Raw genomic sequence first — 72,089 nt, 5'->3', positions numbered from 1 at the left:
CCACTGGAGAAAGCATTACAAAAGATTGATGCATACTCTTAAAATGGGCAATCGAGCTTTCTGAGTATGAATTCGAGGTCAAGCCTAGAGCAGCCATCAAGGCACAAGCTTTAGTAGACTTCATAGTGGAAGCCTCTTATGATGAGAAGGAAGATGACATCGGAGTCTGGAAGGTGGAAGTGGATGGGTCTTTAGCCCAAACAGGGAGTGGAGGAGGAGTCATAATAACGTCTCCTGAAGGAAACGTATTTAAGTATGCCATCAAATTCAAGTTCAAAGCGTTTAACAATGAAGTAGAGTACGAGGCAACGCTGGCAGGCTTGCGTATGAGCCTCGCAGCCGGAGCTCGCAAAGTACACTTGGAGACTGATTCTCAGCTCGTTGCCAGCCAGCTGCAGGGGGCATATGAGATAAGGGAAGCCAATATGATGAAATATGTGACCAAAGTGAAAGAACTGGCAGCCCAGCTAGTCTATTTCCAGATAGACTTTGTCCACAGAGCAGGAAACTCTCAGGCTGATGCCTTATCTAAGTTGGCCAGCTCCACCTTACAAAGCCTCACAAGAACGGTGATGGTCGAAGTGTTAGAAGAAAGTAGCATTGCTGAAAAGGAGCAGGTAAACTGCATTGGGAGTTAGAGAGCCTGGTTCTAAGACATCTTAACATACAAACTTCATGGCTCGCTTCCCGATGATGAAGTACAGGCTAAAAAGGGGCATATTGGCCAACTCTCACGCAAGACACACTAGCATATGTTAAAAAATGCGACAAGTGCCAAAAGTATTCACCAGTCATAAATCTGCCATCAAACGATCAGACTCCGATCCTCAGCCCGATCCCGTTCGCTCAGTGGGGAATGGACATATTGGGACTCTTCACCACTGGGTCGGCGCACAGGAAGTATCTTATTGTGGCAGTAGAACTTTACGAAGTGGATAGAAGCTGAGCCCACCAAGTACATAAAGGCAACCCAGGTCAGAACATTTATATGGAAGAGCATCATCACCAGATTCGGGGTGCCATAGTGCATAGTCTTTTATCATGGATGTCAATTTGACTGCGACACCATAAAGGATTACCTGGGGGATATGGGCACCAAGTATGCAAGTGCCTCAGTCCGCCACCCGCAGAGCAACGGCCAGGCAGAAGCAACAAACAAGCTGATCCTGACAGTCCTACAGAAGAAACTGGAAAAATAAAAGGGCCTGTGGGCAGACTTTGTCCCTGAAGTCTTGTGGGCGAATAGGACCACTGAAAAGGAGGCAACTGGTAAAATCCCTTTCACCTTGGCCTACGGGGTCGATGTAGTTGTCCCTGTGGAAGTGCAGATCCCCAGCCTGAGGATACTGCACTATGAGCAGCAAGGGAGTGAAATGAAAAGCGCATGCTGGAAGAGCAAGACTTCTTGCCGGAAGTAAGGCTAAAAGCAGCCCTTATGCTGGCAGCCCAGAAAAGCAGGATCTCAAAGGCTTTCAACAAAAGGGTCAAGCATAGGGAGCTCCTGCTAGGAGACTTAGTCCTAAAGAGGACAACAACAGTTGGAAGAGGAAATCAGCATGGAAAGCTGTCAGAAAACTGGGAAGGCCCTTTCATCATCCATGAGCAGGTTGGACCTAGAGCATTCCTCCTTGCAGATCAAGAAGGTCAGGTCTTAAGAAACAGTTTCAATGCTGATTTGTTAAAGAAATATTTTGTTTAAATAGTCTGAAATACAGCTGCTTCAAGCTTGATACACTTTTACTCAGTCTATGTTATGTTAACTAAGGCATTTGAGCCATTTTTATTCAATGAAGTACAAGCCTCTGCGTGAGGAGTATGTTGCATTAATTTGTTTAATATTGTATGCCCAAGCATCATATACTAACATGCAGAAGTCAAACAAGAATAATAGTAAAGTGTTAGAGGCAAGAAGCACCCTAGCACAAAATAACAACATGAAGGCATTCCTCCTTAAAACCTCACCTCACCTGCAAAAAGAAAAACAGGGTACCTCCTCGGGGACGCCATAGGGGGAGCCTGACACGTTCAGCTTAAGCAGGGGAAAGAAGAGGAAAAGAAGAAGATGAGCTACATGGGCAGCACTAAGGTCCTCTTACTCCCATTAAGCCCATCTCTTCGAGAGGGAGAGGGTAGGAGAGAACAGCCAAGCAGTAAGCCCTTACAAAAGAAGTAAGCAGGCAGCACAAACAAGCTGAATGACATAAATAAGTCTCAGCATAAACAAGCTGAATGACATAAATAAGTCTCAGCATAAACAAGCTGAATGACATAAATAAGTCTCAGCATAAGCAAGCAGAACGACATAGGCAAGTCACAGCATAAGGAAGCTAAATGGCATAAATAAGTCGCAGCAAAGCAAGCTGACGACACAGGCGAAATAAGCAAAAAGTTGATCGACACAAACAAGTCTCAACAAGGGTAAGTCAAACAACGCTAAATTAAATACATCAACCAACACGCAGATGAAACCTTTGGCCAAAGCCAAGTGAAGTACACAACGCACAAACACTTGAAGCAGGTAAAACAGGAAAGACAAAATATAACAAAATCCCTGCTGAAGCGTAGCAGAGCGCAAAAGGAGTAGGAAAGCACTAAGCAGCCAAATCAAGAAGACAGGGAGGCCCAATCTACGAGGCCCCACCAAGTATAGAAAAAATGCTGCTATGCTAAAAGATCCGGATACTGCTAAGAAATGTTAGATTGCAGGCAAACGTGCAAACAATGAAATAAATAGCAAAGTAAAGCAGCAGGAGAAGATCATAAAGAGCATACATTATAAAGCTGAACCCCTGCCCACCAAGGCAGAGTAAACATTTAGCCAGTCAGATACAAAGCAAATAAAGCCGAGCCCTCGTCCACTAGGACAAGAAAACACTCAGCAAATAAAGTTGGGAGATTACAAATTCAAGTTAAGCTAGGCGGACCCAACAACAAAAGATAAAGTATTCTGAAAATACATAGAGAAATATAATCTTTGGCAGCTATACACCCCAAATAGAGTAACAAAAACTACCTAGTTATAACAGATCTAGGTGAGGGAAACTTAGAGGAACCACTGGAGTAGGAGGGTGACAGCCGCCATAACCATTATTGATCATCAGTCAAGAACTCCACTCTTATAGATGCAGCAACGTTAGGACAGTGAGGCACCTCCAAGTTTAGCACAGCTTGAGTGGGAATCTTGCAGCCCGCAGCGCAAGGGTGATCATTAAGGAGGTCGAACAAACCAGCCTCACCTGCAGCTTCAGCCTTAGCCCAGAAGGCATTAAAGCGAGCCTGCTGCTCTTCACCCTCACCATACAAACTACTAACACATCGAGTCGCAGTTTCCCATCCTCCATCATGGCGATCATCTAGGAGCTTAACAAAAGTAGGAGAGAGCGCAAAAGACTTGAGAGCCTCTCTCCTAGCAGCGTCCAGCGCAATAGCATACGCAGCCTTTAAGTTTGCCACCTCCGCCTCTAACATCTTAACCCTAGCCTGAGAAGTCCCCAACTGCTCCTCGCAGTCCTTCAGCTTGGTCTGAGTGAGCTGAAATTCTCCCAATTGGAGCTGCAAGGCATCCGCCTTCTCTCTCAGCGGAGTCACCTTATGGCCATAGCTTCCCTCTCAGCTTGAGCCTGATGAGCCTCTAGAGTCTTCTGGGAAAGGGTTATGCCTTGGTTCTGGTATTCCTTCTCCACTGACAGCAAAGCATTGGAATAATCCCCCACAGACATAACAAGCTGCAGTAAAAGCAGAGAAGAAGAGTTAGCCAAAGTGGGAGTTAACAAAAGAAGTCAACAATAAAAAGTAAAGCAAAATAATGAGCAAAGCAAGACAATAACTGCAACACAAGCAAAGAAAAGCTAAAACAAGAAAAAGAAAAGCTAAAAGCAGAGATAACCTTCTGCAAATCATGACAAGCAGTAGCTACTGGAAGGCAGACTGAGCTGCGCGTAGAATTCGCAGGGAGACGAACCCCCTGAGTTAAGCGGTATCCCAGAGTACCACCCTTCTGAGGGTTGTCTACAAATAAAGACTTATCAGCCCTCACATTCATCAAAGGCCGAAAGGGAGCGTTCTCAGCTCCAGAAGGGCAGAGTATAGGGCTCAAATGAATGTCAATAGGGACCTCAGCAAACTCAATGGCCCCAGTAGGGCAAAAAGTCCCTCCAGTAGAGAGAGAGGACGCAGAAAGAGGATTCTCAAAGGCATCACCCAAGAACTGGTGAACGCAGCGGTTAAGCTCACTAGAGTTCTGAGTATCTCCCCCACCAACGTTCCCACCTGGGTGCCCAGTGTTGGCAGACGTGGAAGCAAAAGGGTCTGGGCCAGGAGAAGTGCGACCCTTTTTCGTCTCAGGCTCATCCCCAACAGGGGCGGAAGACATGGGATTGTCCTCCAGGTCAATCACTGGACGATCCTGCTGGAGAGAGCCCGCAGCTCGAGAGGTCCCACCCCGGGTGGCGCTTCGGAGCCACCCTTTCAGCCCGTAAGGACGCGGCGGAATTCTTGGGAGCTCCATGACAAATTCATCATGGAGCTGAAAATCAATAGCTGCAACAGAAGGGACTGCAGCGTCCTTCGCAGCAGCGGTATCAACAGTAGTAGTAGGATAGAGCAGAACATGCTTAGCAGAGGACACAGGTTTTTCACCCGCAACAATGGTCTCAATCCCCTTAGAGGAAAATTGGAGAACACTGTCAGCAAAATCATCGGCAGTAGCCTTTGGTTCTTCAGAAGCTTGTTAACGTTGCCTTTTGGCAGCAGAAGTCTGAGGTGACACCCGGCCGGAAGCCGCGACAGACTGCTTCTCAGGAGAAGCAGTAGGCGCCACTAACGACTCAGAATCTGAAGCCACCTTTCAAGGAGCAGGGCGAGTGTCACGCCTACTCCCAATAGTAGAAGATGAAGGTTCAGGCTCAGCGCGGCTAGACCCAACACGCTCACCAGTGGCCACGGTGCCAACAACAGACCGCAGCTCAGCGGGAGCCAAACGCGCCTCACCCTTCAGGGAACCCGCATACACCTCTAGTGTATCAAAGAGCTGAGGAGGGTCCTAAGGAGTGGCAGTCAAGGGGTCCTTCCAATTATCGGCCAGCTCGAGCATGCTTTTGTCCAACTTGTCATAGCCTGAAAACATAAAATGACAAAAGGTAAAATAGGACACAAAAAAAGGAAGGGCAGAAAACAGAAAATAAAGGCAAAGGGCAGAAAAAAGCTCACCAAACTCATGTGTACGGCACAAGCGCATGGGAGAAAGCTGCTCATTACCCACGGATGTAAATAGAGTTGGGCAGCCAGACCTTGGGAAACTTGGAGTCAACTGACCCCGGTCCTTGCAAAGCCTCTGTCTCAGGAGCAGGTTAAGAAGGAGAAACTGTAACCCCAGCCATGTTGGTGCAGATCTCTCTGAAGTTGCGTGGAGCAGCAAAGTTGGAAGGCACCTTCACCCAGAAAAACTTAACAGTCCAGTCCCTGAAACGCCCAAGTTTTGGGTAGGACAAGACTCTACTCTCTTTGGGAGCAACATAGTACCACCCTGACTCAGTCCCAGAGGCTGATCTTTTCAGGCTCATGAGAGACTTGAACAAATACAGAGACTCAGGGTACCTTCAAAACCTCAGGAACCACAGTAAACAAATCAGGGTGTGAAGGGAGGTAGGATGAACCAGAGATATACAGATGTTAAAAGCACTCAGCAACTTCTCTAAGGTAGGGCCCAAGGGGAACCTCAGGCCCAAGTCTAGCTGCGAGGCGAACACAGCAATATGACCTGAAGGAGGGGTTGATAGCTTAGCACCATTAGCAGGAAGAACCAACTCGTAGCCCTCCCCAAAGCCGTAAAACTTTGGCCAACAGCAGCTAGGTCTAATCTCTCAGCGTCCTTACGCCAACTGGAATCTAGCACACAGTTTTTAAGCCCATAGCATTTAACGTCAAGGAAGAACTCAGTCTTACCCTCCTCTACGGGCTCAACAACATAAGTAGGCTGACAGTCGAAGTATGAGCGGTCACTAAGGATTCAGCCATTCTACTTGATTGAACTTTTGGGGAAGGAGAAGGTGTTGGAGTCCTAGTATTCCCACCACGCACTACATAATGATCAAACCGATGCATGTCATCCATGCAATCAAGCCAAGTAAAATTGTTTAAAGGCTGAACATGGGGAATGGGGCTAACAAGAGACACATTAGGGGGATTGGCCTTAACAACATCATCCAGCACTTGATGGCGCATTGCGCGCATCCTCAGACGAGTAAGATGGGATAAGGGAACCTCATCCAGCGTAAGCACCCGCTCCTAGTAAGGATCAAAGAAATCAGGACGGGCTCTACGCTGGAAAGAGTGAAATGCACTACCCTCAGCGGGACGACTACTGCCTGATCCAGACGCAACAGCAGTAGTCGCAGCGGTACCCATCCCGCTCGCAGCGGGGGGGGGAAGTCAAGAGGCATAACAGTTTGTAAAGGAGTAGGAGAAATAGAAGAAGTGTGCGCAGGACGCTCACCCGAAATGGAAGATCGGGAGGAGGAAAAATCCGATCCTGAGGCCGTTTGAGACTCACTCATATTCTGACTATTAGAGGTGTCAGACATTATGAAATCTACAAAGGAATGCAGGCCCGCAAAGGAACGAAAAAGCAATGGGCCACTAGAAAATCAACGAATCACTTTAGAGGCAATGAAGGAATAAGTAGACTAAAGCCAAGAATGCAAATACAACAACAAAAGAGAAAAAATGGGAATAGCGACAATTGGGAAGAATCAAAAGGCACAATCTTGCGAAGAAAAAGTAAAAAGAATCAAAATTGGGTAAATACAAACAATAATAAAAGACGGTTCCTAAAAGAAAAGAGGGAAAGAAAAAAAAAGGGGGCGTAAGAAACTCACGATGCCGTGCCACCCTAGAATCGAGACGTGATGGTCTGGGTCCCACTTAAGGACCCTAGGGTCCCAGTTAGGAGGAGCCTCCCAGATAGGGATGGCAGTGGATCTAGACCCGACCCGGATCCGTGGATCCAGATCCGTTTATCACGGATATGGGTCTTCAAATTTTGGACCCGTTGGATTCGGGTCGGATCTGGGTCCTGCTGAAATAAATGGATCTGGGTCCGGGTCTAACTCCCAGACCCGGACCCGGATCCGGTTACTCGTTTTTTTTAAAAAAGGTAAAATTTCTAAAAGTCACAAACTCACAAATTTCGGCCCAAAACAAAGTCATATCTTTCACTTTCATAATTTCATTACAGTTTACCCTAACATTCTCTCTCTAGTTTTCAATCTCCACCCTCCACCCCGTACTTCTAAGTCCTAACTTGTCAAATCGACGGCGTAACGGCACCAACGACCTTCTCCACGCGCAAGCCAACCTCCATTTACTCCCTTTTATTTCATTAATTTGTTGTTGACATTTTGTGTGCAAAGAAAGTAAGATAGTAGTTCATTTTTGTTTTTAATTCCCTGTCCAAGTTTTTATTTGATTTGATGGATCTTTTGCATGTTTATATGCTGTTATTTTGTGGGTTTATATGTACTTGGTATTTTTTATTTTTGCCTAGTCTATCACCGTACATGTTTATGCTTCCTTCTCCAATTTATAGTTGTGAATCTTGATATTTTTTTTTGTGTTTTTCATATGTATTTATGCTGTGATTTTGTGTTTTTTTTATGTAATTTGCGATTTTGTGCAGGACTCGTTTTAGACCCAAACCTGGACCCAGATCCGTTGGATCCGTTAGATCTGGATCAGGGTCTTCAATCTCTAGACCCGACGGATCCGGGGCGGATCTGGATCCATTGTTGAAAAACGGATCTGGATCCGGGTCCATCCGGACCCAGTCCAAATCCGACCTGTTGCCATCCCTACTCCCAGACCACATCCTCCTGGCGACGCCGATGAGCAGCGGCACGTCGCTCTCGAACCTCCTCACGAGGCCGGGTCACCCTCTTTCGAGGGTGAACTACCTCGTCAGTACTTACTAGAATCTCCTGAGATCGACGAATGGAGGCAAGTCCATGCTATGATAAACGAGGTTTCTCTATTAGTTTACTTTCTAATCTAAGCTAATAAACGCGTTCTAGATCCATTTCGGCAGCATAAAGGCTACCAATAGGACGAAACACAAAAATTGAATGCCACCCATGCTTGGGGGCTACGATCCTGCAATTAAACTCAATAAATGGGGGCTTTCAAACACCCACAAAAGCCATCTTATACCAGTTTCAAATAAACATTAAAGAGATTTATTTCAAGATCTCAAAGAATCAATTGTTATCAGGCGAATAATTGTAACAACAAACGCAATTATCGTCTACAAAACAATCTTGAAGTTCGAATATGGCAAAAACAAACTAAGTATACACTTCACGCCATTTTTCAATTTCAAAATTTACAAAATATGAATTATGAAAGTAATGCTAGTTCTAATACTATAATCTACTTCATAATCAACAAGTATAACCAAAATGAGCAAGAAAAACAGCAAATTCGAGCAGAATTAAAAAAAAAAAAAAAAAAGTAAGAACGAACTTAAACAAAAAATGCTCATACAAGGTTCAATACTTAACCATTTTTCATGAAATTTGTTGCAAAACACTCCTTAAACATAGCATGACAACATAGAACAAACAATTTCAAGAACAATGGAAAAAATCAAAAACCCCCAAATTTGAAATTTGGGGTTTTGCGGTTCGAAGAACGCTCAAATGCCAACTAAGAATAACGAAATAAAGCAAAATACTTACATTGGATTATGGAAATTGTAGGCGTCGATCGAAGTGCGCCTACGTTAAGCATGGTCCGAATATGCTTGGCAATCATAGGAAGTGGGAATCGACATATACGATTAGGGACACGATTAGGGACAAGGAAAGTAGGGAGCCGCCAACAAGTTTTTAAGGAACTTGTAAACCGTTCACGGATCATAAAAGGCAACCACGAAAAAGGGACAACGAAAGGCAACAACGATTGACCCGTGAAGGTTACACCCCATTCATAATCCATGAGATTACTAACTCCATATGGTTCGGAACCACGAAAGGAGGATCGGGGATGATGGTACGAAGTGAGTCATGGGGTCACATTCGCCCGTATTGGCCTCTACTCGATTCTTATTATGAAAAGTATTCCTGCGATCTCAAAGGCATGCAAACAAAATTCAATTCGCTCCAAATTTTTATTATGCTAAATTGGTTTAATATTAATTGACGTGGGGAAAACTATGTCGTTGAACTAATCCTCCCTACGGTCAAACAAATTTATAATCACTCAACTACCTAAATACAAGTATAGAGGTAAGTCAAGGGTCGAACCACTAGGAACGGTTATGTTCAAGTGTTTCTAATTAACGCCTAAGCTAGGTCGAAGTCCAATGTGAAAGTTAACGCTATTCTACTTTCTAAATCAAGAACCAAACAAATGAAACACTAGGGAATGGGGATCAACATGCATTCATGATAACCACGGTAATTAGGGAGTCAAGCAATCCAAGCTATGCAAAGACAAATAGTAGGAGCAATTAGGGGCATTCAACTAATCATCCTCACACTCTCTAACATAGATTTCTCTAGTGCTAAACAATATGAAGAAACATAATTAAATACTCAACTAATTATGATCAAATCGATATCAAGTGGTCATGTCAATCAATTCAATCATGCAATCAATGCTAGCAATCATGGTTAGCTACTCCAATCAAACTTATGCAATATGCAAACCTCTATGAATCAATTTAATCACAACACAAGAACTACTCTAATTCCCAAATCAATCTCAATCCATCAATCACACATGTTTACCCAAACCCTAGCAAGTAAACTACTCAAGAAACATGGTCAAATCTACTATCAACTATAAAGAACAAAATACCAAGAACAATTACTCTAATCAAACATCAAATAACAAAATCAAACCAAACAAACATCAAATTAACACAAAGCAATTAAATGAGATAGAGTTTAGAAATGCTCATTGATAATAGAGAAAATCTCAAACACAATTGTCACACTTGCATCTTCAATATCTCAATCACCATTGAAATCTCTCACTTTCTCTCTCTAAAACTACTCCTAAAATAGCCTAATCTAGAGAGAGAAGCTCTCAACCTAAGAGAGAGAAAACTAAGCTAATTCAAAAAAATAGAATAAAAAGTTGGTTCCTAATTATCCCCAAAAATGGGTATTTAAACTAAGCTAAGAAAAAATAATAAAAGAAAGAAAATAAAATAATAAAACTAAGAAAAAGGAAAATAAAAATAAGAAAGGAAAATAAACTAAGAAAAGAGAAATAAGAAAAGAGAAATAAAAATAAAAGAAAAAGGAAAAGTAAAAGTAAAAATAAAAGATAAAAGAAAAAGAAAACAAAAAATAAATCAAAAGAAGTCAGCTTTGATTTATTTGCTACTCATCCTCCATTGAAGGTCATCACCACCATCACCGTCCATCAATCATCATCAACTTCAATCACCGCCACTCATCTTCATCATCTATCATCAAGCATCAATCAAGGCCGTTGGATTTTCATTATAGTCACGTGAGGAGCTTGTGATACGGTTCAAATTGAACCCACAAAGCCGCGCCCGCGGTGGTCTAAGCCGCGCCTTCTCCATAGCCACCGCGTCCGCGGGAAGACCGCGGGACAACCGCGGCTACTTACTGCCTGATTTGTGACATCGAGCCCGCGTCCGCGGGTGTTGGTGTGTGTGACTGAGATTGGGAGGCTGGTGGTTGTTGTGTGGCTAATTGGTGTCGTTTTTGTTGCTGTTGGTGATGGTGTGACTTGTGAGAGAGAAGCTGGAAGCAGGGGAAGATGGAGAGTTGGAGCAGGGGAGATGGTGAGGTTGTTGTTGAATTGCAGTTGTGGTGTAGGTTATGAAAATGGGTGGTGTAGGTTAGGCTGGCAGCAGGGGTTGGCTCAAAGGCAGCAACTTGACTTAATTCTCGGACGTTGAACTCGATCGACCAAGGACCCGAAAACACCTACAACCAAAAAAAACATGAGGAAAGGATCGGGACATAATAAAATAAAAATAAATAAAATAAAAATAAATAAAGTAAAATAGAATATAAATGAAATAAAACTAAAACTACGAATTAAGGACTAAAATAATGAAAAACACATAAAAACTAAACAAAACTCAAAATGAGTTATTAAAATGGAAAACCAAATAAAACTAAGAAAAAATATAGGAAAATAATGAAAGAAAATAGAGAAAAAGAACCTAAATCTTATTCTTTTGAGCGCCATAAATGACGCTCATCAAATTCCCCCAAGCTAAACTTTTGCTCGTCCTCGAGCAAAATAAAATCCAACCCAAGGAAAAATGATGAAATTATTCAACCAAGGAAAGAAACAAGAAAAACTAGAGAAGATGGGAATATACACTAACTCACTTTCGTAGGAATCACGGTCAATTTTAGCAACTAAAGACAAGCCATTTAAACCCCTAGATCGCCCTAGAAGACGAGTGATGCTCTCGTAAGGGTATCCTAAGAGTTTACCCATAACTCTCATAATAATACAAACAAGGCAAAGCATGAAAAAGAAAACAAAATACAAGAAAAGCAAACAAATGTTCTTGAAAGGACTTTTGCAAATGTACAAGCACAAGTGAATGCAAATCTTTCTAAACAAGTAAGGGAGTGCACGCTTCAAGATACCTTAGGTTGATTGAAACATAAATATGCTAAGCATAGGAACTAGCTTTCACAATCCACTTTCATCCCAAACGATCTTACCGCGTTCTTCCTAATAGCTTCAAATCAACCTCTAATGAGCATCCCAATGATTCCACGAAGGAACCGGAAAAAGAGAATTTTTAGGCTACTCGACATCTTGACTTTAGCATTCCCTCTCCCTATTCCTAAAACTCACATTCCTCTCCACCGATGAATGACTCAACCATTTAGGTCAAAAGGTCTTTCCCCAAGGTTGTAACGTTAACGCAAAAGGGGTGAAGGTAGGCTAAAATTTAAAATTTGGTGGTTTTCCTAATAGTTAAGCAAAGAACGGCCAATTCTTAGAATCACAATCAAGTAGTCACCAAACAAAAACAAACTAACATTCCCAAGCTTATTCAAAGCTATAAATCACAAACATATACACAAAAAGCGTGAGAACGCTTCAATTCCCCCAAGCTAAACTTTTGCTCGTCCTCGAGCAAAATAAAATCCAACCCAAGGAAAAATGATGAAATAATTCAAGCAAGGAAAGAAACAAGAAAAACTAGAGAAGATGGGAATATACACTAACTCACTTTCGTAGGAATCACGGTCAATTTTAGCAACTAAAGACAAGCCATTTAAACCCCTAGATCGCCCTAGAGGACGAGTGATGCTCTCGTAAGGGTATCCTAAGAGTTTACCCATAACTCTCATAATAATAGAAACAAGGCAAAGCATGAAAAAGAAAACAAAATACAAGAAAAGCAAACAAATGTTCATGAAAGGACTTTTGCAAATGTACAAGAACAAGTGAATGCAAATCTTTCTAAACAAGTAAGGGAGTGCACGCTTCAAGATACCTTAGGTTGATTGAAACATAAATATGCTAAGCATAGGAACTAGCTTTCACTATCCACTTTCATCCCAAACGATCTTACCGCGTTCTTCCTAATAGCTTCAAATCAACCTCTAATGAGCATCCCAATGATTCCACGAAGGAACCGGAAAAAGAGAATTTTTAGGCTACTCGACATCTTGACTTTTGCATTCCCTCTCCCTATTCCTAAAACTCGCATTCCTCTCCACCGATGAATGACTCAACCATTTAGGTCAAAAGGTCTTTCCCCAAGGTTGTAACGTTAAGTCAAAAGGGGTGAAGGTAGGCTAAAATTTAAAATTTGGTGGTTTTCCTAATAGTTAAGCAAAGAACGGCCAATTCTTAGAATCACAATCAAGTAGTCACCAAACAAAAACAAACTAACACCCCCAAGCTTATTCAAAGCTATAAATCACAAACATATACACAAAAAGCGTGAGAACGCTTCCCCCCAAGCTTAAATGGAGCATTGTCCTCAATGCTTAAAAAGGGAGAAAACTCACATCAAAATATTTTTGAATTTTTTCCATTTTTCACTTTTTTTTTCTTTTTTTTTTTACTTTCAAAAATGCTTTGTCCTCGCCTTTGTTACTTTGGACGGCTTTTTCGACTTTGCACTTATTTGTCCATGCCTTTTATAATATAGGACGGCTTTTACTCATACTCATTTGCCATTATTCACAAAGAAGATAAAACACAATCTTGCTTTCATAAGAACCAAACATTCCAACTTCTCCATCACAAACTTCATCAAGTATGATCAATTGCTTCACAAAAACCAAGAAAAGAAAGAAAATGAAACAAAAGGCCAAAGATCTAAAGATGTGGCTTGAAAAGAAGGGATAAAGCTTAAATGGTTGCAAGAAGGCAAAGGTAAACCCAAAAATAAAGAATGAAACAAACTATCCTAAAAATAGAAAAATACCACCCCGAAAAAGGTGCCTTTGTCCTTCCTAAATGGTTCGGTCTCGGATTCAAGATCTATGAGTCAAGTTTCAAGATTAGGTTTGCAAGAAGTCAAGGATCCATGCCGCTCATACAAGTATAGGTACAAGGCTTGAAAAACAAAGAACTCACATGGATGTAGCAAAAACTCACTATTGGCGTCAAATCGACTATAGGAAGCAACTACCAAACATGCCACAAACAAGTAGAATCCGGCTTCATGTTCCCACTAGTTCTAACCAACTACCTTAGCATGCTTTATCCTAGAATCAACCAAGCGTACTCTCAAACCGTGCACACCATTACCATTTAGGAAGAAAAGCATTCAATTATACAAGTCCAAATGTTATTATGTCCAAAGCAAGAACAAAACAAAACACATTGCAAATTTGCCTTGATAAAAACAAAAATCTTTTTGGAGTTTTTTTCAAAATATAAGAAACATGGAAAAGCATATACAAAGGTGCATAACACATAAGAATCAACATTTTACCAAACATGATAGAATACCCTCCCCCAAGCTTGAATGAGACAATAAACTCAAACATAAATCATATAATCCATGGGAGGGGAAAAACAAGGAGATTAATCCAATCAAACCAACATATGTCCAATAAGTCATCATTCACTAGAGAGAGAGCAAGGAAGGATATTATCGGATATTAGGTGGGTGTAAATACCCGCAAATGACCCAATTTTACCCTTTCAAGGCTAACAACCTCTAGTATCAAATTTGCCTTCCTTATGCTAGCAAAAATAGGAGTCAACCTTCCTTGATTCTTGATCCATATTGAAGCACCAAAGTATATCAAGTCATGTACCTAGGAAAAGGCACACAAACATTTCCATGAGATAAAATCTATTCTAAAAAGAAAATAAAATGAAAGCAATAAAACACGGGTTACTTCCCGAGAAAGGCTTGCTTAAGGTCCAAGCTTGACCGCTCTAGGAAATAATAATTCAACGCACGCAAGAGCTTGTCAAATGCACTACTACACATTTCATATGATATAAGGTAGGCAAATGACGGGATAAGGACGTGCAACAAGATCGTTGCACGCAAGTGAGAAGGGAGATGCCAAAAGAAAGAAGAAGAGGGATTAAAAGGAAAAACAAGAAAATAAGAAGAAGAAGAAGGGGGAATAAAAGAATGGAAAGAAAAAGAAAAAGGCAAATCCTCCTCCCTAGAATATTTTTGGGTGACAATATCGCCCCTTTCCTCAATCGGGGACAAATGAGCCACATAAGAACCGTCATAGACAAGAGGGTCCCCAATAGGCTCATTAACAAAGGAAGGGAGGGACATAGGAGTGTAGGGGATATGGTTGAAATTCCTCGAAAAAGGGACATGTGAGGAGGGAATAAGAGCTATGGTCTCGCAAATTAACTCTTCCTCACCACCATGCCTCAAATCACCAATTAGAGCATAAAAATCAATCATAGAATCCTCAAAAGAAGAACACTCATGATCAACATCTCCCTCAAACATCCAACTTCCAAGAGGAACTACATAATCCCCTCCATCACAACCATGGACAACAACTCCCTCAACTTCCTTAAAGCCTAAAGTCTCAAAGCCATGCATGAATGGATGTAAATTCATTTCAAACTCATCTCTCTCACATGAAGCATTCTTAATAAACTCACTCAAAAGGCTATGGGTTTTCATTTGACACTCAAAAAACATATTAGACATAACCTCAAGTGAATTCAAATACTCATGGATAGAAGAATCACAATCATGCACTAGAGACTCGTCAAGATGGGAAAGAGGGGTAGGATTTTCAAAATCAACACTCTCTTCATTCTCAACTCCTTCACCATCACTCAAATGCTCACAAATGGGATCCTCACACTCTCTTGGTTGCTCAAAATCATCATCATCATCCTCAAGACACACATTAAATTGGGATTTTTCACAAATAAGCATCAAGGATGACAATTGGCCTTCTAACTCTTCTTTTCTTCTCTTTCCCTCCTCAAGACGCTCCTCACTCTTTTTCATTATCTCTAACTGATCGACTTCTCATAGAATTAAGAATCATCTCCTTACTAGGCCCAAACTCATTATCAAGCTCAATGTGCCTAATTTGAGATTCAAATACATCAACAAGAGATTCAAAAGATGTAGAAGGTTGAGGTTCAACAAGAGGAGAAGAAATACAACCAAGATTGGAAGAATCAACATTAAGATCATGAGCATATACATCACATTGGGGAGTGGGGGCACAATCAAGAACATGAGATTCATCATCAAGGGAACGAAGCATATCACAAGAAGGCATGGTAAATAATGAAGAATATTGAAACACACCATTAGCATCAACTTGAGCATGTACTTCATCATTATGAACAAAAGGGGAAATAGAGTTGAAATCATGTGTTCTAGGTTCACTAATGGGATCATGTGACAGATCATGGGAAATCATGCTAATATTAGAAGAATCAACACATTGCATATCAATATTAGGATCATGATTACCCCTATTATAAACATCCCTAGCAAACCAAACATAGAAATCCCAAGCATCATCAATTGACAATGCTCTAAATTCACCATTATACATGCATTCAACTTCTTCCCTAGTTTGCTCATTCAAACCAAAATAACAAATCTCACAAGCTTCCCAAAGGCTACAACAATTACAATCAAGAAATCCCTCTAGTCTATTAAAATATTCACAAAAGGGCTCATTGTCAAATTGAGGAAATGAGAGACATGCCATTTTTATAAAGCAAACAAAAAGAAATAAAAGAAAAGTATACACAAAGACTTAGACTCAAGCAATTAAAAACACTCAAACATAGACACCGTTCCCCGGCAACAGCGCCATTTTGACGTGGGGAAAACTATGTCGTTGAACTAATCCTCCCTACGGTCAAACAAATTTATAATCACTCAACTACCTAAATACAAGTATAGAGGTAAGTCAAGGGTCGAACCACTAGGAACGGTTATGTTCAAGTGTTTCTAATTAACGCGTAAGCTAGGTCGAAGTCCAATGTGAAAGTTAACGCTATTCTACTTTCTAAATCAAGAACCAAACTAATGATAACACTAGGGAATGGGGATTAACATGCATTCATGATAACCAAGGTAATTAGGGAGTCAAGCAATCCAAGCTATGCAAAGACAAATAGTAGGAGCAATTAGGGGCATTCAGCTAATTATCCTCACACTCTCTAACATAGATTTCTCTAGTGCTAAACAATATGAAGAAACATAATCAAATATTCAACTAATTATGATCAAATCGATATCAAGTGGTCATGTCAATCAATTCAATCATGCAATCAATGCTAGCAATCATGGTTAGCTACTCCAATCAAACTTATGCAACATGCAAACCTCTGTGAATCAATTTAATCACAACACAAGAACTACTCTAATTCCCAAATCAATCTCAATCCATCAATCACACATGTTTATCCAAACCCTAGCAAGTAAACTACTCAAGAAACATGATCAAATCTACTATCAACTATAGAGAACAAAATACCAAGAACAATTACTCTAATCAAACATCAAATAACAAAATCAAACCAAACAAACATCAAATTAAACAAAGCAATTAAATGAGATAGAGTTTAGAAATGCTCATTAATAATAGAGAAAATCTCAAACACAATTGTCACACTTGCATCTTCAATATCTCAATCACCATTGAAATCTCTCACTTTCTCTCTCTAAAACTACTCCTAAAATAGCCTAATCTAGAGAGAGAAGCTCTCAACCTAAGAGAGAGAAAACTAAGCTAATTCAGAAAATAGAATAAAAAGTTGGTTCCTAATTATCCCCAAAAATGGGTATTTAAACTAAGCTAAGAAAAAATAATAAAAGAAAGAAAATAAAATAATAAAACTAAGAAAAAGGAAAATAAAAATAAGAAAGGAAAATAAACTAAGAAAAGAGAAATAAGAAAAGAGAATTAAAAATAAAAGATAAAAGAAAAAGAAAACAAAAACTAAATCAAAAGAAGTCAGCTTTGATTTATTTGCTGCTCATCCTCCATTGAAGGTCATCACCACCATCACCGTCCATCAATCATCATCAACTTCAATCACCGCCACTCATCTTCATCATCTATCATCAAGCATCAATCAAGGCCGTTGGATTTTCATTATAGTCACGTGAGGAGCTTGTGATACGGTTCAAATTGAACCCACAAAGCCGCGCCCGCGGTGGTCTAAGCCGCGCCTTCTCCATAGCCACCGCGTCCGCGGGAAGACCTCGGGACAACCGCGGCTATTTACTGCCTGATTTGTGACATCGAGCCCGCGTCCGCGGGTGTTGGTGTGTGTGACTGAGATTGGGAGGCTGGTGGTTTTTGCGTGGCTAATTGGTGTCGTTTTTGTTGCTGTTGGTGATGGTGTGACTTGTGAGTGAGAAGCTGGAAGCAGGGGAAGAAGGAGAGTTGGAGCAGGGGAGATGGTGAGGTTGTTGTTGAATTGCAGTTGTGGTGTAGGTTATGAAAATGGGTGGTGTAGGTTAGGCTGGCAGCAGGGGTTGGCTCAAAGGCAGCAACTTGACTTAATTCTCGGACGTTGAACTCGATCGACCAAGGACCCGAAAACACCTACAACCAAAAAAAAACATGAGGAAAGGATCGGGACATAATAAAATAAAAATAAATAAAATAAAAATAAATAAAGTAAAATAGAATATAAAGGAAATAAAACTAAAACTACGAATTAAGGACTAAAATAATGAAACACACATAAAAACTAAACAAAACTCAAAATGAGTTATTAAAATGGAAAACCAAATAAAACTAAGAAAAAATATAGGAAAATAATGAAAGAAAATAGAGAAAAAGAACCTAAATCTTATTCTTTTGAGCGCCATAAATGTCGCTCATCATTAATGCACACATAATTCTAAAAATTTGGTGATCACTTTAATTTATAATAAGATTAAAAGGAACCTAAGCCGGTTGTCCAAATTATCTTATTAGGCGTGATTTTCAATCACATATTCCCTTTAAACATGCAATATGGTGATCAAAATAAATAATAGAATCAATATTAATATAAAAACCAATTTAATCATAATTCCAACAACATTAAAATCGTTAGAAAAATAATAATAATGAAAAGAGCATGATCCTTACTTTGAATCTGTTTGTTTGCAACTACAAAATAATAAACGAGTTAGTAACTTCAAGGAAATAATAAAGCAATAACTAAATTAAATTAAATACGATAAGGTTGATTTTGATGCCAAACCCTCAAACGATTCTACCTTTCACGCCTTGGCTTAAGGACAGAACCTCGAGTAAAATATGGACTCCTTTGAGTGCTTGAAGAAGGAATTTTGAAGTGAAAAGGGTAGTCTAGTGTTTAGGTTAATAGCATAGAAGAGAGAAAATAATAATAATAATCAAATTCTGGTTGCCCCGTACATCAGAAATGAGGAGATATTTATAGGGAAAATGTGCTGAGGGGGCACACGGAACCCTAAAATGATAAAAACCCTAAAAAAGTGTCCCGTGACACGGTCAGACTGTACCGTGACACGGTCAGACCGTACCGTCAGACGGTACACTTTCCCGTGATGCGGTACAGTTTTGGAGTGACGCGGGAAATTTTTAGAAAACGGAATGAAAAACTCGTTAAGGGTTTACGCGGAAAGGACACGGAACATCCCGTGTCACGACAGACCTCCCGTGTCACGGGAAGTCCCACCGTCAGAAGGGAAGGGTTCCCGTGACACGGTCAGACTGTACCGTGACACGGTCACTTCTAGTCCATTTTCCGTCTAAATTCATTTTTTAACCCTAATTTCTTTCGGCTTTTTAAGTGTCGATTGATAATTTCGTGCTTTTTTCTGACTTTTATTATTCAGGCTAAAATAAGAAAATTATAAAATAAAAAGGTTTGGGCTTAAAATTAATTAACAAGCTTGGGCTAAAATTAAAACTATGCTTTTACCAAACATCAAGACTAATCCATAGACCTTTCAAAAATATGAATTTAATAAAATACGATTTTTTAAGCACTCTCGGAATTAAATACTAAACCCGACCAATAGTGGCGGTAAAAGGTTATTTATCATCGGGTTTGGTTTTGGGGAGACATTTTTAGGTGTCTACACAGCTATAGATGCAAATTGGTTTGAGAGTCTTCCTAAAAATGCACTTATTCAATGGGATAATGCAAGGCCACATCAAATACTAAGAGACGAAGAGTTTATTGCAGCAACAACTACAAATGGCTTCAACATACAATTTGTGTTCCAACCAGCAAAATCACCATATTTAAATGTGTTGGATTTAGGTTTGTTTAGGTCTATTCAGTCATTACAATATCAGTCTTTTCACAAGAATTTAGATGAAACAGTTGAGAAAGTTATTGACTCTTACAACACATTCAAAACATAAGTGAAAATGACATACAGGTCACATTACAAAGATGTATGATCAAAATACTAAAGGCACAAGGTGGGACCAAGTACAAAATTCCACACATGAACAAAAAAAAACTGGAAAATCTGGACATCTTCCAGAGCAAGTGAAGGTTCAGAAGGAAATAGTGATTGTGGCTATGGAGTATCTAAACACCATGTTTAGGCCAGTACCTCAAGGAAATTATGATGCATAAGAGGACATGGAGGTGGATACAGACTAGGTCAGGGAAAAAAAAACTCAAAGCATCAACATGTACTGCCACACATATCCACTTAAATTTTGTAGTTCCTTTTCCTTTTTTTTCCAGTTTTAATGAATAGGTGGTTAGGTGTATTTTGTGTAGTAAGAAACCACTAAGGCAGTGATGTGTAAGTTTTAGTGCTCATGTAATAGACTTTTTTTAGCCACATTTTGATTGGAATGGAAGTAATAATGAAGGAATTATTGTCAATGACAGTTAATCCATGTACTTGAATGTTGAATACAACAATTCAAACAAGTTTACCTCAACAACAATCACTTTATTGTGATTGTCGGAGCAAATTCTTGTCCAAATTATTATTCATTGGAATCCCTTCATCATATGGATTAGACAATCACATGTTACTCAGATAAAAATGAGACTCTCTACTGAGTAATTCACATGCAGCAATGAGGGACTCATAGAAAGTGGAACAATATTAAGGAATTAACACTGTTCTCTACAAAAATGATCATTGAGAACATTATAGGCAACACACAACCCAACTTGACAACACCAGTCACAAAAAATAGCCTCATCATTCATCAATCAAATTCCCTTTAAAGCCATAAGTTATTAGTGCAAAATAATCCAACCACAACAGCAAACTAAAAACTTTACCAACAACAACTACTAACAACCAAGATAGCAACACAACCATATAGTCCAACGATGCAACAATCCAGCAATATTTGCATAATCCAACCAACAACATAATCCAACTGTAGTTACCATGAACCAACATCATAATCCAGCATCTAACATAATCATATTCCATAATCCAACAACAACAAACCATCAACCAACAAAATCAATCAACTTCCAACATAATCAACACACAAAATGCTTCACAAAAGTATAGTCCCACAAATGAAGAACTGAAGCATTGAATAGGGATTCAAATGACTAACAAGTTCTTTAAGCCATCAACTAGCAAACCCAAATCAGAAGCATGTAAACCAAGCACAAAAAATCAGTGTATAGGGACTAAGATCTAAAACAAAGAATTTAGAGTTAGAGAACGTTACGCAAGCAGTTTTCATAGGGTTGAACCATAAGGTTCATCCTCCTCATATAGTGCTTCATAACAGGGCCAGAACTACAGTAAGAACCAAGCTCAATTAAAGGAGGTGCTGGACCCTCCTCCTTCAGGCTGCTTATTAGATGAAAGGATGACTAATTCCTGGTTTGGAATTCCACGAATCCACCACAGTGCCACCAGAGCCGCCTTCCTTTTTGCTCGGATCTTGGGGGGTGGCCTAGCCCTCTTAAATTTAGAATTTGTGTTGGCCATAGCAGTCCCCTCACCACTCATCGCCACAAGATTTACACCAACATCAGAAAAATCAAGGGACTTCTTGCCTCGGGACTCCCCTTGACCCTCCTCCCTATTGAGTCGTTCATCCTCTTCAACACTCTCAAGAACCCTACCTAAAGCTTTGTATTTTATAGAAGTACAGTAGGGACCAGATTTGCTGGACTCGTAAAATTGGAAAGGGAAAGGAGAACCTGTCTGGATTAATTGAATGAGGGATTGGATCAAATTCCTCTCACCTTTGTCATTTGTCGCCATGTAAGCCTTGTGTAAAGGATCAAGGTTAACCATTATTGTGGGGGACTTGTTTTTGTGAAAGATCGAAGAGGAAAAGAGTAGATTTGGAGAGAAGAAGTGGAAAAATCGCAGATGATGAGGAGAGAGAAAAAACTAGAAGTGATGAGTGACATTTATGGCACTCATTCGGTCCCTTTTTGGATGAATTTCATTCCATTTTATTACTACTTTCTTTAGTTTTCCTTAGTTTTATTCTTGTTTTCTTTATTTTATGCTTATTGTAGTTAGTTTCTCTATTTTATGCCTTTTCTAGTTTACTTGTTATTTTTCTATTTTACTTGCCTTTTATCCTTTGTTTGTAGATTGTGATTGATTGTCCAAGAATTCCCGAGCTTCCTCTCCATGATCTTTCATTGTTTTCATGCCTATAGCTTGTGCAAGAAGTTTCAAGTCAAAGGGGGATCCAAGGAACATGCTTCAAGGCCTTGCATATGCTCTTTCCATTGCATGGCCTATATCCTTCAAGAATTTCAAGAAAGTTACTGCCTACCTTGTCCTCCATCACCATCATCTAGGATGTGTGCACCACATGAGCTAGGACGAAGAAGAAGAAAGGAGGCTGCAGTTTTGTGGGGGCGCACAAGGGGAGTGTGCGACCGCACATGGGGTGTGTGCGGGCGCACCTTTCTGGGTGTGTCCGTAGGCACTTCTTTCTCTCCTCCAAGCGCCCGCACCTGCGTGGGTCTATTCTTAGGCGTCAATACCGACCTTCTCCTTTGTATATATAGTTATTTCCTTCTATTTTTGTAGTAAGAAGTTTCATAATAGAACTAGATCATATTCTTAGATTAGTTGAGAGCTTCTCTCTCTAGATCTAGGGGTTAGCTTTAGGAGTAGATTTTAGAGAGAGAAAGTGAAGAATTTCAATGGTGATTGAGAGATTGAAGATCCAATGGTGACAATTGTATTGGAGATCTACTCTATTATCAATGAGCATTTCTAAACTCTATCTTATTTATTGTTTTGCTTAGTATTCATGTTTAGATTGTTTGATTAGATTGGATTTTGATGATTGGTATTGGATTAGTGTAATTGTCCTTCTTTGATTATAGATTCTTAGATTGTTGATTGTTGATTTCTTAGTTGTTTGTTGAATTGATGATGTTGCTAGAGTAGTTGTTTGGTTAGGGATTTGGTGAAGCTTGTATTAAGTAATGGATTGATGTAGATTGGGGATTTTGATGGAGTTGATGATGTGATTAAATTGGTTAATTGATTATGTGCATGTGTGTGTTTGATTTAGGCTTGATCAGCCTAGTTATTCACACTAGATTGCATTGTAAGTTCACATTGATACGGACCACTGATTTGTGGCTTGCAATTACACGATTGAGGTGTCTTGTGATGTTTCCTAGTGATGTGTGTCATAAATGGCACACATTTGACGAGCATTTAGGTCATTTCTATTCTCTTTTCATAGCTTTCATGCTTATTAAGTGCTTAGTTTTATGCTTTGTTGCTTAGTTTTACCTTTCTTCTCTTATTTTGTAGCTTTTGTGCATTTCGTTGGTTTTCTAGCCTTTTCTTCTTTATTTGCTCTATTTTCGTGGTTGTAGGTATTTGACGAGGTTCGGGTCTTGATTTTGGTGATCCACTATGGTGGAAGAAGCTTTTGGATCAAGTTCATGGAATTTTGGAAGCTCAAGATGCAAAGAAGTGGAAGTTCCAAGTCTTGGCTCTTCTCTTGTGCTCCCTTCAAAGGAAGTGTGTGCCCTCAATATTAAGCCTTAGCTACTGCCACTCATAGTGCCCATCACCATCATAAATCATGTGTGCACCCCTTGAGCTTGAAGAGTTGAAGATTCGAAGAAACCCAGCTGAGTGCGGCCGCACACGCAGAAGGTGCGGGCGCACACGAAGGATGTTTGATTAGATTAATTGTTCTTCTTTAATTGTAGATTCTTTGATTGTTGATTGTTGATTACTTTATTTGTTTGTTGAATTGATGATGTTGCTAGAGTAGTTGTTTGGTTAGGGATTTGGTGAAGCTTGTATAATGTAATGAATTGATGTAGATTGGGGATTTTGATGGAGTTGATGATGTGATTAAATTGGTTAATTGATTATGTGCATGTGTGTGTTTGATTTAGGCTTGATCACCCTTGTTATTCACACTAGATTGCATTGTAAGTTCACATTGATACGGACCATTGATTTGTGGCTTGCATTTACACGATTGAGGTGTCTTGTGATGTTTCCTAGCTAGAGTTTATCGTAGTTGACGCTAGTTAGACCTCTAGGAGAATAGCTTGATATGCTCTTTTGGTTGCATAATTGATCTTCCCTCGCATTGCTTGACTTAGTCAACTTCCTATACCAATTTGCATTGTTCATTGCTATTATAAGTGAATCCTAATCCCTAGCATTTTATTTGTTTGGTTTCTTTGTCTTAGTAGTTGTTAGTGTCCTCTTTTACCCTTCGTCTTCGACCTAGCTTAGGCACATAATTGAAAGCACTTAGACATTACCGTTCCTTTGGGTTCGACCCTTGACTTACCTCTATACTTGTATTTAGGTTTGTTGAGTATTTATAAATTTTGTTTGGCTTAGGAGGATTAGTCCAACGACCTAATTTTCCCACGTCAAAATGGTGCCGTTGCCAGGGAACGGTGTCTATGTTTGAGTGTTTTTGATTGCTTGAGTCTAGGTCTTTGTGTATAATTTTCTTTTATTTGATTTTTGCTTGTTTTGTATAAAAATGGAAAATACCTCGTTTCCTCAATTTAAGAGTGAGCCATTTGGGGTGTACTTTAATAAATTAGAAGACTTCATTAGTTACCATGGTTATAATTTTTGGGAGGTTTGTGAGATTTGTTATCATAATTTGACTAAGCAAACTAGAGACATTGTTGAATGTAAATGAAGTTTCTACTACTTTGGTAGATGTGGAAGAAGATGATGATGATTGTTTTGAGAGGCCTAAGGTGTGTGAGGAGGACATTAGAGAGCCTATGAGTGAGGAAAAGGGTGTAGAGATGGATGTTCCAAAAGAGAGTTCGTATTTTGAACCTCCTTCCCAACTTGAATTTTGTTCCATTGACCCTTTACATCGAGTTGAAGAGAAACTAAAATGGTTGACTTCTCTTAATTTTGAGGAAACATTAATTCATGTTAAGAAAGATGGGACATTGCAATTTTTGAAGCGTAGAGAAGTTGTGAGGAGAGAGAGTGAGGATGAGAAGGATGAAGTAGTCTCCATGGGAGATTGGATGTTTGAGGGTGATGAGAACCAAGAGGTTTTGAGTGTTGAAAAACCAATTGAAGAGTCCATTTCCCCACCCACCTCCCTTGATTGCAATTTCATCCCCCCATTCCTCAATTTTGAAGACCAACCTTCTTCCACCCCATCTCCTTTGCATGATGACCATGGTTTCTTTGAGGGTGAGGCCTTGAGCTTAGATGATTTTGAAGAAGTAGAGGTTCCATGTGATAAGGTTGAGGAGGTAGAACCTACTTTAGATGATTATGAAGATGAGAGTGAAGTGTTTGGTGAGGTTGAATTTCCAAATCCTATCTCAAATTTTCAACCATTGCCCTCCTCTTTTACCTTTGATGACCTTTTCTGTTCTACATTTTCCACTATTGAGATGGATGAGGTCTTTTTAGAGAGAGATTGTACTCCCAAGTTTGACCCTCAACCCTTTGATGAGCTTCCTTTGAACCTTGATCATGATTTAAAGCTTTTGAGAGCTCTCTTAGGGTGTGAAGTTTGTGAGGAGGATGTGATTGAGAATGAGCTTGATTTGAATGATGATGAGTTGAAGGAGAACCCTTTGGATGTGAGTTCATTGGATGAGAGACCTTGTGTTTCAATGGATAGTGGTGTAAGTGAGCAACCAATTCCTATTACTTCACCTTACACCTCATATTCAAGAAAGCTTGATCTTGTTCCCTCTTATCCCATGTCATTACCTTCTTTTCTCATATACCCTCCTCTTCAAAAGCCTTTAGTCCCTCAAGTGCCTCATTTGATGACTTTTGAGGATGATGGTGGAATTTTCAACCAAAAATATTTTGTTGGGAAGAGTATGCCTTCTTCTTTTTCTTTAATTTCTCTTCCTTTTTCTTATATTCTTGTTTTTCCCTTCTCTCCTTCTTCTTCTTAGCATATTTCTTCTCAACCCCATAGGTGTGCACTATGCTTGTTGCATGCCTTATTTTTGTCATGTCCATACTTGCTCTCATATGAAATGTGTAGTAGTGCATTTGACAAGCTCTTGCGATCGTTGCAATATTATTTTACTAGAGCGGTCAAGCTTGGACCTTAAGCAAGCCTTTCTCGGGAAGTAACCCGTGTTTTAGATTAGATTTTCCTTTTTTTTTTAGAATAGATTTTTCTCTCATGGAAATTTTTGTGTGCCTTTTGCTAGGTACGTGACTTGATATACCTTGGTGCTTCGATTTGGATCAAGAATCAAGGAAGGTTGACTCCTATCTTTGCGAGCATATGGAAACAAGGTTCAATTCTTGAGAAAATTGGCTTTGAAAGGTTACAATTGGGTCATTTGCGGGTATTTGCACCCACCTCAAATCCGGTAATATCTTTCTTTGCTCTTTCTCTAGTGGATGATGAACTTGTTGGACATATGTTGGTTTGTAAGATTGATCTCCTTGTTTTCCCCTCCCATGGATTATATGATTTATGTTTGAGTGTTTTGTCTCATTCAAGCTTGGGGGAGGGTATTCTATCATGTTTGGTGGGATTTTGATTCATATATGCTTTGCACCTTTGTATATGCTTTTCCATGTTTCTTTTATTTTGAAAACTCCAAAAAGATTTTCCTTTCTATCAAGGCAAATTTGCAATGTGTTTTGTTTTGTTCTTGCTTTGGACATAATAACATTTGGACTTGTATAATTGAATGCTTTTCTTCCTAAATGGTAACGGTGTGCACGGTTTGAGAGTACGCTTGGTTGATTCTAGGATAAAGCATGCTAAGGTAGTTGGTTAGAACTAGTGGGAACATGAAGCCGGATTCTACTTGTTTGTGGCATGTTTGGTAGTTGCTTCCTATAGTCGATTTGACGCCAATAGTGAGTTTTTGCTACATCCTTGTGAGTTCTTTGTTTTTCAAGCCTTCTACCTATACTTGTATGAGCAGCATGGATCCTTGACTTCTTGCAAACCTAATCTTGAAACTTGACTCATAGATCTTGAATCCGAGACCGAACCATTTAGGAAGTACAAAGGCACCTTTTTTGGGGTGGTATTTTTCTATTTTTAGGATAGTTTTATTCATTTTCTTTATTTTTGGGTTTACATTTGCCTCCTTGCAACCATTTGAGCCTTATCCCTTCTTTTCAAGCCACAGTTAGAGTTTATCGTAGTTGACGCTAGTTAGACCTCTAGGATAATAGCTTGATATGCTCTTTTGGTTGCATAATTGATCTTCCCTCACATTGCTTGACTTAGTCAACTTCCTATACCAATTTGCATTGTTCATTGCTATTATAAGTGAATCCTAATCCCTAGCATTTTACTTGTTTTGTTTCTTTGTCTTAGTAGTTGTTAGTGTCCTCTTTTACCCCTCCTCTTCGACCTAGCTTAGGCACATAATTGGAAGCACTTAGACATAATCGTTCCTTTGGGTTCGACCCTTGACTTACGTCTATACTTGTATTTAGGTTTGTTGAGTGTTTATAAATTTTGTTTGGCTTAGGAGGATTAGTCCAAAGACCTAATTTTCCCACGTCAAAATGGTGCCGTTGCCGGGGAACGGTGTCTATGTTTGAGTGCTTTTGATTGCTTTAGTCTAGGTCTTTGTGTATACTTTTCTTTTATTTGATTTTTGCTTGTTTTGTATAAAAATGGAAAATACCTCGTTTCCTCAATTTGAGAATGAGCCATTTTGGGTGTACTTTAATAGATTAGAGGACTTCATTAGTTACCATGGTTATGATCTTTGGGAGGCTTGTGAGATTTGTTATCATAATTTGACTAAGCAAACTAGAGACATTGTTGAAAGCATGTTTAATTGTAGATTTCGGGCATTGTCAATTGATGATGCTTGGGATTTTTATGTATGGTTTGCTAGAGATAGTTATAATCGTGGTCATGGTTGTTCAAATGCTTCTATTGATGATAGTTATGGTCCATGTTCCATGAATAATGAATCTTGCATGCCTACTTGTGCCCCCATCCCCTATATTAATGATGCCACTCATATCTCTAGTGTTAATCCTCATCACATGCTTGCTCATAATCCTTTTCCTCATTATGCTCCTTAACTCTCTTCACCTTTGAAAACCTTGGAGCCTAACATTAAGTCTTCTTATAATCAAATTGGTGGTTCTTTGAGAAAATTTGAGATGAATTCTAATTTGGAACCAAATGAGATGAGATATTTGGAGATTGTAAGAAGCCAAATGGAATTGTTGAAAAAGTTGGAAGAGAGAAATGAGGTTGTTTTTAGAAAGAATGAGGAGATGGAGAATCAATTGTCATCAATATTGAATTTAAATGAAGTTTCTACTACTTTAGTAGATGTGAAAGATGATGATGATGATTGTTTTGAGAGGCCTATGGTGTGTGAGGAGGACATTAGAGAGCCTATGAGTGTGGAAAAGGGTGTAGAGATGGATGTTCCAAAAGGGAGTTTGCATTTTTAACCCCCTTCCCAATTTGAATTTCGTTCCATTAACCCTTTAGATGGAGTTGAAGAGAAACTAAAACGGTTGATTTCTCTTAATTTTGAGGAAACGTTAATTCAAGTTAAGAAGGATGGGACATTGCAATTTTTGAAGCGTGGAGAAGTTGTGAGGAGAGAGACTGAGGATGAGAAGGATGAAGTAGTCTCCATGGGAGATTGGATGTTTGAGGGTGATGAGAACCAAGAGGTTTTGAGTGTTAAAAAACCAATTGAAGAGTCCATTGCCCCACCCACCTCCCTTGATTGCAATTTCATTCCCCCATTCTTCAATTTTGAAGACCAACCTTCTTCCACCCCATCTCCTTTGTATGATGACCATGGTTACTTTGAGGGTGAGGCCTTGAGCTTATATGATTTTGATGAAGAAGAGGTGCCATGTGATAAGGTTGAGGAGGTAGAACCTACTTTAGATGATTATGAAGATGAGAGTGAAGTGTTTGGTGAGGTTGAATCTCCAACTCCTATCTCAAATTTTCAACCATTTCCCTCCTCTTTCACCTTTGATGACCCTTTCTCTTCTACATTTTCCACCATTGAGATGGATGAGGCCTTTTTAGAGGGAGATTGTACTTTTCATGATTATTTTGAACTACCTCCCAAGTTTGACCCTCAACCCTTTGATGCGCTTCCTTTGAACCTTGATCATGATTTAAAGCTTTTGAGAGCTCTCTTAAGGTGTGAAGTTTGTTAGGAGGATGTGATTGAGAATGAGCTTGATTTGAATGATGATGTGTTGGAGGAGAGACCTTTGGATGTGAGTTCATTGGATGAGAGAGGTTGTGTTTCAATGGATAGTGGTGTAAGTGAGCAACCAATTCCTATTCCTTCACCTTACACCTCATTTTTAAGAAAGCTTGATCTTGTTCCCTCATATCCCATGTCATCACCTTCTTTTCTCATATCCCCTCCTCTTGAAAAGCCTTTAGTCCCTCAAGTGCCTCATTTGATGACTTTTGAGGATGATGGTGGGATTTTCAACCAAAAATATTTTGTTGGGAAGAGTATGCCTTCTTCTTTTTCTTTAATTTCTCTTCCTTTTTCTTATATTCTTGTTTTTCCCTTCTCTTCTTCTTCTTCTTGGCATACTTCTTCTCAACTCCATAGGTGTGCACTATGCTTGTTGCATGCCTTATTTTTGTCATGTGCATACTTGCTCTCATATGAAATGTGTAGTAGTGCATTTTACAAGCTCTTGCGATCGTTGCAATACCATTTTACTAGAACGGTCAAGCTTGGACCTTAAGCAAGCCTTTCTCGGGAAGTAACCCGTGTTTTAGATTAGATTTTCCTTTTCTTTTTAGAATAGATTTTTCTCTCATGGAAATTTTTGTGTGCTTTTTTCTAGGTTCATGACTTGATATACTTTCGTGCTTCGATTTGGATCAAGAATCAAGGAAGGTCGACTCCTACTTTTGCTAGCACATGGAAACAAGGTTCAATTCTTGGGAAATTAGCTATGAAAGGTTTAATTGGGTCATTTGCGGGTATTTACACCCACTTAATATCCGGTAATATCTTTCCTTGCTCTTTCTCTAGTGGATGATGACTTGTTGGACATATGTTGGTTTGTTTGATTGATCTCCTTGTTTTCCCCTCCCATGGATTATATGATTTATGTTTGAGTGTATTGTCTCATTCAAGCTTGGGGGAGGGTATTCTATCATGTTTGGTGGGATTTTGATTCATATATGTTATGCACCTTTGTATATGCTTTTCCATGTTTCTTTTATTTTGAAATACTCCAAAAAGATTTTTGTTTCTACCAAGGCAAATTTGCAATGTGTTTTGTTTTGTTCTTGTTTTGGACATAATAACATTTGGACTTGTATAATTGAATGCTTTTCTTCCTAAATGGTAACGGTGTGCACGGTTTGAGAGTATGCTTGGTTGATTCTAGGATAAAGCATGCTAAGGTAGTTGGTTAGAACTAGTGGGAACATGAAGCCGGATTCTACTTGTTTGTGGCCCGTTTGGTAGTTGCTTCCTATAGTCGATTTGACACTAATAGTGAGTTTTTGCTACAACCATGTGAGTTCTATGTTTTTTAAGCATTCTACCTTACTTGTATGAGCGGCATGGATCCTTGACTTCTTGCAAACCTAATCTTGAAACATAACTCATAGATCTTGAATCCGAGACTGAACCATTTAGGGAGGAAAAAGGCATGTTTTCGGGGTGGTAATTTTCATTTTTAGGATATTTTGTTTCATCTTTATTTTTGGGTTTACATTTGCCTTCTTGCAACCATTTGAGCCTTATACCTATTTTTCAAGCCACATCTTTAGATCTTTGGCCTTTTAATTTGTTTCATTTTTCTACTTTTCTTGGTTTTTGTGAAGCAATTGATCATTCTTGATGGAGTTTGTAGTGGAAAAGTTGGAATAATTGGTTCTTATGAAAGCAAGTTTGTGTTATATTTTCTTTGTGAATAATGGCAAATGTTTGAGTAAAAGCCGTCCAAAGTAGAAAGAGGCGAGGACAAAACATTATTGAAAATGAAAAAAAAGTGAAAAATGAAAAAATTCAAAAATATTTTGATGTGAGTTTTCTCCCTTTTTGAGCATCGAGGACAATGCTCCATTTAAGCTTGGGGGGAAGCGTTCTCACGCTTTTTGTGTATATGTTTGTTATTTATAGCTTTGAATAAGCTTGGGGGTGTTAGTTTGTTTTTGTTTGGTGACTACTTGATTGTGATTCTAAGAATTGGCCGTTCTTTGCTTCACTATTAGGAAAACCACCAAATTTTAAATTTTAGCCTACCTTCACCCTTTTGCCTTAACGTTACAACCTAGGGGAAAGACCTTTTGACCTAAATGGTTAAGTCATTCATCGGTGGAGAGGAATGTGAGTTTTAGGAATAGGGAGAGGGGATGCAAAAGTCAAGATGTCAAGTAGCCTAAAAATTCCCTTTTTCCGGTTCCTTCGTGGAATCATTGGGATGCTCATTTGATGTCGATTTGAAGCTATTAGGAAGAACGCGGTAAGATCGTTTGGGATGAAAGTGGATTGTGAAAGCTAGTTCCTATGCTTAGTATATTTATGTTTCAATCAACCTTGGGTATCTTGGAACGTGCACTCCCTTACTTGTTTAGAAAGATTTGCATCCACTTGTGCTTGTACATTTGCAAAAGTCCTTTCATGAACATTTGTTTGCTTTTCTTGTACTTTGTTTTCTTTTTCATGATTTTCCTTGTTTGTATTATTATGAGAGTTATGGGTCAAACTCTTAGGATACCCTTACGAGACCTCACTCGTCCTCATAGGCGACTTTGGGGTTTAAAGGGCTTGTTGTAGCTAAAAACAACCGTGATTCCTACGACAGTGAGTCTTAGTGTATATTCTTATCTTGAGTCTTTCTTTCTCATTTTCAATAAAGCTTTCATCCTTGATCATTCTTACTTTGTTTTGCTCGAGGACGAGCAAAAGTTTAGCTTGAGGGAATTTGATGAGTGACATTTATGACACTCATTTGGTCCCTTTTTGAATGAATTTCATTCCATTTTATTACTACTTTCTTTAGTTTTCCTTAGTTTTATTCTTGTTTTCTTCATTTTAAGCTTTTTGTAGTTAGTTTCTCTATTTTATGCCTTTTCTAGTTTACTTGTTATTTTTCTATTTTACTTGCCTTTTATCCTTTGTTTGTAGGTTGTGATTGATTTTCCAAGAATTCCTGAGCTTCCTCTCCATGATCTTTCATTGTTTTCATGCCTAAAGCTTGTGCAAGAAGTTTCAAGTCAAAGGGGGATCCAAGGAACATGCTTCAAGGCCTTGCATATGCTCTTTCCATGGCCTATATCCTTCAAGAATTTCAAGAAAATTACTGCCTACCTTCTCCTCCATATCATCATCTAGGATGTGTGCACCACATGAGCTAGGACGAAGAAGAAGAAAGGAGGCTGCAGTTTTGTGCGGGCGCACATGGGGATTGTGCGGCCGCACATATGTCGTGTGCGGCCGCACATGGGGTGTGTGCGGGCGCACCTTTCTGGGTGTGTCCCGTTCGCACTTCTCCCTCTCCTCCGAGCGCCCGCTTCTGCGTGGGTCTATTCTTAGGTGTCAATACCGACCTTCTCCTTTGTATATATAGTTATTTCCTTCTATTGTTGTAGTAAGAAGTTTCATAATAGAACTAGATCATATTCTTAGCATAGTTGAGAGCTTCTCTCTCTAGATCTAGGGGTTAGCTTTAGGAGTAGATTTTAGAGAGAGAAAGTGAAGAATTTCAATGGTGATTGAGAGATTGAATATCTAATGGTGACAATTGTATTGGAGATCTACTCTATTATCAATGAGCATTTCTAAACTCTATCTCATTTATTGTTTTGCTTAGTATTCATGTTTAGATTGTTAGATTAGATTGGATTTTGATGATTGGTATTGGGTTAGTGTAATTGTCCTTCTTTGATTGTAGATTCTTAGATTGTTGATTGTTGATTTCTTAGTTGTTTGTTGAATTGATGATGTTGCTAGAGTAGTTGTTTGGTTAGGGATTTGGTGAAGCTTGTATTAAGTAATGGATTGATGTAGATTGGGGATTTTGATGGAGTTGATGATGTGATTAAATTGGTTAATTGATTATGTGCATGTGTGTGTTTGATTTAGGCTTGATTAGCCTAGTTATTCACACTAGATTGAATTGCATTGTAAGTTCACATTGATACGGACCATTGATTTGTGGCTTGCAATTACACGATTGAGGTGTCTTGTGATGTTTCCTAGTTAGAGTTTATCATAGTTGACGCTAGTTAGAGCTCTAGGAGAATAGCTTGATATGCTCTTTTGGTTGCATAATTGATCTTCCCTCACATTGCTCGACTTAGTCAACTTCCTAAACCAATTTGCATTGTTCATTGCTATTATAAGTGAATCCTAATCCCTAGCATTTTACTTGTTTGGTTTCTTTGTCTTAGTAGTTGTTATTGTCCTCTTTTACCCCTCGTCTTCGACCTAGCTTAGGCACATAATTGGAAGCACTTAGACATAACCGTTCTTTTGGGTTCGACCTTTGACTTACCTCTATACTTGTATTTAGGTTTGTTGAGTGTTTATAAATTTTGTTTGGCTTAGGAGGATTAGTCCAACGACCTAATTTTCCCACGTCAAGAAGATAAACTAGGGTTCATCTGGAGAAAACTTCAGAACAAATAGGGAAACCCAACCGCTGCAATTAATTTTTGGTTGTTGGGGAAATGAGTAAATGAGGAGAGTTGGGGGGGAATTGGGGTAATAAATGGAGGGAGTCATTAGATTAGGGAATATGATTAGTTTTAGGTTAATGTAATTAGATTATAGTAAGGGTAAAAAAAAAAAAAAAGTCAAGTAAGGGTAAATCGGTAATTTCATGCTTTTTTAGCTAAAAATAGAAAGAAAATAGAAAGTTGCACATAACTCCGATCATCCTGAAATGGCAAAAGTTGCACAAAAATATTAATGGAGCTAGTATATATGTTGACAATAAATGTATTAGATGATGTGTAGCCCATGCGATATTCAAAACATTTGTGAAGTTATTTAATTTAGATTTAGTTAGGAAGCGGAAAAAATTTATCAAGCTCTAGAAATATATATGTTTGGTATTTAAAGTACTTATTAAGACGAAACAACTAAATAATGTATCACTAAAGTATGAGAGATTAAAAGATATACTGAGTAGCTTTGAATGTAACTGAAATGAACACCGATTTTTATTTAAGAATATATAATTTATCAATTTAACTTTAATTGAGGTTGTACTTTTTTTTTCTAAAGATATAACGTGAGATTCCAATGTAGTTTCCAGTAATAAAAACTTAAAAAGTGCTTTCATCATAACACGATTCTACATTTTCTTTCTCTCATTTATAACCATCAACAAAATATCACTCCAGCAGTCCCACGTTCAAGCGATAATAAATCAATATTGACTGCGATGGGGGTTAAATTTGTCGTGATTGTCATTGTACTCACCTAGTTTTCTATATCGAGCCTGATAATCCTTCTAATATTACTCTTGTCCAAACATCAGGGCTCGATGGGGCGATACTTAAATTATTGCCGATGATAGACCAGTGGTTAAAGGAGAAAATTATGGGAGGTGTTCCGTGCTTTATTTGTTTGTCAATGTTAAAAGAGAGAGAAGAACACTATTTCATTCCATCACGTGAGCACTATTTCCTTGTTGATTATCTTTACATGCATTTCAAATTTAATACGAATATTAGGATATAACATCTAACATTATTAATACGTTAATAACTTATATTGAAGGGGCTGGTGTCTTTTAAACAAGTGTGTTATTCCGATAGAGGGTTAAAAATTAATTACGAAGCTAATTATTCTACAAAGTCAAGTGATTGGAATGCCTAGCTAAGGCTGCTTCCGATTGGTGAATTTAATATAATTAATCACAGAGCTTGCTCTTGACTAAACCCAACAAATTACACTCAAAGCACGTAATTTCGTTTAAATGACGTGTTGAAAGTATACAATATGGTAAACACAATTAACTGTTTACAAATGATAGTAAACAGAGTGAATTGACAATAACATTATTCAAATGATAGAATAATTTGTTAACATATAATGAATCACATCAAATGCTTTTTAATTATGACCTAAATCAAATGAAGTTATTAATATAATAAATTAAATTAAGTTATGAGCATAAATATAAATATAAATATAATATATTAACATTAATATAGTATGAATATAACTTCTTTAACATTAAATTTCAATTGAAACATTACACTATGTTTGTTCCTTGTATAAATCAATAGCTTTTTTCGGTATAATTCTTATATAATATAACTTATTTAGTAAGATTCTTTTACATTTAAATACGTGCTTTCTACTAAATGAAACTAATAGAATAACCCTAAACCTTAAATACCCTCTACTTTTAAACCCTTAACTTAAATACCTTATACTTTTAAACCCTTAACCTTTTCCCTAAAACCCTTTACAATGAGTAATACCATCACACAACATCTAGATTAAGTTAATGATAAATTTGACAAAACTACGGTAAAAATAAAAGTAACTTAGTTGTTGACAATAAAGACGCTAAAAATAAAAATGCAAAGTTGGCCTCAGCAACATGAACTTTTAGCAACGTGCATATAGCAGCATAAACTTTGACTAGTAGCCGTACCAACTTCTTCATCGGGTGCACTTAATATTATAGATAAAACCTAGGACCGAAAATTTTATCGAATACGTGGAATCTTTAATATTTTATTAACTTTTAGTAAATTTTAATATCATATTTAGTCCTCAAGGTCCAAATTGACCCAAGACTTTAGCGGAGACATTTTTATAGCATGTAAATCGATGTTTTTTGTAATATTTTTTTTTTGCTAAATTTGATCTCAAAATTGACATTCAAAACCTCGTTTGATTAGAAAAATTTTCTGCATACAAATCGAGGCACGCAATACTAGACGATTTTTTATGATATTAAAATATTAGATACCATGTCTTCGACACAATTTTTTTGGTATCGGGCTTCATTTATGATATTTTGTTCACCTAATAAAGAAATTTGTGTTGTTATAGCTACTAGTCAAAGTTCATGCTACTTGCACTTTGTTAAAAGTTTGTGCTGTTGAGGCCAATTTCGCCAAATATAAATACCTTACGGACAATATATATAACGTGCGACAAATATTATTCTTTTCCAACAAGTTAAATTCTCTATTTTGTTCTAGAGTATTAGAGGGCTACCCCACAAGTTATCGGTTTCAAAGACTAATAGCCTTGCTAACGTAAAAAGAAAACAATAAGGAAGCTTTCCCCAAAGAAGTAAAACGAATTAGATTGCTCACAGATATGAGTAGATAACCATATGACAAAAAGACACAAATGCATTCTATTAATTAAAGGATAAATTCATATCTACAATTGTATTAGTTGAAGGAGAGGTTAGCTCCATGATCATATAATAGAAAAGGACGAAAAATCTTCAATACATGCTAATAGATAAACTAAACTATCGCCTGGCTACTATTAACCCAAAAGAAACTATGAAAAGCTAAGAAGAAAGCTTAAAAGAAATGTAATACTTGTTGTTGATTGATTTACTCATATCTTCCTTTGATCCTTGAACTTCTATTTATAGGCGAAATGGAACAGTTATGGCCGACTCCCATAACCGTTGTACAATTATATCTCTTTTTGCTAACACTTCTTTAAAAATTAAAACATCAATTTGCCTCCTAAATTGACTTTGTTTATTGGGCCTCTAAGTGATATTGGCCAAGTATCTTTTATATCTTGATCGGACCATTCCAAAAACCTTTTACTAACTCTAAGACCCATTTCATTCGCTCATAATCAAGAAGGTCAAATAAAAAGTCAAAAAAATGATATGCAGGTGTAACAACGTCTAAAATGACAATATAACTTAGATAACGACACAATCTCTCATAATATTCAATTTATAAAGCCTTAATGATGAAGGGTAATGGGCCTAAATGATGAAGAGTAATGAGCCTCAATTATGAAGCTAATTAGTTAATGTAATACCCTGTATATTTATGCATCATATAAATTATTTAATTATTTATAAAATATATTTTCAAGGGCTCGATCAACTATTTTAATTAACTATTTTAAAGGGCTAAAAAAAAATTTAAATTGTATAGTTTTATCAAAGTAAAATATATTTTTGACTAAATGTTTATTAATTATTTGGACTCGTTTAAAATCTTATGTAAACAATCCTTATATACTGTACCCTAAGTTATTTAACTAAGCCCGATTCCTTTTATTTGAACCCTTATAGGTCAAATATATCATGACTAAAGCCCACTTATTTATTATTAAGCTCAAACCTAATCTCTATTTATTACACTATAAATGTCCCTCAAATCCAAAAAATTTCCCACACAGAGGCTAAAAAATCGGATTAAGTATTCTTTCATTCTTTTTTTCTTAATTTTCTTTTCTTTTCTTTTTCTTATTTTTTCTCTTTCGTGGCAATTTGGGGGTTTCATGCGAAACTTTTCATGCATAGCATGTGTTCCATGCAAGCTCATGCCGGCCACCTTGATGCCACCTCCCTCACTGCTACGTCACCACCGGCGACCAGCCACCCACCGGTCAGCGTCCAGCCACCACCGTTATCCACCCTTCTCTCTCCTCCTTGTTTAATTAATTATTTAGATGATTATATGTTTTGGGTTTTTGATTTTAAAAATTAAAAGTATGTTTTATAAGTGGTAGGGAATATTTCAAGCTTTACCCCAAACTTGAACCCTAATGTGATCATACACTTAAGTATGGTGGCATCCAAAGGGAAGGAAACAAGAGCAAAAGAGTAACCAACAAGTTTTAGGAACTTGTAAACCGTTCACATAATGAAGGTTACACCCATTAACAATCTATGAGATCGTCAACTCCTATAGGTCTGGAACCATGACTGGTGTTCGGGGATGAGGGTACGAATCCAATCTAAAATAGAAAGAACCCGTCCTATAAAATAGGCCTCTACTTTATTCTACTCGTATTCATGTGCGCTTTCTGACTAACATGCAAACATTACGTTAACCCTAAACATGTTTATCTATATTGATTGAATATTAATGCACAACTAAATTTATTATTGGCGATCACTTGAATTAAAATCATATTAGCCTAAACCAAATTATTAATTAGCTTATTAATCATGATTTCAAATACCAATACCCTTTAGACATGCATAAAAGGCGTAATTAAGCAATAACAACAATAATAGATAAATATATATATATACATATATATATATACACATATATATATATATATATATATATATATATATATATATATATATATATATATATATATATATATCTTATTGTTATTGCTTGATCAAAACATAATAATAATCATAATCATAATAAGGCATAATAAAGTTTAATAATAATAGCAAGATCCTAGGCATGATACTAACATGATTAATAACAAATCCTAGCATGTCACTAAGCAATAAAGATCAAAGCTTTAAGCTTAACATGATAATAACAATGTTATTCGAAAGAATAAAAGGCAACATAAACATGATTCTAGAAAGCACTAAATAACATCCTAACATGATACTAGGAATTAATAAATAATAAACATGCTTTCTACATTGAATTAAAAAAGGAGTAAGCTAATTACTTACTTTGATGCCTCGTGCGTCTTTCTTATAACAAAATACACACGTTAGTAAACTTCAATGAAATATTAAAGTGAAATTCTCAACGGCAACCCTCAACTTCTGTAACACTGAAATGGTAACCCTCTTATTTTTCAATTATACAAAATGACCCTCTTTAAGAAATTTATCCTAGTTATGACATTAATGAATCTTATTTGGTTAAAAAAACCTAAACAATGGTTAGATTTATTTTTTTTTTTGAAAAAAAAAAACCAAATTAAAAAAATTTAAACCACCTTCACCGGCCACCAGCCAACTTCAGCGGCCACCTTCACTATCACTTTCTCCAAGCTGTTGCAACCACCTCCACCTCAGCCGCTGCCGCCACTAGCCCCTCACCCCAACCCGACCCTTTACCAGACCAAAGACCCTCCCTATCTCTCTCTTTCGACCCACGACCCAGGTCACTTGCCGGTACGCCACTCCTCCCTCTATTTCACCTCCGCCGAGACCGAACCAAAACCAACCTTAGTTTAGGGTTTCGATAAAGGTGGTGGTGATTTGAAACCGTAGCCCGAGCCGCAACACCTCTATCGAAACCCTAACCACTGTGGTTTAGGTTCGATCTAGGTGGAGAAGGAAAAGAGGAAAGTTGCGGTGGGAGAAAAAGAGTGAGAGGACAGAGAGGGGGGGAGCATCGTGAGGCTGGGACAGCGTCGCCATCGGACGGAGGGGAAGCTTTGGCGCCGGCAGGGAGTATGGGTCGGCGTCAGCAGTGAAGGGGGGAGAGGTGACGGTGGCTGGCAGGTTTGGAGGTGGTGGTGTGGGTGGTCTGTTGGTGCCTCAGTGGTTTTATTTTTTTTGTTTTTTTTTCGTTTTTTTATAAAAAATACCTAACTGTAGTTAATTAAAATTAACCACTTAGTGAAATAAGGTTATGAGTGAAAACAAATTCTTAATTGGGGTCATTTTATGAAATAAAAAAAAAGGAGGTCAGCATTTCAGGGTTACAGAAATTGAGGTTCGCCGTTGAGAATTTCCCAATATTAAATCAAATAATTAAATCAAATAATTGAAAGAAAGAGTTAAAAAGTTTAAACTAAATTTGGGACCAAACCCTCAAAAGATATCAACCTTTCACGTCTAGGGTGAAGGCAACTTCGAACTTGGCTAGGTGTTTCTAGATCTATTGTATGCGGTATTGTGTTTGCAAAAGGGTTGGTTTAGAAAGAGAGAGAGAGAAAGAAAGCTATATTTCTCAAGAGAGAAGAGAATAATTATAAAATTTTGGGTGATTTCAAAACGGAGGTCCAAGGACCCTATTTATAAGAAAATAGTCCGGAAATCGATAGAAAAGAGTTTGAGTTTCAAACGGAGTAAAATAGCATTTTGTAGCCTGCGACAGGGCTCGTCGCCAAGCGGTAGAGCCAGTGCCAGAAGAAACTGTCGTTAGGCGCTTCTTCACGCAGAATCCACTTCTCGATAAAATTGAGTCGTAAACTGCGCACGAAAGCTAAAATCGTATTTTTGTATAAAACACTTATTTTATTCCAAGTAAAACTCATATACACAATTATCAATCCTAATCCTACTAGGATGAAAAAAAAACCTTGTAGATGATTCTAGAAGAGTATAATCAATCGTACTAGCTTAAGGAATAATATTAGGCCCTCATCTAGATCATTGGGCCGTATGTAAGAAACAAATCGAGCCCAGTTTAGTATTTTGGCCATAAATTTCTCATTATTCATCGGAATTGGGCTTATAATATATCGTCGGAAAGCTCTTTTTGAGCCCAATCTAACTACACCGTTATTGGACCCGTATCATGGACCAAACCAAACTGGACTGGCTATTTTCATAAAATAGAGTAGGTTTTCGAAAACAGAAAGAAAGATTATGACTTTTCACACTTTCACTTCATTCGATTATGATTTGAGGCGAAATATATTCGTCACTAGTTTTTGTTTTGGGGAGACACAAATGGGTGTCTAAAGTGTGTTTTAGTGATTAATGAGTATAAATTTCATATTATAAAGTGTTATCATTTTCAGATTTTATAAAGTATTAAAAGTGATGGTTTTAAATATAAAATAGTTGATTTTTAGGGTTCTAACTTACAATTGATTAGGGGGTTTTTGCATACTCATTGATCGTAAGTGATGATAAGGCTTGAAGACGATAATTTATCGAGTTTTAATGAGTTTTATCAAAATTGCTGAAATATATATTTAATTACTACTTTGGTATTTTTATAAAAGGTGGTTAATTACTCATAAGTAGAGAAGGTTTTTGATTGATTTTAATGGAATTTTCATATTTATTTGAGGGGTTTAAACCTTAAAAAATTATGCTGGTTTTGTTGTTGTTGTTGTTTTTTTTGTTTATTATTTGGAAATTTTGCGAACAACTACCATTTAAATGACCACTTTTGAGAACAACTACCATTTATTTGAAAAAACTACCACAAAAACACAAAAAGTTTGAGTAGCACTACCACATTTATTGTTTCCGACAAAAAATCTCCATTTTTGGGGCATACTTTATAAAATTTCCCTCAAAAAACCCAAATCAAATGACAATATTGCACTACATTAACCCTTAATTGTAATTGCAACAAAGTATATTATATTTCCTCTCTATAGAATTCGAGAGTTTATCTCACTAGGATTGTGAGTTTAGTTTTCTGTTCTTGTTTTCGCTGGTTCCCAAGGAGGTTTAGGGTTTCTGCTGCATGCAATTAGCTTTCTAGGTAGCATTCATTGAGTTTAGGGGCTCAAAGATCTTCACCTTTTCCCCTGCTCCAATCAGGAAGAGAGTTTTTAGATTATCAGTGTAAGAAATCTTCAAGGCTGCATTTATTCTGAGGATATCAGATCATCCTTTTTGCTCAACCAATATGGTAGCTTGCTTGTTTGATTAATTTTCAGCAGAAGAGTTGAACGTTATAATTCAACTCTGACTTCCTTCTACTGCTCTTTCTATTTAAGCAGAAGAACTCCGACTCTTCTTATACTCAGCTGAAATTTCGTATTCTTGTTCTACATTCTCTGCTTCACATTAAATTTTCTAGCTACTATGTTTCAAAATCATCCACATTACCCACCTAGTTTTAGAATGGGAACTGTATTAAATTCTCCTGATGAAAGAATTCCAGAAGACATTAACTGGAATAATACCATCATTGCCCGTTTTGTGGGAGATCACCCACCAAACCCAACCCTTATTCAAGGTCTTATTAACACTCAATGGATCAGAAGAGGAGCAATAAGAGTACACCGCCTAGACAATTATGTTCTCTTTATTTGCTCAGTTAAACAGGATGCTGATGCTCTTCTTAAGCAGCAAACTACTACTCTAGATGGGAGAGTAGTCAACTTCAGACAAGCAGATGTGGGAATGTACCCCCCAAATGTTAGCTTTGACATCTCTCGTCTATGGGTAAGAGTAGTAGGGCTACCCTTTGGGTACTTGCACAGGGCATGGGCACTCCAAGCACTACGACAGGTGGGATATGTTAAAAGAATGGATTATAACGAGGAAGAAGATATGCCAAATGCTCTGGAATTTAGAGCAAGGGTGCTAGTGAATACATCACACCCTCTCATCCCAAGGTGACAACCAAGTGGTATGGATCCACTTTAGGTATGAAGGAATCTTTAAATTTTGTAAAAATTGTGGGCGTGCTGGCCATTATACTTGTCATTGCTATCTCTCTAGTACTGCTGCTGCAAGAAATCTTAGGTACAGGATCTCTCAATACGAAAGGGAGGGCTTCCGTGTGCTGTATGGACAAGCTTTAATACAATATTACTCGAATATGATTGAAGGCTTACCTGATAGATTTAGGTACAGAAATTTCCTCCTAAATTTGCTAGATAATGTTGGGGAAGAACAGGACAACAACCAAGAAGGAGATGAAGGAGGAGATGACAGCGATGATGGTGATAATAATAACAATGGTGATGAAGACGATGATGGGCAAGAATACCACCCAGCAAACGACGACTTCAATCAGAGCAATGGAGACACTGATCGTGGCAGCGACAATGAGATGGATCCGGATGATTGGAGGCCAACACTGACAGACGAAGGTGAACACAACCCGTATGACTTCTATGGGGACAATCCTACAGTGCACGATGCTCTAGAATCACAAGTGTACTTGTCACCTGGGAAAAGATTCGGATTTGTGGACGATCCGTACATGGCATACTACAGGACAGGGGATAAGAACACGGAAGCAAATCGAGGTATAAAATCTGATGTTTCAATTGTTAATTCTGGAAAATTGAAACATGCTTTACAGGAAGTAAACCCTAGCTTTGAAGCATGTGGGTTGACAAGGAAATGGAATTTCGAAAAGGGAGAATCTTCGAATCAACCTTTCTGCTCCCTTATGAAGAACAGGGTAGATGCTGTTAGGCCCACTTTCTCGACTTCAATTCAATTAGAAAATAGGACCTCTAAATCACACATTAAAGAAATACAGGGGAGAGTTGAAAGGTGGGCCTTGGATCTGGTAAATGAGAAGCCAAAAGAAGCTACTGGGCTTCTAGAAGACATACCAAAACAGAGGCTAGCTTCAACAGAGAAAACAAACAGTCATGGTGGGACGCAAATTCCGGAAGGAGAAGAGGTGGGTGTCTACCTACAAATTCCACAGGGACCTCAGATTTTTGATATTGCTCCAATTGGGAGGGAAAGGGGAAGAAGGAGACCATTGAAAGCGCTAAATAGGTTCTGCAACCTGTTTAAGCGCAATAATGGAAGATCGAAAGTACACCCAATGATCGAAATTCCAAGAGAAAGAGCTGGTAATTGTAATGTGTTTGTTAATGATGCAGGTGGGTTTTTAATCCCTCGACAGCAAGGGTTGGGCAACCCGCCCAAATCTCCAATTTCTGATGATAGTAGTGCGGAGATTCCGTGCTATGAAACAGATTTCAACTACTCTGAAATCTCGGAGATGACAGGGTGGGCAAAGAAAAGAATTCCAAATTCGGTGCTACCTCGATCAAGATCTACAAGCAACATACAAGAAAACAACTTCATCACTACAGATTGGGGTTTGAAGAGAAGGAAAATTCGATTGGTCGAATTACAAGAGAAAGGAGGCTTCAATCTATGGAACAAGGAGACAAGATCTCTTAGTTCAAAGGCGATCTCTGATGTCGAGATGGCAAAGGACCTGGGTGTCGAAGTTGGGGAGGAGGTGAACTCCTTAATTGCTCAGAAGAGGAAATCATCTCCACTAGTCGAAGTCAATCTTGCAAAAAAGTTTAGAACTCAGGAAAGGGAAGAAGTTGATATGGACTTGGATTGCAACTCTGACATCGAGGACTCTTTGGTTCTTAACCTGAAATTATCGCTTGGAATCACTACTTGGGGTGTGGATGCTGGCTCTTCACAGCGCCCAACCCTCATATGAAGATATAAGCTTGGAATTGTAGGGGATTCAATGAAGCCGGTTCCCCTAAACTCCCTTATGTGCTATGGCTTAAACAAAAATTTCTACCTATGTTTATTTCTCTTTCGGAAACTAAAATGTCTATCCAAAAAGGTGCTACTATTTTCAAAAAAAGTGCACCTAATTTTCTCTTTGGGGTAGATTCGGAAGGGGCTAGTGGGGGTTTATTAGTTTTAGTTTGGAGTAACTTTAATGTTTCTTGCACTTTTTCTTCCAAAAATGTTGTAGTTTGTAAGGTTCTTGAGCCTAATAGTAATGAATGGAATGTCATGTTTGTTTATGGTGCGCCCCTAGTAGAAGATAGAGGTGATGTTTGGTCGATGCTTCTATCCTTAGTTAATAACACACCAAATTGTCTTTTAATTGGTGACTTTAACCAAGTAGAGTACTCTTGTGACAAGTTAGGCGGTACTAGTGATATTAGGGGATGGAAGGAGTTTATGGAGTGGAGAATTGGTTCAAGGCTGCAAGAAGTGAGCTATAAAGGTCCAACTTTTACTTGGACGAATAAGAGAGAAAATCACAAGCTTGTAATGGAACGTATCGACAAGGCATTTGTAGATGAAGAGTGGACGGAGAATTATCCAAATGGGAGGTTATACCATCAACCGTTTACAGTTTCAGACCATGGAGCTATTGTGTTTGATAGGAATGGTACAACTACTACTAATAGAAGACCGTATCAAATAGAGAACTGGTGCCTTAAATTTGAGGAAATTGGTTCTCTAATAAAAAGTATATGGGAAAGGAATGGAGTACAAGGCTCGAGTATGTATGTTGTACATCAAAAATTAAGAGAGCTAAGACCACTAATTAGGAAGTGGTGTATCAAGTATAAGAATTTTTGGGGAGTTAACTGGGCGAGCATATCTGAAACGCTAGAGCAAGAAGCAATGAGGATCAACACACTAGAGGAAGGTAATGAATTTATGCTTATGTTAAATTCTAGCATTAGCAAAATTGACATGGATTTTCTATATTGGAAGCAAAGATTAAAAAAGCAGTGGGTTAAAAAAGGGGTTATGCCGTCCAAAGTAATGTATTCTCAGGTGAAACAAAGACAAAAAAGGAATGAGATATACATGATTAAAGATAGCAACAATAGGTGGGTTGAAGGGAAGGAAAATGTGACTAGTGTTGTTGTTAATTTCTTAAAACAAGTCCATGAGCCTAATATTAGTGGGAATGGAGCTGAGGAGATTAGTCTTGTGCTGAGGGAACTAGACTTGCCATGTATTAAAGAATCAGAAAAGAGAATTTTTGAGCAGAAATTCTCTCCGGAAGAGATTAAAAATGCCATGTTTGGTATAAATAAGGATAAATCCCCGGGTTCGGATGGGTTTAATGCAGAATTTTTCAAACAACATTGGGACGTTGTTGGGAACTCAGTGGTAAAGGGAATTACGAGTTTTTTTTAATAGTGGCTATTTATTAAAATCCTGGAATCATTCAATTCTTGTTATGATTCCAAAAGTGGATAATCCGGAAGAGGTTGGGCACCTAAGACCGATTAGCCTTTGTAATACAATTTACAAATGCATATCAAAATGTATGGTTAATAGGATGAAACAAGTGTTGCCAAATTTAATTTCGGAATATCAACACGCTTTTGTACCAGGAAGACATATGGCTGATAATACTCTTCTAAGCCATGAACTCCTAAATCTGATTAATAAAAGGAAATTTGGACAATATCTAGGGGTAATAAAAATGGACATGAGCAAGGCTTATGACCGAGTGAGATGGGATTTCTTAGTCATTGTTTTGAGGAATTATGGGTTCCCGGAACATTGGATTCCCTTATGCCACCAATGTTTTTCCACGGTTTCTTTTAAAGTCCTAATTAATGGGAATACCTCGGAGACTTTTGAACCAAAATGTGGACTCCGACAGGGAGACCCTCTATCCCCGTACCTTTTCCTATTTTGTATGGACATTCTGTCAAGAATGCTAAATATTGGAGAGGAGATTAATCTCTTCAAAGGAATCAAAATGGCAAGGAATGCCCCAAGGATTAGCCATTTGTTCTTTGCAGATGACGCACTACTATTTTTTCAAGCCTCGAATAAGGCATGCCATGAGGTAGGGTCGATTATTCAAAGATTTTGCAGAATTTCAGGGGAGCAACTAAACCTCAACAAATCTTTTGTAAAGTTTAGCCCAAGTACCTCAAATCAGAATAAGGTGGAGTTTAAGAATATTTTAAGAATGAGGTATATGGAGAAACTAGAAACTCATCTAGGGGTGCCTGTTGATATGCAAGGTAGCAAAAGTTCAAATTTTTTGTATATTGTAGACAAGGTTACTGCAAGAATTATGGCTTGGAACTCTAATAATCTCTCCTTCTCCTCCAAGATAATTTTAGTAAACACAGTGTTAATAGCAATGGCTGCTCATGTGATGAACAACTTTAAGCTCCCTTTGAGTATTGTGTCAAAAATAGAGAGCTTAATCAGCAATTTTCTGTGGGGAAATAAAGGCAACAAAGGTATACATTGGGTTCGGAAGAGCATTGTTCAACTCCCTCGTGGAATGGGGGGTTTGGGGGTTCGAAATATTGCTATCCTAAATGACACATTGCTTATGAAACAGTCGCGGAGAATGCATAACAACCCCCAGCTACTTGTGGCAAGAGTGTTCTCTACAAAGGGTGGTTCGATTCTAAAATCTGGAAAGTTACACATGAGCTATAAGGGCAATATGTCTTGGGGAATGAGGGGGATTCGTAATAGTGAAAATCTATTTTCGAAAGGGAATGCTTGGAAAGTAGGAAATGGAGGAAAAATAGGAGTCTTTAGAGATAAATGGGTGAATGGTAGAACTCCAGAAGCACACTCTGAGGTTACTTTGAGACAGGCAATGACCTGGAAGGTGGACAGATTCATTGACAAGAATTCTTGGACATGGAAAGAAGGGGAGCTTAGGAAAGCCTTCTGTGAGAAGGATGCTGTAGAGATAGGTGCTCTGGAGTTACCAGGGATGGATAGAGAGGACGATCTTCATTGGCACTACACGAGTTCAGGGAATTTATTACAAAATCAGGGTATGCTTTCCTTATGAGTCAGCGTTCAACCAATAACAGGATCACAGACTCGGAGACAAAATTTATAAAATTTCCGTGGAGTCAAAAAATTTTGCCAAAGTGGAAAATATTTGTGTGGAAAATTCTCTATAATGGGCTAGCGGTTAAAAGTAATCTCTACTTTAGGAACATTGGTGATAGTGGAGCTTGTGAGGTGTGTGGGGAGGAGGAAAGTATAAAACATACTCTAAGACTATGTACAGTAGCAAGAAGAGTATGGCAATGTGGGAGTCTAGGGATTATTTCTTCTTTAGGCCCGAGCATTCCTATCAAAGATTGGTTAATTTGGTATATCCAGCAATTTTATAGCTTGGATGGAAAAGGTAGTACTTGAATTACTACCTCCCTAGAAACACTTTGGGAAATTTGGTTGGCTAGGAATGAGTTTAGCTTTAAGGGCACTAGAACTCATATTGCTAGAATTCTTGAGAAGGTGAAAGATAGCATACAAAATCAAAGGGATTTCGAAAATATCGATCCTCAAGAATTGGAATTTCTTCACCCACCGGAGGAAGACACTTGCATCCCACCAGGTTACAAGATTGCTAGTATTGGACTACAACTCATTGGCTCAACCAGAATAACGTTTCAAACTGATGGGGCTTTTAATAAGTTGACTAAAAGAAGAGGAGCAGGATGGGTGCTAGAGTTTGAAGGTATTGTAACTAATATTCAGGGTTGTTCTTATGGGGTTGCAAACTCGGCTCTACAAGCAAAAGCTACTGCTTGCTTACAGGTAATCAAATGGTGCTGGGAAGCGGGACTCAAAAGCATAGTAATTAAGACGGATGCTAGCAAACTGGTTGATATGTTACAAGGGAAGGAACAACAGGACAAAACGATAAATTGGACAATCAAGGAAATAAGCAGGATAGGCCACAATATGGAGTGGTGTATAATCAGAAAAGAACAAAGATCTCAAGTTGAAGAAGCACACCAAATTGCAAAAATGGCTGCTGCGAACGCTATCACTTCAATCCCTGATTTTGCTATGCTGTCTAGTTACCTTATGTTAGATTAATTCTCTTGTTTTCTTCAGTGTCAAAAAAAAAAAACCCTTAATTGTATTATACACTTCAATTGCCCCAAATCCCCCAATTTTACAAAGCCCTAAATTCAATTTTTTGACCACAAACCCTAATTTTAAGATTTAATTGAGAAATTAAATAAACTATAATGCAAAATTAAAGATAATTGACTTATAATTGTGCTTTACTATCGAAAGGTCTTGTTTTTCATACCACAATTAATAGAAATTTTATAAACTAGGCCTTTTCAATCGAAAATTCTTGCCGGAAAATAAAACGTGGTAGTGCTACTCAAAGTTTTTGTGACTTTGGGGTAGTTTTTTGAAAAGAAAATTTTAAATGGTAGTTGTTCTCAAAAGTGGTCATTTAAATAGTAGTTGTTGAAAAAATTTCCTTATTATTTTCTTTCTGTAAACACCATGAATGTGTTTTTACTTGGGGTTTTAATTACCCACTTAAAGGAAAAACTTTAAAGGTTTTAAACCAAAATTTTAGCTTATTAGAGAGGTTTTAAAGTGTTTATTTGCTGGAAATTTGTGTAAGGAAGAGATTAATTAAGTTATGTACTTGATATTGTAAGAGGCTTTAAGATTGAGTAATTTCTAGCATTTGTGGGTTTTGGAAAGATGATTTGAGGTACGTATGCGCGCAGGATGTGTTAAATATGCGTAGTACCAAGTTAGGAAGTTAAATTGGTATCAAGTATGAGATTAGTATCATGTTAAGTTGTTGTTATACTGGAAATATAAATGATTGATTATTTATCCATGTCTTATTTGTAAGCATGTGAATATGTTGGAATAGTTATTATGAGGTTGATCCAAGTTGAAAGTAATTGCATCATGTTACATTATACTATTATTTATTATTCATCATTAAGAAGACAAGTATTTAGTAAGCAAGCTTTGTTTATTGAAAAGGGTTAAAGTTATATTTTATAAAACATGATTTATGATATTATTATCACCCATTTATTATTGGAGTTTAGTCAAGAACTTTATTAATTTACTGACCCATATAAGTTGAGGTCTAGTTAAGAACTTAGTTTATTACTCACTCACATAAGTTGAGATTGAGTAAATGATGTTATAGTGTATTTTATGCACCAAGGTGTAATCGTGCAATTTTGTGCACAAAACTAGGTAAGGAACCTTAATTAAAATAAATTGTATGTGCTCACTATTTAATTCAAGAATTAAATTAAATTATATGTTGATGCTTATTGTATTTTATTCTTGATTGATTGGTTGGAGTCATCACAAGTTGAACTGGTACATCACCTAAAGTGTAAAAGGATACGCATCAAAAACTCTTGGAACATGTATACCTTGAGTAATAACACATGGGGGGGAGAGTTATATGACTTTATATTTATCACAGCTTTTATAGGGGTACATGATGCTACACTTTCTTTTATTATTAATGTGCTGGATGTTCGTCAGAAGTATGGCATAATAGGTGCCAATTGGGGATAGCGCCTAATTGGAAGACTAATAATGGTTATTTTAACGATGGAAATCTATTCGATGCGTTATCCAAATCTATATTTATTAATAAATTAAAGTAAAGTCATAAGTCAAAGGTAAGTTGGCTTGTGTTGTGTGGCAAACATGTTTTATCTATTTGTTTATTTATTGTCTATTGCCAGGATATTCATGCATGTTAGTGTGATTAGTGTTATTATTGCATATGTACTCAACATTTGTTGATTCGTACTTTGTTGTTTGTGTATGTCTTTTCTTTATATTTATCCTATTATAACCTATTTTATATGGCGAGTAGTGAGGTTGAATAAAGAGAAGTACAAGTAGAAGGAGCATATCAAGTATGATGGACAAATTGATATGTCAGTTACTGTAGGGATTATTTCAAACACCCAACTTTGATTCCCATTGTAATCATGCATTTAAGCATGGTGGCGTCCAAAGGGAAAGAACCTAAAGAAAAAGAGTCGCCAACAAGTTTTAGGAACTTGTAAACTGTCACGTTTGTGAAGGTTACACCCCTTCACGATCACATAGATCACTAACTCCATAGTGGTCCTAAACCATAACTAGATATTCGGGGATGATGGTACGAATCCAACATAAAAGAGATTGAACTCGCCCTAAATAGGCCTCTACTTTATTATTATGATATTTTTGTGCGCTTTCCGATCAACATAGAATCATTAAGTTAGCTCTAAAGCTGTTTAATCTATCATGGTTGATCACTTGAATTAAAATCATATTATCCTAAATCAAATTATTAATTATCTTATTAGGCGTGATTTCAAGTACGAATTCCCTTTAAACCTACAAAAAAAGGTGTGATCAAGCAATAACAATAAATCATATGAACAATCAAGCAACATATAATTAATTAACAAAATAAATCATCGTCATTAAAATAATATAATCAACATCAAAGCATAATAATAATAATATTAGTAAGATCCTAGGCAGATATTAACATGATTTATAACAAATCCTAGTATGTCACTAATGAAAATCAAAACTTTAGCCTTAACAAGATCTCATCGTGATATTAAAGATAGGAGGCAACTTAAACATGATACTAGAAAGAAAAAAAGATACCCTAAACATGATTCTAGAAATATTAGTTAATACCTTAAACATGATACTAAGAATTAATAACATCTAAGCATGTTTTCTACAGAAATAGAGTAATTAAATTACTCTCTTTGATTACTCGTACCTCTTTCTACTAAAAGAATACACATGTTAGTAAACTTTAATAAAATAATATTTATTGAAATATAGATTTGGGGCCTAACCCTCAGAATTATCAACCTTTCATGTCGAGGTCATAGGCAACTTTGAGCTTACTTAGGTGTATTAGTGTCTCGTGAAAGACGTATGTGTAGTTATCTATTTTTGGCATCCTGTCCTGACAGGAAGTGTTATGACGATAAATAAAACCATCTTTGTATTTTAATTAACGTGTAAAATTCTTATAGACAACTGATTAAATTGCAAGAACACAAAATGACTAACCTAACCCCAAAAAAGTGAATTAAAGTACAAATTAACTAAGCCCGATCATAATTAGGCTTAAGCCCGAGTTTAAAACCTAATTATGACGGAGTTGGAGGCACCTAGGTTAAAAATCAATGCTGTCGTAGAGAAATTAGCGTGCATCTCAATGAATCGCGCTGGTTTAGCGGGCGCAACTTAATCAGTTGCGCGTGACACCCAGCGCAACTGCTAGTGATGCGCTTGCAAAAGATTCAGAATTTTATAAAGAAACAAATCAAATCTTACCATAATACCGCGCGCAAGACGTTCAGTTTCGCTGCCCGTTGCAGCGCATCTAACTCACTTGGGTTAGGCCATCGCGTATAACCCATTTAGATGCGTTATATGTCTATTTTATATAGTATTTTACCCTTGTCCCTTGGTCATAATTGGTAGTGTTTTTGGCTCTTTAGAGCCACTTTTATTACTAATTTGTGTTTTTTAGTGTTTTCGTAGTTTTGGTTGACTTTTGTAGTGAATTGCACATTTGGAGCATTTTCCTGGGATTATATGGAGCAACTAAGAGCATTGGAGGACCACGACAATTTTTTGTGCCCAAGGCTGGTTAGAGTCATTGAACCAGTGATTAAGGGCTCATCTTTGAAGAAGACGAGGCGTTGGACCGAGTTATTAAGCCAATCCGATTTAAGCCAAGTTCTGATGTAATACCCCTAATTTTTAAACGAATTTATTTATTATTAATTATAATTATTAAGCATAAGTATGTCTTATTTCGGATCTTATAATCCCGTTTATAAAAATGGACGAATAATTTTCCTATACGCTTATAAAATATTTTCTTAAGATGCTTAGATTATTAAATTATTAATTTTTCCTATAAACATATTACAACTTTCAAGTGGATTTCTAATAAGAAATTGTACATAATTTCCTAAACTCTAATTATAAAATTATCATTTTAAATATGAGCCTTATTTCATGAACATAGTTTGGGCAAGTAAGCCATTTATTCTAACCCATATGACTAGTACAAGCCCAATTGATATTTACAACCCAACTCATAATTTTAGCCAAAAAAAAGGAAAAAGAAAATAAAATTTCATCCCCAATCACCCTTGACTACGTTCATCTTCTCCATTCCTCCATGAAAGCTTCATCAAGTTAGCTTTTTCCAACTAACACCTCTCCCAACTATAATTTCTGACTACATTCACCCTCACCCTCCACATGTAACTCATCAACTCCATCACCATTATCAAACTTGCTCCCAACCATTAGATTTCACCTCCAAATTAACCAATTGCAATTCAAAGTTTCACCTCCAAAAACAACCAATTGCAAATTAAAGTTACAACCTTTAATCTTATTTTAATCCCTAATTTTCCCTATAAATAGAGCAAGGATCTTGAACAAATTCATTAGCAAAGTATACTCCCAAATTTTCAGCAAATTGAAATACCCAAAAACCCATTTTTTTTTCCCTCTTTCTCTCTCCTCCGCGCCACCACCGACCACACCACCACCACCTGGCCGCGAGCCACCAACCGCACCACCACCACCTCGCCGGCGCACCACCGCCGCCCCTGCTGCCAAGCCAGCCACACCACCAACCCACAACACCTCCTTCGTAGTTCCTGTACAAACAAACCAAAACCAAAAAAAAAAAAAATAGATTAGTTTGGTCTTTTAATTAGTTCATTTATTTGATACAAAACCCACCAAAACTAATTAAAAGTAAGTGGGCTCCTAAACACTTCTATTTTGGGCTAATTGATTGAAAACAATTATTATTACTTATTATTATTACTTATATGCTACTATGTACTACTACTACTACTACTACTTCTTACTTATTACTACTACTACTACTACTACTACTATTATTATTATTATTATTATTATTACTATTATTATTATTGATTATTACTAAAGATTTATTTATAAAAGTATTAATTTTATAAAAAGGACGTAATTAATATTTAAGTTGTTCATGCACAACTAGATTAGAGTTTGTGTTCTATGTCTTTGGGTTTATTGTTGAAGAATTATTGAATAAGAGTTATTGGTTATTGTAGGGGGAATTTCAAGTTCGTAATTAGGAGTTTCGTACTTGTGTGAAAAGATCAAGGTACGTATTCGTGGCTAGATCTTTAACTAATGTGATTTTATTCATAAATGTGTTTTATGTTTTGAATAATGAACTATGTTTGAATGTTTAACAATGATTTATGAATGTTTATAAAATAAATCGTGTAAGCTTGTTTTAATAAAAACGATTGTTTGATATTTAAATGCTTTATAAGCTTGGTTGTAAACTTACTTGGTTTACTAAATTGTTTAAAAAGAAAATGTTATTATTTTAATCATCCCATACATGGGAATTGGAAGATTGATTTATCAAAGGTGTTTATTGGATTTTCTTGACTCCCACTATGCGGAGATAAATGATAAGACTATGAGCTTTGTATGATCTAGTCTTTCCTCGAGTATAAACTATGTAAATGAGTTACTAGCTTGAGGGGTGTGCACACTTAGGTTGGGAAAATTGTTATGAAATGGTTGATTATCAAACCTTAATTGGAAAATACATTAGAGAATTATAAATTTTGGATGTTTTCCAAAATATGAAATCTTGTCTATGGAAAGTTTGAATAACCATGTTTTCATGAGAATTATATATTTCGAAAAAAAAAATGTTAATCAACTAAATTAATTTACGTATTTATTTAGCACTTATATGTACTTAGCATTTTGCTAACGCGCATTTCTCTTTTGTTTTGGCTTGGCCCTACTTATCATTTATGATGAGTAGATAGGTAATGACGACGAGTCAACGTGAGCTAAATGTTGCATCGGGGACGAAGGGCAAAATCACTTAGTCTAGATTCACTGTTATGAATTAGTATGAGTATCATGAAGATTTATGTTTCAAAAACTATTTCTATTTTCAATTAATTAATGAAAGCTAAGATGTATTTCTTCCGTTGCAAGTCTCTGTTTTTAAAAGCCTTACGTTATCACGTGGCGGTAATGCTCCTAAACTACTCTCTTAATTATATTAGTATCATTATTATTGGAGAGTAATTTGGGGGTGTTACAAAGTGGTATCAGTTTTTGGGTCTTAAAAAGATTAAAATGGGAAAATAAAACTGATGGGTAGACCTAAGAAGGGCGTATAGGATAGAGTTTCGCATTATTTTATGTAAATACATACTAAGTATTTGAGTAAAAACTATTTTTTATTTTAATTTGAATAAAGATTAATAGTGGGGATTGTTGGATTGACAATGAGCTCTGTCTAGGCAGGATTTGGGCTCTGGGCGACGTTGACTCTATCCTCTCCCACCTGGGATCTCATTGGTCCAACTAATCCACATTATGAATCAATTATTCAACTTATAATTATATTATATTTTCGAAATTAAAAAGTTGGAAACGTATTCGAAAATGATTTCAATCCTTACGTGAATTATGTGCATATGGAGTCCAAATTATATAGATATATATATTTTAGACTAAAAGGATCAAATAAAATTTCAAAATATAGCAAGATTGATGGTTATTTGGGAATTTTTATATTCCAAGGTATATCGAAAGTTCATAAATTATACAAAAATTATTCCTAAATTGGAAATGGATTGAAAGGTGAATTATACTCTTATGTGAATTATGTGATCAAGTATTTGTCGATTTGTGTCTCATAATTGTATGAAATTATGATGAAACTTGTGATAAATTTATTTCGAGATGTTACCTATATATTGATGCTTTTTAATGACAATTTTAGGCTTGAATAACGTTTAGTACTCAAGATATATTGTGAACAGTAAAGTTATCACAACTTTGAGTCTTTGTTGAACGGATGAATAATTTATTGTAAATTCATTGTTCTTAATTACCACGTTATTCAGGACAATGTCGCTAAGGCAAGGAAACAAGAGAGGAAGTAGATCCAAAGTGAACTCGGTCATCAAAAGGCTAACTAAAATAACTAAAAACATATCCAATGTCGTTTCAAACCAAAGAAAAACCCACAACGATCTAGATAGTTTTGGGGAAGTTTTCAAAAGAGTTGCTGCAGCCAAACCACCCATCTACCTTGGCCAAGTAAACCCGGCTAGCATAGAAAACTGGGTAAGAGAATTCGACAAACTTTTTGATGCTATCAATTGCCCAGAGGAATTAAGAGTTAACAATGTTGTCTATTACCTTAGAGAAGAAGCTGATTTATGGTGGAGTCAAAGGAAAAATGACTTGATGAGTAAACCCGACTTTGGGTGGATTGAACTTAAGGAAGCCTTGAGAGCAAAATTTTATCCTTCCTATTTAAGGAAACAAAAGTGTATGGAGTTTACTAACCTTAGAATGGGGAATATGACCATAAGTGAGTACTATAGTAAATTCATTGAATTAATGAGGTTTGCACCCGAAGTAGTACCAACTAAAGCCCTTAAAGCCCAAAGATTTGAACAGGGTCTGACTTTAACCCTTCAAGGGAAATTGGGGGGAGTAACCTTTGAAACCTTAGATGAAGTTTATGGGAGAGCAGCCCACCTTTATGGGATTAAGGGAAGAGAGTTGGAGGGGAACTATTCTGGTGAGGTAAGGAAGGTTAGTGGGAGCTTCCATGGGAATGAGAAAAAGCCTAAGACCAATGGGAATTTCAGTGGGGGTTTTAATGGAAGGAGGGATAATAGGGGTGACTTTGAAAGAGGAAATGGGAATCAAGGGATTGGAGACAAACCCAAAAGGTCCTATTTTTGTAAAAGGTGTAGGAAAGACCATCCCGGGAAAGATTGTGAAGGGAATCCAGTGAGTTGTCGTTATTGTCAAAAACTGGGTCACCGTGAGTATGAATGTTTCAAGAAAGCCTCTGATGTGCAGTCCGGTAAGACCCCGGATGTGAGGAACCAACCTAAGCCAACTCAAAACGCCGGTTTCACTCCTAAGACTGGACCGAGTAACATTGGTGGATCTGCTTCTAAAGGTCGCGTGTTCGTGATGAATAGTCATGAGGCCACAAACACTTCTGATGTGGTAATTGGCACTTTCTTTATCTGTTCTATATCTACTAAAGTCTTGTTTGATTCGGGGGCGTCTCATTCTTTTATTTCTAGAACTTTAGTAGATAAACTCAAGTTAGAAAATCCGGTGTCTGTTTCCTTAGATATTGCTATCCCATCAGGGGAAGTAATGGGTTGCACTAAGATGCATCGGGGTATACCACTTGTCATTTCAAAGGTGGAATTCCCGTCAGACTTAATTGAGCTTGACTTACAAGATCTCGATGTCATTTTGGGGATGGACTGGTTGGGTAAATACAAGGCCCAAATTGATTGCGAGGCCCAAAAGGTCACGTTGTTTGGCCCAAACAGAGTTAGGGTAACTTACCGAAGGGAAGGGAAGAAATCAGGGTTGAAGATCATATCTGCCTTGCAACTTAAGAAGTGTGTGGAAAAAGGGTATCCACTGTATATGTGTAGTGTTCAGGAGATAGAAGAAGGGGATAAAGGGGATGAAAAGAATATTCCAATAGTAAATGAATTTCTTGATGTTTTTCCTGAGGAAATTCCAGGAATGCCACCTGTGAGAGATGTTGAATTTACCATAGATTTAGTACCAAGGACAGGACCCATTTCAAAGGGTCCATATATATAGAATGGCCTCGGTAGAGATGAAAGAGTTGAAGACTCAATTAGATGAATTGTTGGAAAAGGGATACATTCGGCCCAGCTCATCACCATGGGGTGCACCTGTTTTGTTTGTAAAGAAGAAGGATGGAAGTTTGAGGTTATGTATAGATTGTCGAGAATTGAACAACGTGACAGTCAAGAATAAGTATCCGCTGCCTAGGATCGATGACTTGTTCGACCAGTTGAAGGGAGTAGGGATATTTTCGAAGATTGATTTGAGGTCAGGGTATCATCAGTTAAGGATAGCAGACTCAGATATCCCAAAGAGTGCTTTTAGAACTCGTTATGGTCATTATGAATTCACTGTAATGCCGTTTGGGTTAACCAATGCACCCGCAGTTTTCATGGATTTAATGCACCGAATTTTTAGGCCATACTTGGACAAGTTTGTAGTGGTGTTTATCGATGATATTTTGGTGTATTCGAAGGATCGAGATGAGCATGAGGATCATTTGAGGGCGGTATTGTCAACCTTGAGAGAGCATCAATTGTATGCTAAACTCTCAAAATGTGAGTTTTGGTTGGAGAAGCTAGCCTTCCTAGGTCATGTGATTTCCACGGAAGGGGTATCAGTTAACCCAGCAAAGGTAAAGGCGGTAAGCGAATGGCCAACCCCGAGGAGTGTGTCGGATGTTCGGGTTAGCAGGTTATTATAGAAGATTTGTTAAAGATTTTTCAAGAATTGCAAGGCCTATGAAGAGTTTGATGAAGAAGGAATGTAAGTATGAGTGGACTCCGGAATGTGAGAAAGCCTTTCAGTTATTATTTCAAAAGTTGACTACGGCTCCCGTGTTAGCCCTACCAGATGGAAGTGAACAATATGAAGTATATAGTGATGCATCAAAGTTTGGGCTAGGTTGTGTGTTGATGCAAAATCGGAAAGTAATTGCTTATGACTCGAGACAATTAAAGCCCCATGAAGTGAATTACCCCACCCATGACTTAGAGTTAGCCGCAATTGTGTTTGCCTTGAAAATTTGGAGACACTATTTATATGGGGTGACATGTAAGATTTTTACCGACCATAAGAGTTTGAAGTACATATTCACTCAAAAGGAGCTGAACATGAGACAAGACGATGGTTGGAGTTTATTAAGGATTATGACTTAGATATCCAGTATCATGAAGGAAAGGCTAACGTGGTGGCCGATGCTTTGAGTAGGAAGTCAAGTCATGGAGTCAATGCAATGATTCTTCCGGATCCACTGTGTGTGGAGTTTAAAAAGATGAATTTGGAGGTAATGGAGCTAGGAGAAGTAAATAAATTGCTATGTGCTTTAACTGTCAAGACATCAATTTATGATGAGATTCGAGATAGCCAACTAGGGGATGAGAAGTTGAAAAGGATTAGAGAAAAGATCGAGGAAGGGCAAATAATGGATTTTTCAATAGCTAACGATGGGAGTATGAGATTTAAAGGAAGATGGTGTGTACCACATATTCCAAGTGATTTGAAGCAAAGGTTAATAGAAGAGGCACATAATTCTTCTTATTCAATGCATCCCGGAGGAGATAAGTTGTATAAGGACATGAAGAAAACATTTTGGTGGCCGAATATGAAGAGAGAAGTAGCTGAATTTGTGGCTAGATGTTTGACTTGTCAAAAGGTCAAAATTGAGCATAAGAGACCGCAAGGGACGGTCCAATCCTTAGAAGTGCCTAGCTGGAAGTGGGATTCGATCTCTATGGATTTTGTGGGAGCGTTACCTAGAACAAGAGCAGGAAATGATACGATTTGGGTTATAGTAGATCGATTAACTAAGTCTGCAACATTCATTCCAATGAAGAGTACATGGACGATGGATCAATTGGGGAGAGCGTATGTGAAGTTTGTGGTTCGGTACCACGGGGTGCCAAAGGACATTATTTCAGATAGGGATTCGAGGTTTCTGTCTAACTTCTGGCAAGGTTTGCAAAAGGCGATGGGGACTAATTTGTTGATGAGCACCGCATTTCACCCTGCAACTGATGGTCAGACGGAGAGGACGATACAAACCTTGGAGGACATGTTGAGATCATGTGTAATGGAGTACCAAGGATCTTGGGAAGATCATTTGGACTTAATAGAGTTCTCTTATAACAACAGTCATCATGCGAGTATTGGGATGGCACCATTTGAAGCATTGTATTGGCGAAAATGTAGGAGCCCCATATGTTGGAATGATATAAGTGAAACTATTGTGCTTGGGCCAGAATTGATCGAGGAAACGGTATAACAAGTAAAAATGATCCGAAAGAAAATCAAGGCTGCACAAGATCGCCAGAAGAGTTATGCAGACTTGAAAAGGAGAGATGTGGAATATGAAGTAGGTGAGAAAGTTTTGTTAAAGATATCTCCAATGAAGGGCGTAATGAGGTTCGGGAAAAAAGGGAAATTAATCCCTAAATACATTGGCCCATACAAAATCATCCAAAAGATAGGAAGGGTAGCTTACAAGTTGGAATTGCCTAATGAGTTAGAAAGAGTCCACAATGTATTCCACGTAAGCCAAATCCGGAAGTACATACCAGATATTTCACACGTCTTACAACCCAAAACCATTGAAATGGATGAAAACTTGACCTACGAGGAAAGGCCTGTAAAGATTTTAGATAGCTTGTGAGGAGCACAAGAAACAAAGATGTTATGATAGTCAAGATATTATGGTCAAACCATAAGTCGGAAGAAGCTACTTGGGAAGCAGAAGCCGACATGAGGAAGAGGTACCCTGAGTTATTTCCCGAGGTTAGTAGTCGAGTTACGGGGGCGTAACTCCTATTAAGGGGGGTAGAATGCGATAGAGTTTCGCGCTTTTTGCTCTTTATGTAATTTTAAGTTGTTTATTAGCCCATTTTAGGTTGTGCATGAGTCAATTTAAATTAATTTAAGTCGTTATACAAATTTTTTTTAGTCAAGAGTTTCGAGGTCGAAACTTCTTGTAAGGGGGGTGGACTATAATACCCCTAATTTTTAAACGAATTTATTTATTATTAATTATAATTATTAAGCATAAGTATGTCTTATTTCGGATCTTATAATCCCATTTATAAAAATGGACGAATAATTTTCCTATACGCTTATAAAATATTTTCTTAAGATGCTTAGATTATTAAAATTAATTTTTCCTATAAACATATTACAACTTTCAAGTGGATTTTTAATAAGAAATTGTACATAATTTCCTAAACTCTAATTATAAAATTATCATTTTAAATATGAGCCTGATTTCATGAACATAGTTTGGGCAAGTAAGCCATTTATTCTAACCCATATGACTACTTACAAGCCCAATTGATATTTACAACCCAACTCATAATTTTAGCCAAAAAAAAAGGAAAAAGAAAATAAAATTTCATCCCCAATCACCCTTGACTACGTTCATCTTCTCCATTCCTCCATGAAAGCTTCATCAAGTTAGCTTTTTCCAACTAACACCTCTCCCAACTATAATTTCTGACTACATTCACCCTCACCCTCCACATGTAACTCATCAACTCCATCACCATTATCAAACTTGCTCCCAACCATTAGATTTCACCTCCAAATTAACCAATTGCAATTCAAAGTTTCACCTCCAAAAACAACCAATTGCAAATTAAAGTTACAACCTTTAATCTTATTTTAATCCCTAATTTTCCCTATAAATAGAGCAAGGATCTTGAACAAATTCATTAGCAAAGTATACTCCCAAATTTTCAGCAAATTGAAATACCCAAAAACCCATTTTTTTCCCTCTTTCTCTCTCCTCCGCGCCACCACCGACCACACCACCACCACCTGGCCGCGAGCCACCAGCCGCACCACCACCACCTCGCCGGCGCACCACCGCCGCCCCTGCTGCCAAGCCAGCCACACCACCAACCCACAACACCTCCTTCGTAGTTCCTGTACAAACAAACCAAAACCAAAAAAAAAAAAAATAGATTAGTTTGGTCTTTTAATTAGTTCATTTATTTGATACAAAACCCACCAAAACTAATTAAAAGTAAGTGGGCTCCTAAACACTTCTATTTTGGGCTAATTAATTGAAAACAATTATTATTACTTATTATTATTACTTATATGCTACTATGTACTACTACTACTACTACTACTTCTTACTTATTACTACTACTACTACTACTACTACTATTATTATTATTATTATTATTATTATTATTATTACTATTATTATTATTGATTATTACTAAAGATTTATTTATAAAAGTATTAATTTTATAAAAAGGACGTAATTAATATTTAAGTTGTTCATGCACAACTAGATTAGAGTTTGTGTTCTATGTCTTTGGGTTTATTGTTGAAGAATTATTGAATAAGAGTTATTGGTTATTGTAGGGGGAATTTCAAGTTCGTAATTAGGAGTTTCATACTTGTGTGAAAAGATCAAGGTACATATTCGTGGCTAGATCTTTAACTAATGTGATTTTATTCATAAATGTGTTTTATGTTTTGAATAATGAACTATGTTTGAATGTTGAACAATGATTTATGAATGTTTATAAAATAAATCGTGTAAGCTTGTTTTAATAAAAACGATTGTTTGATATTTAAATGCTTTATAAGCTTGGTTGTAAACTTACTTGGTTTACTAAATTGTTTAAAAAGAAAATGTTATTATTTTAATCATCCCATACATGGGAATTGGAAGATTGATTTATCAAAGGTGTTTACTGGATTTTCTTGACTCCCACTATGCGGAGATAAATGATAAGACTATGAGCTTTGTATGATCTAGTCTTTCCTCGAGTATAAACTATGTAAATGAGTTACTAGCTTGAGGGGTGTGCACACTTAGGTTGGGAAAATTGTTTATGAAATGGTTGATTATCAAACCTTTATTGGAAAATACTTTAGAGAATTATAAATTTTGGATGTTTTCCAAAATATGAAATCTTGTCTATGGAAAGTTTGAATAACCATGTTTTCATGAGAATTATATATTTCGAAAAAAAAATGTTAATCAACTAAATTAATTTACGTATTTATTTAGCACTTATATGTACTTAGCATTTTGCAAACGCGTATTTCTCTTTTGTTTTGGCTTGGCCCTACTTATCATTTATGATGAGTAGATAGGTAATGACGACGAGTCAACGTGAGCTAAATGTTGCATCGGGGACGAAGGGCAAAATCACTTAGTCTAGATTCACTGTTATGAATTAGTATGAGTATCATGAAGATTTATGTTTCAAAAACTATTTCTATTTTCAATTAATTAATGAAAGATAAGATGTATTTCTTCCGTTGCAAGTCTCTGTTTTTAAAAGCCTTACGTTATCACGTGGCGGTAATGCTCCTAAACTACTCTCTTAATTATATTAGTATCATTATTATTGGAGAGTAATTTGGGGGTGTTACATCTGAGCCCAAGTAAGAAGTGCAAGTTGCCCAAAGAGTCATTGCACCATCAACTACTTCGCCCGGAGGCGCGCCAGATCGGGCAGAGCATATGAACAAATTGTAGCATCCCATTGATTCACGATTAGGGTACCTTGAGAAGAACCAGGGTAGAGCCCTGTATCCCATGTACGATGTCTATACTCAACAAGGTGCTAATCCCGACGATGCTATTCTACCTGATTGGTTTCAGCCCCCCCCCTAAGGATACACTAGAGATCCCATTGCCCATGGTATTTGTTTTGGGTGTTTTTGTCCCTCGGGAGAGTTACAACTCGAAGACTGGTCCGGTGCGGCCTGTACCTGCAAGACAAACGGAGACACCAGCTGGTAGGTGCTCCGCCTCCGACGATCAAGTTAGTAACTTGAAAGGAGAGAAAAAGGTGCAGAAATTTAGGTGGGGATCTGCTTGGATTCCAAGCTCAGATGTCTCTATCAAAGGGACAGTTTGTAATAAATGGTATAACGTGCCCTCTAAAAGAGGGGAATCTCCCTATTTATAGGGTCCTCGGGAATTGTGCCCTTGATTAGGTCAAAGAACCCTAATCAGTGGTGGGCTGCGCCGTTTTGCGGCTTTCTCGGGATTTGGGCCTGAAGGCCGTCATTTCCCAAATATCTGGAATGACACGTGTCAAACAGGGATAGGTCCACTTTGGACCATCCTGGGGCTGACACGTGTCGCCCTCAAGTTGGTCCACATAGCAGGGTAAAATTACCCTGAACATTTGCCCCTCACAGATGTGACGTGGCAAGCCACATGGCATCTGTGAAACGCGTCACGCTTTGGTTGGTGGTAATTTCACCGCCAAAAATTTACTGTTCACTATCTGAGTAAATTACAGGATTACCCCTAAATTTACCCTCTTTATATAGCCGTTTACCCTCATTATTTTACACCGCTTTGACTCTCTCAGCACTTTTTTATTTTACACCGCTTGTACATATTTCTTGTAATAAATGGATTCATCACCAACACACACGGCACAACCAAGGTTAGAGTCCGGCCAATCACAAGGGACGGCTGAGTCTAGGACTGGTAGTGCTGTCTCAGGGTGTTGGGACCACCCTTATGCTTGGATTCCGACCATTTGCGCGTCTGTGCAGGACACAATGGCTCGGACTATGCAGACGGCACAGGATCCAAACTGTAGAAGCAAAGGCTTAGGCGACCAAACGCCTGAGGGAGAGACGTTTGGCTGAGAACACCAGACGGCTCCGAAGATATCCCCTCCGCGTGGCCCCCCAACTCCTCCAGACTCGTTTTTGGACGAGTGCGACCAAGGCGGTGAGTAGGCCGCCTCAGCTTCTGTCTCCCAATTTGGGGAGGAGAAGGGCAGCGGATTTACCGTCTCCTCTTCTGAGAGTAATGATGATCTTCCCCCGTGATGAGTGGCATTTATGCCACAATTTAGTGTTCTTTTCACGGGTTTTCCCTCCCATTTGTAGCTTGTTTGTCCCCTTTTTCTCTCCTTTTTGTTCCTCTTTTCTTTGTTTGCCTTTCTCCTTGTTTTCTTTTGTTTTTGTTTTGTAGGAATCAAGGCATTGGAAGAAGAACAATTCACCCCCAAAACCCCCTGTTTGCGGGCGCGCATCACTGTGAGAACCCGCGCAGGAAGGCTTCAAGCACAGAACTCAAATAGAAGGATGTGTGCGCCTTGTGCGCGCTTCTTGTGAGGGCGCGCACCTTTGTTATGTGCGGGCGCGCAGCCTTGGGAGAACCCGCACAAGACAGCAGCAGAAGCAGAGCCAAAACAGGGAGTTGTGTGCGCCTTGTGTGCAGGCGCACACTCTATAAGCGCGAGCGTGCAGTACTGCTGAGAGAAGGCGCGCATCTATGGGTCTAATCTCCGTACCCACAGATCTGCGGGCGCACAAGATCTGCGAAGGCGCACACACAACACCTGCGCGGGCGCGCACTGCTGAAGTTCAGTTTTTTTATTTCGTATTTTTGTATCTTTTAAAGGACCTATATATATATATAGATTGTAGGGGAGATTAGTGGACTATCTAGCCTTATCTTCGAAGACAATCAAACCCTAATCTTAGAGAGAGAAAGTGTATTATTATTCAAGTTATCTTCATGTATGCATACTTTGGTTCAAGTTTCATTCTCAATCAATGAAGCAACCTTGCAAGTTTTAATCTTTCTACCTTTGCCTACTTAGTAATCTCTAATCCTTTCTCTTAGCTTAGTTTGTTTGCACTCTAGTTGTTTATTTCTATCTATTTTGTGGATTGATATCTTTTGGTATTTTCATTGTTTTTTATCATGTTTGCTTCTATGTCTATTTTGTTCTCATTTAGTTCTATCATCATGATAAATTTCCTTTCTCTAGGCTAATTTCTTAGCTAGGGGAAGGGGGTGGAAGATTATTTTAATCATCCCATACATGGGAATTGGAAGATTGATTTATCAAAGGTGTTTACTGGATTTTCTTGACTCCCACTATGCTGAGATAAATGATAAGACTATGAGCTTTGTATGATCTAGTCTTTCCTCGAGTATAAACTATGTAAATGAGTTACTAGCTTGAGGGGTGTGCACACTTAGGTTGGGAAAATTGTTTATGAAATGGTTGATTATCAAACCTTTATTGGAAAATACTTTAGAGAATTATAAATTTTGGATGTTTTCCAAAATATGAAATCTTGTCTATGGAAAGTTTGAATAACCATGTTTTCATGAGAATTATATATTTCGAAAAAAAAAATGTTAATCAACTAAATTAATTTACGTATTTATTTAGCACTTATATGAACTTAGCATTTTGCAAACGCGTATTTCTCTTTTGTTTTGGCTTGGCCCTACTTATCATTTATGATGAGTAGATAGGTAATGACGACGAGTCAACGTGAGCTAAATGTTGCATCGGGGACGAAGGGCAAAATCACTTAGTCTAGATTCACTGTTATGAATTAGTATGAGTATCATGAAGATTTATGTTTCAAAAACTATTTCTAGTTTTAATTAATTAATGAAAGATAAGATGTATTTCTTCCGTTGCAAGTCTCTGTTTTTAAAAGCCTTACGTTATCACGTGGCGGTAATGCTCCTAAACTACTCTCTTAATTATATTAGTATCATTATTATTGGAGAGTAATTTGGGGGTGTTACATCTGAGCCCAAGTAAGAAGTGCAAGTTGCCCAAAGAGTCATTGCACCATCAGCTACTTCGCCCGGAGGCGCGCCAGACCGGGCAGAGCATATGAACAAATTGTAGCATCCCATTGATTCACGATTAGGGTACCTTGAGAAGAACCAGGGTAGAGCCCTGTATCCCATGTACGATGACTATACTCAACAAGGTGCTAATCCCGACGATGCTATTCTACCTGATTGGTTTCAGGCCCCCCTAAGGATACACTAGAGATCCCATTGCCCATGGTATTTGTTTTGGGTGTTTTTGTCCCTCGGGAGAGTTACAACTCGAAGACTGGTCCGGTGCGGCCTGTACCTGCAAGACAAACGGAGACACCAGCTGGTAGGTGCTCCGCCTCCGACGATCAAGTTAGTAACTTGAAAGGAGAGAAAAAGGTGCAGAAATTTAGGTGGGGATCTGCTTGGATTCCAAGCTCAGATGTCTCTATCAAAGGGACAGTTTGTAATAAATGGTAAAACGTGCCCTCCAAAAGAGGGGAATCTCCCTATTTATAGGGTCCTCTGGAATTGTGCCCCTGATTAGGTCACAGAACCCTAATCAGTGGTGGGCTGCGCCGTTTTGCGGCTTTCTCGGGATTTGGGCCTGAAGGCCGTCATTTCCCAAATATCTGGAATGACACGTGTCAAACAGGGATAGGTCCACTTTGGACCATCCTGGGGCTGACACGTGTCGCCCTCAAGTTGGTCCACATAGTAGGGTAAAATTACCCTGAACATTTGCCCCTCACAGATGTGACGTGGCAAGCCACATGGCATCTGTGAAACGCGTCACGCTTTGGTTGGTGGTAATTTCACCGCCAAAAATTTACTGTTCACTATCTGAGTAAATTACAAGATTACCCCTTAATTTACCCTCTTTATATAGCCGTTTACCCTCATTATTTTACACCGCTTTGACTCTCTCAGCACTTTTTTATTTTACACCGCTTGTACATATTTCTTGTAATAAATGGATTCATCACCAACACACACGGCACAACCAAGGTTAGAGTCCGGCCAATCACAAGGGACGGCTGAGTCTAGGACTGGTAGTGCTGTCTCAGGGTGTTGGGACCACCCTTATGCTTGGATTCCGACCATTTGCGCGTCTGTGCAGGACACAATGGCTCGGACTATGCAGACGGCACAGGATCCAAACTGTAGAAGCAAAGGCTTAGGCGACCAAACGCCTGAGGGAGAGACGTTTGGCTGAGAACACCAGACGGCTCCGAAGATATCCCCTCCGCGTGGCCCCCCAACTCCTCCAGACTCGTTTTTGGACGAGTGCGACCAAGGCGGTGAGTAGGCCGCCTCAGCTTCTGTCTCCCAATTTGGGGAGGAGAAGGGTAGCGGATTTACCGTCTCCTCTTCTGAGAGTAATGATGATCTTCCCCCGTGATGAGTGGCATTTATGCCACAATTTAGTGTTCTTTTCACGGGTTTTCCCTCCCATTTGTAGCTTGTTTGTCCCCTTTTTCTCTCCTTTTTGTTCCTCTTTTCTTTGTTTGCCTTTCTCCTTGTTTTCTTTTGTTTTTGTTTTGTAGGAATCAAGGCATTGGAAGAAGAACAATTCACCCCCAAAACCCCCTGTTTGCGGGCGCGCATCACTATGAGAACCCGCGCAGGAAGGCTTCAAGCACAGAACTCAAATAGAAGGATGTGTGCGCCTTGTGCGCGCTTCTTGTGAGGGCGCGCACCTTTGTTATGTGCGGGCGCGCAGCCCTGGGAGAACCCGCACAAGACAGCAGCAGAAGGAGAGCCAAAACAGGGAGTTGTGTGCGCCTTGTGTGCGGGCGCACATTCTATAAGCGCGAGCGTGCAGTACTGCTGAGAGAAGGCGCGCATCTATGGGTCTAATCCCCGTACCCACAGATCTGTGGGCGCACAAGATCTGCGAAGGCGCACACACAACATCTGCGCGGGCGCGCACCGCTGAAGTTCAGTTTTTTTATTTCGTATTTTTGTATCTTTTAAAGGACCTATATATATATATTTAGGTTGTAGGGGAGATTAGTGGACTATCTAACCTTATCTTAGAAGACAATCAAACCCTAATCTTAGAGAGAGAAAGTGTAGTATTATTCAAGTTATCTTCATGTATGCATACTTTGGTTCAAGTTTCATTCTCAATCAATCAAGCAACCTTGCAAGTTTTAATCTTTCTACCTTTTCCTACTTAGTAATCTCTAATCCTTTCTCTTAGCTTAGTTTGTTTGCACTCTAGTTGTTTATTTCTATCTATTTTGTGGATTGATATCTTTTGGTATTTTCATTGTTTTTTATCATGTTTGCTTCTATGTCTATTTTGTTCTCATTTAGTTCTATCATCATGATAAATCTCCCTTCTCTAGGCTAATTTCTTAGCTAGGGGAAGGGGGTGGAAAATATGTGTTGAATGTTGGATGAATGATGATGGTTGGATTGAATACATGCCTAAAATTGATGAAAGATATGATTTTTAATGTCTTGAGATTATTGTTGCACTTTATTTGATTGCCTTCTAGTTTAAATGCATGAAAATGATTTGAACTAGATTAAGATCACCTCTATTTAGATGATTGCATGAAAATGAGTTGTTAAAATAGAGTTTATTGATTTGTGCCTCTTTATTCTCTTGATTTTGCTAGAGTCTAATAGGATGCATGAGAATGATTCTATTAGTATAGGGCTTTTTCATTGATTTACCTAGACCATTGCATGAGAATGAATTGTTTAGGTGTGTGGGTGTCTCGAGTGAGTGTGTGCACTGACACAAGCAACTTAAAATTCAAAAGCAAAAATTTTCCGTCATTTTTGTCATGAGTGGAGGGTACCGACTTTCTCCCGAAAAAGAAAGACATGAAAAAGATTTTATTTTCGAACTTCCCTCGATGTGAAAATTTTGAAAAAGTTTTTTAACTTCCCCAAAAGAAAATAATGAAAAAGGGGAAGAAGTTTTGAACTTCCTCCTTAAGCAAGACGAAATGAATCGTATGAATTGAATTGCTTGTCTTGAAAACAATTTATGCATGATGCATGCTCTTTGGCCAGGAGGCTAAGGACAATTACATCATGTGACACGATAGATGAATGAACTTAGGTTATGGAGCTAAGCATCATATATGGTGTAAGAAACGATCTTGAACGTCACTTAGGTCTAGAAGCTAAGCACGTATAGAGTCGAAGTGATTATTGCATAATGAACGTTGCTTAAGTCAAGGAGCTAAGCACGATATGCTTTGTATGATTAAAAATCACAGATATTTAAATGTAACTCAGCACATTATGCGATGCATGAAACAATGAATATTGCTCAGGTCAGGAAGCTAAGCAAGTATACAATGTTTTTTCTAATGAATGTTGTCTCGAAAGATGATGACATGCACAGTGTTAAAACAAGATTTCATGATAGAGGGTTCTTAAAGGGAAGGATGATATGGCTATGTATGTGTGAGTGAAGTGTGTGAAAGTGATACTAAGGTTGGCTGCAAAGGTTGTGGTGACTGAAATAGATGTGATAAGAGTCAAAGATGATGACTCTTGTTGGGTTGGGTAAGCTACGTGATGTGGGTTCAAGCCCCCAAGTCTAGCTCTAAATGGTAAGGGATAAGCATTGGATATTCTTTGACTCAATCATGCATAGATATGAATATGAATGTGGCCGCACCTCAATGTGAGGTTGCCAACGTATCCGTTAGGAATCAGGCCGAACGTAGCTCTAGCCGAACTTTGCACAAGTGTATGTACACCTCAAAGAGGTCTTTCAAGGGTTGTAATGTGGATAAGCTAATGGATTAAGGAAGAAAGGGGTAAAAGGCTCAAGACCCGAGAGAAACCCCCCGAGATGTGTAGTTGTGTATTTGAAAATTTTGAATTTGCAAGTTTTATTTTTCACATATTTTTTGCTTTGAAATTCTTTTCTTTCTCTTCCTTTTTTTCATTCTTTTGAATCAATGTAGGCAATCTCAGATCATGCGGTTCATCACTCACTTAGCATTCATGTTTCTCAGGCACGGTACCAAGCACTCGATGAGAGACGCAATTTTGACGTGTTCATATCGAAGACATTGGAACACTTGCCTTTAGACATTGTTTTTTTTATTTTATTTTATTTATTTTATTTTTTATTATTTGAACTTGCTTTCTTACTGTTACACAAATTGCACATCTTTCCATCCCTGGGTTAAGTGAATGTGGGTTGAATAAATAAGGTCAATCGTTAGACGAGGCTCAAAGTGGTTGACGAAGAAATGGAATGAGTGTTTGAAAATTTTTTAAAGGAATGAATGGGTTGCAAAGGTGCCTCAAATCATGGGTGTACCTTGTGTTTAGTTCGGCAATTTTTCTTTTTTAAAATGAGAATTGCTATGATCGAGATATAAAGAAATAATGCTCATTTTATTGATGGAAATGGTGAATAAGATAACAAAAATATCAAATTATAGAAAAAGGGAATCTAAACACTAAACATAGGATGTGAAATCTTTGCTAGACTTAAAAGGGCGGAAAGGAAAAAATCATGAAATCTTGCACGAGGAGCTCGTCGCGCGCTTTGTCTTCATTGCTGCTTGTCACTTTTTACCACTTGGAGGGACTGGAAGTTTTTGGCATCAACAAGATCCTGAATAGTATCCTTCAAATTCCAGCATTGTTCGGTAGAGTAACCTCTTCCTTGATGGAACTTGCAATGGGCATTGGGGTTCCATTTGGCACTCCTTTCTTCAGGTTTGGGCTCTGGAAATGGCCCAATAGGTGTGATCAAGCCTTGTCCGTAAAGGCGATCAAAGGCCGCATCATAAGTCATTCCTAAAGGAGTGTAGGTTCTCCTTTTCTTGGGCAATGGAGCATCAAGAGCTAATACTTCATTGAGATCAACTTGGCTTATATTGTTGGTAGTATTTTCCTGCTTAGAAGACGAAGAAGAAGGAAGGTCATTCTTCTTGTTTTTCCAAGTGTTGTTATTGTTACTACCAGCAGTCTTTATTAGCTCGTCCTCGATATTGATGCCAATGTCATATACAGCTTCAAAAGTGTTCAACGGAAGAAATCTGAGATGTTGCTTGTACTTGTGAGTCAGATTTTGGATGAAGAGGTGAATCATCTCTTTTTCTTTGGGAGGATCTACCAAGAGTGCAGCTGTTTCCCTCCACCTATTTTGGTAAGTAGTGAAGCCTTCATTCTCTTTCTGTTTGAAAATAGAGAGTTCACGTTCAGAAGTTTTACTTTGAATGTTACACTTGTAACGGTTCATAAAACTGTCGGTGACATCTTGCCAAGTCGCAGTACACTTGGCATCCAGGGAATAAAACCATTGTTGGCAAGCATGTTCTAAGGAGAGAGGGAACACCGTAGGGAAGAGTGTTACGTCCAATCCCTTAAGAGCCATGGTTGTAGAAAAAGCCTTAAAATGACACATCGGGTTATCAGTAGGCTTAAACTTGGGAATGTCAGCGGTGGAAAATTTCTCAGGAAGCCTATCCCTTATGTTCAGAGAAGTGGCAGGTTGCTCGACATAGGTAAACTCTTCAGAGATCTTACTCATCTGTTCTCTAATCTTGTCTATTGCAGCTACAGTGCTTTGATTGTTTTGCTCTACCGTGAGAACCCTGGTAGTGAGTGCTTCCATCATAGTAGACAACCTTTTGATGGCCTGGTTCATATTCTCCATATCTTCCTTAGTAGCCATTGGTTGAAGGTAAATGGGAGATGGATTTCGTGGGGTTGCTTGTGGTGGTTTTCTTGTACGCCTCTTAGGTATAAGAGGTTGGTGAGGTAGCGACTCAAACCGTAACAGTCTACCCCTGCTTCTTGACCAAGTGCTGTGAAATGAAATAAAATCACTTAATTGTTTGACTCAGCTCATTGCTCAAGATAGGAAAGGAAGGAAAAAGACATTTGAAAACAGGTGAGAAAACTCCACTCATTTTTTATTATGACGGAAAAAGGGTGCATGAACCTAGTATACGATCATAAACGACATGGTGCACGACTCAAGTCGGAACATAAAGAAAGTGTGTGGACTATTCTTGACTCGTGAGTGATTAAGTGATGTCATAAGACTCGTGGTATGATCGTATGGCTAGACATGTGAATAGTAACCAAGATGACTGATGCGAGGACACGGAAAACTTGACTGACGCTTTCTTTCTTTTTTTTTCTTTTTTGGAAAATCCACCGTGTCACGGTCAACATTCCCGTGCCACGGTATGGTACCCCGTCAGACGGTGCACTGTACCGTGACACGGTCGAAATTTTTTATTTTTTTTTAAAGGGAGGATACCATCCGACTTTCTCCGAAAAAAAAACGACATAAAACAAGACTTACCTAAAATACGGTCAAAAAAGTGGTGCACGACTTAAAAGTGTGTGAACATGATATGTGAGTGATAGACGCGTGTTTTGACCGTATAGCTAGATATGACACCAAACTGGACACAGCATTCGCACAAAAATCGAAAAAAAAAGACTGACAAGACACTTTCCTGGGCACCGTGTCACGGTGCAGACTGTCGTGACACGGTAGACTTTCCCGTGTCACGGCACTGTTCACCGTGACACGGCAGAACATGCCGTGACACGGTGCGCAGTTCCAGGTCATGGGTTAAACAAAAAGAGCAAACCCATGAGGATTAGCGCCAAGCATCCACATAGCATTTAGGCACGATGATGTAAAAAGTTCGCAACCTAGAGTCAAGATCTATGTTCAACTATTGGTCAAGCTTTGGGTGTCAAAAGGGTACCATAGTTTAGAGTTTGGACGCGTTAGCAAGGCAGCCTCCCTTGAGGGTGTATGCCAACGGGCGGCTCCGCGAGTTCGTGATGAAACCGAACTCGACTCCATGGTTTGGGTGGATTTAATAACTC

General features: G+C 38.1%; 2 protein-coding genes across 2 annotated transcripts; both read left to right on the top strand.

The window, feature by feature from the left end:
- The first annotated feature begins 46,157 nt into the window (after window positions 1–46,157).
- LOC145616948 (uncharacterized) lies at window positions 46,158–48,052 on the top strand. Its single transcript, XM_081671660.1, has 2 exons — window positions 46,158–46,992; window positions 47,382–48,052. Exons 1-2 carry the CDS (start codon window positions 46,158–46,160, stop codon window positions 48,050–48,052), a joined length of 1,506 nt encoding a protein of 501 aa, XP_081527786.1.
- A 6,900-nt stretch (window positions 48,053–54,952) lies between these two features.
- On the top strand, window positions 54,953–56,695 carry LOC145616946 (uncharacterized). The gene has a single exon (XM_081671659.1). It carries the CDS (start codon window positions 54,953–54,955, stop codon window positions 56,693–56,695), a length of 1,743 nt encoding a protein of 580 aa, XP_081527785.1.
- The last annotated feature ends 15,394 nt before the right edge of the window (window positions 56,696–72,089 follow it).

The sequence above is a fragment of the Chenopodium album genome, chromosome 26 (genome assembly GCF_948465745.1).
Source record: "Chenopodium album chromosome 26, dcCheAlbu1.1, whole genome shotgun sequence".
In the NCBI taxonomy this organism is placed as follows: domain Eukaryota; kingdom Viridiplantae; phylum Streptophyta; class Magnoliopsida; order Caryophyllales; family Amaranthaceae; genus Chenopodium; species Chenopodium album.
The sequence above is the reverse complement of the archived record's forward strand: the minus strand, read 5'-3'. Positions and strand labels throughout refer to the sequence as shown.

Excerpts from the sequence above, each read along its gene's own strand:
- LOC145616948 (XM_081671660.1), top strand. The coding sequence starts at position 46,158 with ATGAGGTATATGGAGAAACTAGAAACTCATCTAGGGGTGCCTGTTGAT. Across the intron at positions 46,993-47,381 it reads GAATTTATTACAAAATCAGG|AAACACTTTGGGAAATTTGG; the intron begins GTATGCTTTCCT and ends CTACCTCCCTAG.
- LOC145616946 (XM_081671659.1), top strand. The coding sequence starts at position 54,953 with ATGTCGCTAAGGCAAGGAAACAAGAGAGGAAGTAGATCCAAAGTGAAC.